This window comes from Hibiscus syriacus, unplaced genomic scaffold, assembly GCF_006381635.1.
Source record: "Hibiscus syriacus cultivar Baekdansim isolate YM2019G1 unplaced genomic scaffold, ASM638163v2 tig00110450_pilon, whole genome shotgun sequence".
Lineage (NCBI taxonomy): Eukaryota > Viridiplantae > Streptophyta > Magnoliopsida > Malvales > Malvaceae > Hibiscus > Hibiscus syriacus.
Genome location: NW_024062743.1, coordinates 9,696,217 through 9,768,305, shown reverse-complemented (window position 1 = coordinate 9,768,305; position 72,089 = coordinate 9,696,217). Strand labels below are relative to the sequence as shown.

The following is a 72,089-nucleotide window of genomic DNA, read 5'->3' as shown; positions in this document are numbered from 1 at the left end:
CGGTATTAACTAGTGAGGCCAGGTGAGTGCATCTTATTTGAATATAGGATTATATGGAAATTGGACTTGCGATAAGTCTATTTCCTCTAAGTCTAGTGCATGAAGTCATAAATATAAGTATGTGAATTACATGAAATGTATGTATGCTCGATTATATGAGTTGATATATTCTGGTATGTGCTATGTGGTTTATGTGAGTATAAAAGATAAATCACGTGATAAGACCTATGCGATATATGGAAATGAAATTATTTGAATATGAAGAATTATAAGAGAACAAATATAAGTTATATGAATAATAGAAACATGAGTTAGACAAGTACATAGTGGTATGATCAATTATGAGAATTAGTGTATTATAGTTATATGATTTATGGAGAATTGAAGAAAACTAGATAAGATTGAATTATAGAATGAGTTGGGAATAATATATTACTTAGGAAACTTGAACATAAAGTGATGATATGCACATATAATATCAAGATATATGTTTATAAATATGACATAGGTTATGTAATATAAGTACATACCAATCACTAAAGAATAAGATAGATGTTACAATATAAACTATATTATGAATTAGTGACGTAGGAATGTGATATAAATATGTAATAAAAGTTATGTGTTATATGATAAATATGAATATATGAGAACAAGAGATAAGATAAGTGACTTTGTGATAGAAGCTATATGAACATGAATTATGTAAATAGGAATAATCTAATTGCTATGTGACTATGAATATTTGAATATGTATCTATGTGATGTGATATATGAGGTCATATGAAATATTATGTGACTACGTGACTAGATGTGATCTTATGAAAATGGATAATGAGCTATGTGAAAGAGCTATGAGATTATGTATATATGTGATAGAAATATGTGAATGTATAATAACATGAATATTACTGCCCATGTTATGTGTTATGAGAGCTAGAGGTATAGTTGGCATGCCAAGAGTCGAGGGTCTACCCGGTCATTTGGGACATATATGTATTCTTTGGAGCATGTGTGAGGTCTTTTGAGACACATACTTGATCTTTGGCATATGTATATGATTCTTAAGGAATTTCTGCGTGGTTCTTATGGACATTTGGCACTTCGATGCATTTCTATGCGCACTATGGTGTAATTCTACGTGGCACTTCAGTGCATTTATATGAGCTATGGTGACAACATTAGTGAACAACCTCTATAGACTCACATATCTATAGTTCTCACATATGTACATGGACTAAACAAGATATAATAACAAATATATATTTGTGATATGATAAATTTTATAGAAATATTATGATGTTGTGTGTGTATAGTGTTTGATTAAGAAGGTTAAGTATACAAGTATATGATTAAAAGAGAAATTTCTAGTGATGAGTTATGTATATGTATGCATTTCTTGCTAGGTAATCTGATATGATTTTATATGATATGATGTAATAAAGTGATTTGGTATAGCATGATAGAACGAAACATGCATGCATTATTAAATGTTATAAAGTGCATTATAAGTTTTATATGCCTCACTAAGTCGTCGACTTAGCGTGTGAATGTTTCACACGTAGGTTGGAAAGCGAGAAGAGAAGCTAAGAGGAGCAAGACATGTCAGCATTTTCCTTACGAAGTTCATATCATAAAAGTAAAGATAATATGTATTTTTTTGTTCTTTCGGATATAGTTGGCATGTACTATTAGATTTGAATTAAATATGCTCTAATAGGTTTTGTAAAACCAATTGATTTTAATTAATGAAAAATAATCATTTGTTTTTGAATTGTGTATTTAATTTTTTTTCTATTTTGTTAAGAAAAACGTTTGAAAAATCAATGTGATACATCGGACTCGGATCCGGGTCGGATACGGGTTGGGGGTGTTACAATTAAAATCTCCCCTCCTTTAAAGAAAATTCATCCTCGAATTTTCACTGCACACATTGATAAGAACATATCTTCTAATGTTCTCATGTTACTTTCTTTACTTAATCTTTCCTATCATCTGGCATACCGTTCTTACTTCTATATCATACATACCATCTACACTTCCATATAATTTTTGTCATACATATTCTTTTAATTTCCTTTTTCATTTAATTTCTTATCCCTTTACTCCTCCAAAAATTAAGATGTCCTGGTATCATAGATCATATCTTTTCAAATCTTTATCGCATTTTGATAACTCTGATAGTTAACATTACTTGCACAAACCTTATTCTTTATAAAATCCTTATTTGAGTCACAATACACATATCTCTTTTTCATCACATTAACTTTTCTGTCAATCCTTAACTTCCGTCAAACATACAAATTCTTATCTCCTTCACTTTTCAAATCTTCTTACCATATAGATCATATTTTTTCTTCCTGTTTCAATACTCTTTTATACTCATTTATGATTATCGATCTTTATCGCATCTTCATAACTTTTTATATTTAACTTTACTTATACAGAACCTCATTCTTTACCATCTCTTATACTTGTATTTTCCTTCCTTAAAGCCCCCCATTTTAAAACATACAAATACTTATTTCCTTGCCTACATCCTATCTATCTGATCAGAATACACAACCACATCCAGATCCATATCATCATTGATTAACTCAACTTTATCTTTTCTTCAAATCTTATAACTTCTTATTCATACATATTAATCCTTATCTCTTTCGCTACATCACATTTACATAATCAAAATACATAACCATTTACAAATTTTACGCCATACTTTGTTAGCGTAACCTGACATTATCTTTAATCCTTTTACTCTAATACATTCATCATCATTTAACCTTATCAGTATGCAATAGTTCTTCCAATCATCTACACTCTTTTCGATCGAAACTAACTTAGCACTAATTTATTTGACTCATCAAACTCATATTCTTACTTCTTCACAATGTAATTTTCCTGGGTTCAAACTCAAGTATTACAATTTCCTTTATCTTATAAACCAATCATCAATGTACCCATTCTTAAATTCTTACAAAACAATACCTATCTCACTTGATCTATTTAAAACACTTCTTCTACTTCACTTTTCATAATTTCGAACAAAACTTTTAATCCAATTGACCACGTAACTTCATATTCAATCTTACTCTTTACTTTATCTTCCAATATCAAATCCTACTATTCAAGTGTTTCTGACTTTCATTAGATTTGATCTTTTAACATGAATACTACTAATTCCAACCATGATTTATTCGAAACCCAAAATTTCTGCCTCTCTTTGATAGTGCTAATCTTTATAAAATACCAATTCTCTTAATCATTCTGAGCACTCTCTAGTACTTTAGCACATATAACTACTTCTTGAAAAAGAAATGATTTCAACACCAATAGCATTCTTTTAATCTAACTGCAATTCTCTACTAACTACTTGCATACATCGTTTCATTTAAATCAGCTTAGCAAATATTCACTCAACTTATTAAATTGCACTCTTATCCATACACAATACGATTTCCCCCAGTTTCAAGCTCATAAGCTCTGGCTTTGCATATATATATATATATATATATCTGATAAACTTATCACCGAGATACTTATTATCAAAGTTTTCGAAACGAATATCCACATCACTGAATCTTTTATCATTCTCATAATAGCATTTGTTTACTATAGTTTAACTCATCCACATAGTAACGAAACTACTTCATCTAACTTCTTCACTTCAAAATAGTAGAAACTCTTTAATGTTCTTATGGTGACATTTGTTCATCATATTCTATCTTATCCATGTAATAACAAGAATACTTTATATTACCTTTCCAATTCAAAATAGTAGAAACCCTCTAACGCTATTTTAACATGATTTCAACTTGCTGAAATCCACCTTTTACCCTTACGAAACACTTCCTGAGGTGTTCTCTCTTCATCCTGCCTAGCCAGGGCAGGTGAATTGCTATCACCATCAGGTCTATCACCTCTCACTTTTTTTGAAACTATCATTATAATAATTCTATTATAATGTAATAATCTAATTCTATTAGCAAGACAGCACACTCCTTATACTATCAGATCAGAATTTTTTTCACTTTGAGTTGGCATGTACAAATTTTAAAACTCTTTTAACTTCGGTTTAAGCCTAGAATCGGGTAAACCTTAGCTCTGATACCATTAATATATGATAAATGTTATAGAAATATTATGATGTTGTGTGTGTATAGTGTTTGATTAAGAAGGTTAAGTATAAAAGTATTGATTAAAAGAGAAACTACTAATGATGATTTATGTGTATGTATTTCTTGCTAGGTAATCTGATATGATTTTATATGATATGATGTAATTAAGTGATTTGGTATAGCATGATAGAACGGAACATGCATGCATTATTAAATGTTATAAAGTGCATTATAAGTTTTATATGCCTCACTAAGTCGTCGACTTAGCGTGTGAATGTTTCACACGTAGGTTGGAAAGCGAGAAGATAAGCTAAGATGAGCAAGACATGTCAGCATTTTCCTTACGAAGTTCAGATCAAAAAAGTAAAGATAATATGTATTTTTTGTTCTTTCGGATATAGTTGGCATGTACTATTAGATTTGAATTAAATATGCTCTTATAGGTTTTGTAAAATGAATTGATTTTAATTAATGAAAAGTAATCATTTGTTTTTGAATTGTGTATTTAATATTTTTCTATTTTGTCAAGAAAAACATTTGAAAAGTCAATGTGACACCTCGGACTAGAATCTGGGTCGGATACGGGTTGGGGTTGTTACAAGATCTCTTACAGAGTAGGTATATTTAGGGTTTTAAATAGCAGACCGCTAACGCTATAGTGGCCATTATTTCACGATCGGACCATCGTCTGAAATTGATATTGCTTGAAATAACGATGTGAATGAAGAATCACACTAATAGTGGCCGCAACTTAAAGGGTAACGACCGATCACGGTGATAACAACCCGTTATTCCCATTACACCAAATCAATCCATCAAAATGGGTTCGAAAAAGAAAAAGAGAGAGAAGGGGGATTCGAACACAACAAAAAATGGGGTGTTCCAAAAAAACGAAAAAAGAAAGATATTATATTAACATTACTCCACCGTTTGTGTTTTGTGGGTCTTACTAGAGTGGAAATCACTGGAATCCAGTGCCGTTTCAGATATTTTTGGGGCCCTAAGCAAAATTAAAAAATAGTCCCTTATGAATTGAAAGTATATTATATTACTTTGAATAATTAATTTAAAATTTTGTTAATAAACCGTAGAAAATAATTAAATTAGGGCTTTAAATTATAAAAGTAAAAATTATGATTGAAAAAAAATTAGGGGCATCAATTTTAAAGGTAAAAAGTGAGATTAAAAAAATTAGAGGCCTCGATTTTAAAGGTAAAATGTGAATTAAAAGATTAGGTACTTCAATTATAAAGGTAAAAAGTGAAATTGAAAAAATAGGAGTTCAATATAAAGGTAAAATGAGATTGAAAAAAATCATGGTCATCAATTATAAATATAAAAAAGTGGGATTGAAAAAATTAATTGTCTCAATTATAAAAATAAAAAGTGTGATTACATAAAATAGGGACATCAATTATACATATAAAAATAAAGTTAAAGAAAATAAAATTACTCAATTATAAAATAAAAAATATAATAGAAAAATAGGTGGCTTATAAAAAATGGGCACCCTTAGCGATTGCTCAGGGTACACCCCCTAATAGCCGGCTCCACTGGAATTGGAGAAGGAAATATTCGTCAGAGTGGAAATCACTAGAATTGGAGAAAGAAAACTTCTGTTTAACTTGAGTTTCTCTTTTAAGTTTGAACATGTCATGGTTTTTGAGGTTTTAGCTATTGGAGAAGAAAGCACAAAGAAATAGGGAGAAAGGAGAGAACGATGGGGGTGGGGTGGGGTTGTTGGGGGAGTTTAGGATTAAAATATTTTAGGGTTTATTAGGCTTAAAACATAATTCACTCACATTTATATTTTCTATTTTTAATTTTTTAATGAATATATTAATTTTTCATTCCTACTATTTTTTAGAATTTATAATTTAATCTTTAGTTTAGAATATAAATTTTTATTTTTATTTAATTTAGTCATAATTTCAGTCATTTAAATAAAATGTTTTCACAATATTATCATTAATTAATTATCTTATCTTATTACCGGATTTTTAAAGTCTTATATTTTGTTAAACTATATATCATTTTCACTTAAAAACGTTAAAAAATTATTAAAAATGATTCCTTATAATTATAATTATTATGTTTTAGGGTAAGTTGTGCGAAATTTAAAATAATTCATAACTGTGACACCCGTAAATATCGCAATGACATTCGTTATATCTGCAATTGTGATAAACGCGACGCGACCGAAAACGCGACCGCAAATGCTATTTAAATCGCTGGGTGTATTTGCAGCGGTAAGTCAAAGAAAAGAAAAAGGCATCTCAATGCCGTAGCAAAAGCATTTCGACACTCTTTGGAGGAAGCTATCCACTATATCAACAAGAATGAAAGACATTCCTAAATCAACCAAACTTGCTGGATAAGATCATCAGAACGGAGACTCTCAACTCTTTGGAAGCAAATGCATTGCCTCGCCTTGAAATTTGAGTTTGCTTCTGATCATATTTTTGCTGGTAGAGGTTTGGTTGACGTGTATCCAAAGTGCGAAATTATGATTAACGCTTATTTAAATAGACTTTAAAGATGAGATCGTGTAGACTACTTTGATTGATGGATACGCTTATTGGGGATACATTGTTCGCTTATGAGGATATGGTTAAAAAGGGAATATTTGCTGTTTTTCTCCGTGTACGTTTAGTGCTTGCGCAGCATTAAAGGCTCTGAATTTTGGGAAACGTCTCCATTCAGTTATGGTGGAGGGGGGTTTGACTTGGAGATTTCAGTGGGAAACCCTCTTACAGATATGTATGCAGAAGTGGGATAGTGCCTCAAATGTGTTGGAATTGACTCTTGAGTGTAGAAATATTGTGTCATTGATGGACATGTCAATAGAGGATGCTTCAAATGTTTGTATTCAGCATGTAGATGTTGGATAATCTGCACATGCCAGTGCATATTCCTGTCGTTCTTTAGAAAAGAAATGATACCATCATGTCTGCACATAATCAAAATATATTGATGAAACAACTTGTCGGGAAAAAATTTAGACTCAGATAATACACAAGCGATAGCATACTGTGCGTCAGATATTACAGAATTGTGTAAGTACTAAAGCATATACATGTAATTAGTTTAGGCTTAAGAATCTGATTACTAATTAAAATCATATTTCCAATAGTCTTGACGGTAGATATCCGCTGTCTCTCATGTTTTTTGAGGTTGATGTGCTTTATCTTGAGTTATCATGTCAAATTTGAGCTATCGACCCTGCAGGTTCCATGTATTTTACACTCCGTATCATAAGAACGAAAACGATGTGCAACTGAAAGATTTACCTTTGGGCATCTTCTTTTCTGGTTTACAATGGACAACTGAGATTTCTTCTTATTATTCTTTGTTTCTCTTTAGCTTTGGATTTGGTTGGTGTTTCCATTGTCCATTCCTCAAAGTACTGCAAGAGAAAAAAAAAAGTACCGACAAAATTAGGAACAAAGCAGGAAAAAAAAACTAGATCTAGTAGAATGCTTCAGTTGTGGATGGTTTACCTGTTGCTTTTGTCTTCTCTCGAGTTCCGCCTACCGAAATGCAAGTAAATGAGAGCTTAGATCTTGCATATTGTACATGATAAAAGCTAACGAAGACAAGTAACATTAGTGTTACCAGAGCCTGATTAAGATGAGCATTCTCTTGTTTCAGTTGGTTCAACTCTGCTTCCAGCTCAACTGTGTATGCCTGTAAACACAACCAACCTTAGTTACAATGGTCACTTCTACAGAAACCCATTACTTGTAATAACAAAAACAGCATGAAATCATCAATCACATAAGTTAATGGCCTAATCGCTATTGTATAAACCTTCATACTTGTGATACGTAGCCTACATAATTGTGATATATATATATATATATATATATATATATATATATATATTTGTTTAGAATTTTCTTAATCACGACTACAGTCTATCAATTTAATATAAAGCAGGGGTAGGAGTACCTGTTTTCTAGCTCTAGACCTTGCAGCTGATTCCCTATTCTTAATCATCCTGCGTTGCCTTCTCTCAACTACCTTTTCTATTGGACCATCGATGATCCTTTTCCTTCCTCGTAGTCCACCTATCTCCATACCAAATTGAGTGGCTGCAATATCAACTTGATTGGTACACATCCCTTCTGGTGATACAGTACTTATTGGTGACACCATTCCCATTGCCTGTCCTGGTCCATAGCCACCAGCTGTGGCTACTTTCCTGTTATAACAGACGGATGTCGACGGTGGTGGGGCAGCTGGCTGGTAGGCTCCACCACCCCTCTTACCATCATTAAGATACACCGATGAATCACCAAGTACTCCCCCTGGTGGCATTGTCTGGTATGTACTCCCATTAAAACCACAACTGCCGCCCATTTCCATAATGGGCCTGGGAATGAAATTCGGACCCACAGCGGCGTTATTGCTAGACTGATGCAACCCAAACTTCTGCTGAAGTTGCGGTGGTGGCACACATGGTTCCCGAACAACACCTGCCTTAACCAAGAAATCCTCCAAGGTCATTTTTCCGAAGGTAGGCTGTCGAGTACTGGTTTTCTCAACATCCTGCAAGTTGCTGTTATTACTCAGCCGTTGTCCTTGTTGCACTCTATGTATCTCAGACCAAACTTCATCGACAGTCTTCCGACACAACGTTGCAGGGAGCGTAAGCGAGCCTTGTCTCGGAAGGCTAGGCTGCCTAACTACACCTTTACTGCTTCCTGCTGTTCCATTCAAAGAAAAGTTAACACGGCTGCTGCTAACCGGTCCAGTTGCACCGTTATTGTGATGATTGCTACTATTGGAGTCGGTAGCTTGGTTTTCTTCAGCGTTCCATATGCTTGTAAGGAATTCGTCCATGTTCATGGACCCAAAGTTCTTCCCACCCTCGCATAACGTATGCTGGAACTCGTCGAGAGTGAGAGAATAGATAGAGGATTGCTTTCCGAGGGCCGACAAAGGGTGGCTCTTTTGCAACTGCGACTCAACCTCTCCCGCCTCAGACTCCTCAACCACCATTTTTGAGGTGAAAGCTTTGAACACTGCCTCTGATGACTTATATATATGTAGCAACACTCACTATATAAAGAAAGAAACTCTGAAAATCTTGTAGTAAACCATAAAAAACGAGATTATGATTGATAATTGAATATTGTAGCAGATTGTTAAAGGGGAAAGTAAACAAATTGCAGAAGCAAAGAAGAAGAGTTGATGCAAAAGGATGCATTATAATTTACTTACAACAGTGGAATAATAGATGAGCGCACATGGACACTAAAGGCAAAAGACAAATTAAAATGATGGGAATTCATGGGAGATTAAATTCAATAACCGGGGAGTGCTTTTTCAGGTCAAGGATAAAGGCTTCTAAAGTGGGTGAGCAATGGGAATCTATAGCTTATCTTCACCATCCTCCATCAATTAAAATATAATAATGTTCATCTTGCCAGAAGATATCCTCTTGTTTTCAAATGGATCTTCAAAATTTAGTTTTTGTGCTACATTTTAATTTCATTGTACCTGTTTTGCCCCCCCCCCAAGTATATGAAAATTAAATAAGAAAACATCTTTTATTTAATATTTTAGAAATAAAACGATAGGAAATGGTGGGGAGAATGAGGTAAACTCCTCTATACCTAACTAATTTCCATATCTCTCTTAATGGCTAGAAAAGTTTTCCCAAAACAATAAAGTTGACGAATATCTTAAATTTTATAAAAAAAATTAAAGGTACATATGCACGTTGAACTACTCAAAGTGCAACAGATATAATGGTGGGCCAACAAGGAAACTGCAAAAGAATCTTTCCTATTATGGAAAAATGATTATATCCCTTGACTAATTAAGTACCACTAGACTTAAATCTAAATCAAATCATTTAAGGGTAAATTACAAATTTAATATCTAAATTATCAGTTTTATTCTGTTTTAATATATAAACTTTAATTTTTTTTTTTCAAAAGCATGCATAACAACGTCTAGTTTTGTTTCGTTTTAGTACTCTACCATTAAAAATTTAATGGGCGATTTGCATGTGACAAATTTTTATGTATAAATTGCATCATTCATTATTCAATTACCTTCTCACTCCTATTTTGATCACTGAAATTTAAATTTTTATAATTTAATTACTTCACTTCCAGATTATTCCTAATTTAATCACACTATCTTTCAAATTTATTTGTTTTTATTTTTAACTATATATTAATAAAATAATAATAAAAATATCATGTCATAAAAATTATTAATAAAATAAATTAGAGTTATTAAAATAAAAGCAATTTGAAAATTGAGTAATTAAATTGAAATTTTTTAAACTTTTTTTAACAAAATAGTAGGTAGATAGTTAAGGGATGACTGATGTAATTTACTCATAAAATATTTATGCAGTGCCGACGAATTTTTAACGACGAGGTACTAAAACGAAAAAAAGTTAAATGTCAGACATGATTTTAAAAATATTAAAATTTTAAGTATTAAAATTGATTAAAACTGATAATTTAAATATTAATCACGTAATTTATCCATAGTTTAATTTTCATTACTTAGGAATAGAAAGATAATTAAAATTAACGAAAAAGGAACATAAAGGTAAAGGGCGGTTTTTTTATTTAATAATGAAAATAGCTAACTAAACTTACCTATCATTCCGCACTTGATTATATTGGTGGACAAATCTATAAGAGGTTGATTACGATGATTCATGGGTTTATTTTTTAACATAAAATTATATGTTCGTTCTCAATGGTAATAATGATAACCTAAGAGGTTTGGCTAACGGATTAAAAACTGTTTTTCAGATGGTTAAAGCAGCCATCCCCGTTGAACACATTATTGGTGTGGAGAGAAAGAAAAAGAAGTGAAAGTGGATGACATTACCTGAAGAATTCAACAATGGAGGAGGTGCAGTTGGACCAGAATGGTCGGGGCGGGATCCAGTGGGGGTTCAGCAACGGGGTTGAACCGGAATGGTATTTATTTGTAGAGGGATGGGGTCCAAGATAGTGAATTGAAAAAAGTTCCAAAAGGAATTGCCGTTGCATTGGTGGACACGTACGTGGCATGTGGCATGCATTGCTTTCCACTGCTCGACGCGTGTGCACCTGTGAACTTGGCTTGTCTTTTCACATCAGGAAATCGAATAAACGAAGTCACCGCAACTTGCATGTGGCATGCATTGTTTACTTCAATTGAAAATATTTTATGTTATCGATTACTAACTAGGTTTACCATGCGCTCCTTTTAAATAATTGTTCAACATTTATTGAGATTGGACAGCACTAAGCGATGGCGAAGGCATCTGAGGCACATGGGGCAGTGTGAAAAGTGAATGACGAATTTGGAAGGACAAAAAGATGACGCGCTGGTGCATTCATAGGGACATGGGACTGAAGGCCACTGTTTTTGGAGGCTTGCTTCTATTCACCTCCCCATCTTTAACCCTTCTAGAAAGGTGGTGGAAAAGTATTTTTCTAAAAAATGATTTGAAAAGTGTTTTTAAATTGTTTTATTTAATTTTTTCAATAATTTAAAATAATTACAAGAATAATATTTGACTAAAATATTTTTAACCATTAATAATACACATATACTATATAGATGTAATTATTTAGACTTAAGAGCTCAAGGAAAACGATGACCTCTTTCGCCGTTAAAGTTTTGAATATTTGAATCACCCCAAAATTTTTTTTTAAATAGACCAAATATCTGTTTTAGATGTTATTTTTACAAATATAGAAGACTTAATGATATAAATAAGGATAAATGACACTAACGGTCATCAATATTTGAGTAAATTTTTATTTTCTCATATTAATAAATTAGTCACTAACGCTATCAATTTATAACAAAATAATCACTCTACCATCATCTTTGTTAAATTGATATCGTGACAATATTACATAAAAAGTTAATATTTAGTTTTACCCTTAAACTATTATTAAAACATCAAGTAAATCTTTAAACAATGATTTAATATCTAATTTACCCCTTAAACTTTTTAATTTTCATTTTTTCCCAAACAAGCCACCATCATCACCACTGAATTGTACCACCTACTTTCTTCCCCCACCACTGCTTTGGCATCGTAAGCAAAGACACCATTAAAGTCAATCTTACTGATACGAGCTTTTCTTTCAGTGTTTTCTTACCTAAACAGTACTGAAAGACCCCTCTTTTTTTTTCCATTTGCTTTTTTGTAATGCACTAAAGTCTGTTCCTTTTTCACTGAGTTGGGGTTGTCTTAGCTCTTCTTCTCGGGGGGTGAATGAGGTGCGTGTTCTCTCAATTGGCTGCAAAGTTTACTTTTTTCCCACCAGCTCCACCAACTTACCAAGTTAAGAAAGGTGACAATGAGAAACTCACATTGGTTTTATCTTCATCGACGCCCGCTTTCGTTGTCGATGATCCTTCTTTGGATGTGCTTTTGATAGACACCAAACGTGGGAACAAGATTGTTGGGTTTTACTTGAAAAATCCATATGCACGCCTGGTGGTAATGCTACTTGTCATAACTATTTTTTTTAAAATAATTAAATTTAAAAAAATAATTATGATTTTTTTTGAAAAATTGAGGATTTTAAATTAATTTGAATTAAATCGAATAGGAGTCACCATCGATCTTTGGGTTAGATAGATTATATACCAAAACACTTCTTTTAAAATAATTTTAAAGAAAATATTTTTTAAGATCAAAATTGGTATGCGTTTAACAAAAATCCGATTTAACGAGTCTGAGATTCAATTATGTGTGGGGAAAGATTAACACCCTCACAGCGCCCAAAATTGGTACTTAATCGCTTACATATTATCGTAAATGGCGGAAATCATGAATTTACATCGATAATTAAAGTATGATCCATTTATTAAAGTTGAATTAATTTGCTTCGAATTATTATTAGGGAAAATTCTTTAACTTGAAAAGAAATCTCGAGATTAGCAATCCTCCATCGAGAAAGCTGTCTCGTCTATTTTTTATCTGTAAAAGAATATTCCCTTTCATTGTTGCTAAAGATTACAAATCGAACGAAATTTATTGGTAATTTCATAAACAACATGACATACCATTTTAAGAAACAAGCATTGTCATTAAACTATAATAAAAGGATGAACTGAAAAAATCATTTGATCAATTTCACGTTCACCTATCATTCGAATGTCGTATCGAATCACACTACTTCGATCAAACAGTGATTTTCATGCCCATTCTACGACGAGTGTTCTTGAAAATGTTCTAATGAGCTTAAACATTTTTAATCAAGTATGAGAGACACACAATATTAATATAAAGGCTAATTTATAAATTAAATTAATATGAATGAGATGAAATAATATAATGAAATAAACAATTTATATAAACATGCAGGGATTAAGAAAAATTAATTAAACATACATATATATTATAATAATAAAACATCTAATAACATAAAAAATAAACATATTAATTAAACGGTTTAAACTAGTACAATAAAGAATAAAATGTCATTAAATAACAAAAAGGACTAAATCGTAAAAGGACAAAATAATAAAGCATAAATATGTAATAAACCCCATAATTTCACTCACAAAACCAAAACAATGACCAAACTGAGCTAAAAGTAAAATCTAAAATCTATGATAAAAACTCAATATTTATCTTCTAAAATAATATTTAAGGACTAGAACAAAAGCCAAATAAATTTAGGAACCAAATCATTAATATTGATAAATTCACTACTACACAGATAAGAATCTAAATGAAATAAATCATGAATCAATGGCTTACAAAAGGAATTAATCCAAATACACTAAGGAGCAGATCATGGCTGAAATGAATACTTTATAAATTCTATGCTCAATATAAAATATCAACATACACATGTCAACATAAAAGCTAGGACGAAAATATAACGAGGAATAAACGTGAGGTTCAAATCCAAAAAGTTCAAAATTTCATTAATGACCGTGAACAAAACATTACAAATGAGAGGAGGGACCTAAACTGAAAACACACCATTTTCTGAAAACAAGCGACCCTCCTCTTTGAGATGACGTCGTTCGGGGAGGGTATATATGACTATTACTTAAGCCAAAAGCCCACCCTCCTCTTCATTTTTTCTATTTAACCCCGAAAGAGAGAGAGAAAGAAAAACTCTCTCAACTTTCCTCCCCTTCTCTCTTCGCTCCTCCCATTCTCTCTTCGCTCCTCCGCCGTTAGGAGAGATTTGAGAGCCACGACCGCCGTAAATCGACGGTGATGACATGGGAAGTCGAACCAACAACGACTCCTCTATCTTCTTTCTCTCTTTTCCTTTAAAAACCCGCCCCCTAGAACCCAAACCCGACAATTAAAAAGAACAATCACCCCTTTTTACCTTCGATGAGGCTTTTTCTCCACCCCAATGAGAACGATGACCACGATCGGCAAGGAAAGGTGAGGTTTTCTCTCTATTTTTTTGTTCGAATCTGGTCTCTCTTTATTTTTTTCGATTTTCCTCTCTCTTCTTCGATTTTCTGGTTGCATGTTATAAAATGTGATGGTTGCTTGTTTGGTGAGTGTCATGAGTGGCTATGTGTTAGGTTTTTTATTTTAGGTAGGTTAAATCCCGAAAAGAATTTGGGATTTAACCCATTTTTTAATGGGATTTGGTTTTGGTGAGAATTGGTGGTTGATTGATGTAGGTTCAGTCACTGTTCGATACGGATTACTGACGACGACCTGCGGTGGTATGTTCGACGATGGCTCACGCGACGAGGAAGACGAAAGGTGAAGTTCACGTGCCGGTCTGGGAGTTGAAAAGTTGGTACACGTGCCGGTGATGGACAATCCACATTCACTATTGATGGCGGCTGTTGTTGCTGGTGTCTTAAGGGTTATGACAAAACCCTAATCTGGGTCAACTTAGACTGTTGGATCAAATCTGATCCAACAGTTATGGAATAAGGGAGCTGAAGCAGAAAAGGGTAAAATCCTAGTGGGTTTGGGTTGCAATGGGCTTCATTCTAGGCCTGAAATTGGTCGGATCTTGGGTCAGGTTGGCTTGTTGTTAGGCTTGAATGCTTGAACCTGGTGGGCTTGTACTGGGCTTCGGGTTGGGCCTATGTAACCTGTAAAATAAAATAAAATGTTATTATAAATAATAATAATAATAATAATAATAAGAACCAGAACAAAACCGGGTGTCTATACTACTTACCTTGCCCAACTCTAGGACCTCTTTGTCCAGCTCAAGGTCAACCTCAAAGTCAATCTCACGAGATCAGTATTTCTTTTTTTCTTCACTTATTTTCTGGTTGAAAATTATGGTCACCTGCCCTTGAAACTCGTTCATATTTTGCTTGTGTAAATTGTTGGTTTTGGTCATTCTTGTTTGCATTTTGTAAATGCCCTTTGAGCTTTACTATGGTCTTTTTAAGTGTTTTTCTTTTATTTTTATTTTTTGTATATTTATCTAAGTTAATGCTTTCACAAAATTTCACCTTTAGAAAGAAAAAAAGAAAATTTTTCGTCCTACCTTTCCTCCACCATGTAAATCTTATCTTCTCATAGGTTTTCTTTTACCATGTTTAGCTATTTTGATTCTGAAAGGTCTTATTTGTCTTGGATATGTAATTAGAACTACTAGTGAAATTCTATATTTTGTCTTCTTGAGCTATCTTATTTGTGACGACTTTGCTCAAGCTTTTATTTCATGGTTTCCAGCAAAGTGGATCGAACACTTATGCTGATATAGAGGCGATGCATGACTGTTTCAGACCGAGTATGGAGCTATTTAGGAAGACTTGATTTTATATAGACAGCCAGCCAGAAGTGGACCGACATTGCATTTGGCAGATAAGCTACCGAGGTGGTTATAATATAGTGGAAGTGGTGGGTTATTTGAAGAAAAAAAATGAAAATTAGAACACTTTGAGATAAATTCGATATATATTAATTGTTCAACGACCTAATTCATGTTTTAACATTAATTTAGAGGCAAAACTAAAAAATATTAACCTTTTTATTAATGTTATCACATCATCAATTTAATAGATATGACGACGGAATGATCATTTTATTACGAATCGATCAACTTGTTACTTTTGCAACTTCAATGGGAAAATAAAAATTTACTCAAACATTAGTGACCACTGATGTAGTTTACCCTATAAATAAAGACACATGATTCAATGCACTTTTACCCTATAAATAAAGACACATGATTCAATGCACTTTTGTGAAAGTTAAAATCTAAAATTTTCAGCTTTTCAAAAGCACTTTTTAAACCAAGTTGAAAAGTAATTTTAGCCTAAAAAGCCACCTATCCTACATTATTTCGAACCTCAAAGGTACTTTAGAAAACATTTACTTAACGAGACACTTAATTTCAAAGGAGGCTCAAATTCTCAGTGTGGATAATATAAAGTTCAATGATCCTTGTATTGTATAAACCCAGTTGATACAAAGTTATTCCAGATTCGTAATCTGAAAAAGTTGTATACAATAAACACCACTTCAAGGGAAGGAACTGAGAAACACAAATATTTGGATATCATAAACTTCGATTACATGTTCAAACTCTTAACTACCAGCATGCAGCATCAACTTTAAAATCTCCCACCTACCTTTCCTATTCATTCTCCATTCATATAATACTTTCTTTTCCTTTCCTACAACTCCCAACATCAACTTACATTCAATGTAACGCCACATGAAGTTTAAGGACTACTTCTACACCGTCTTTGACAGTTAAACAGTATGTAACATAAACCAATATCACCTAAGATTAAAGGAAGAAAAGGATTTCCCTTGTGCAATTTGACTATTAGAACTAGAAGTTATGCTATTTGGCCTCATGCCTACCATAGAAACCTGGAGTTGTGTACTCAATACTGAAGACTACCAAAGTTGATCGATATTCCGAGATACTAGAAAATATGTGAAAGTACTGTGACAACATCTCATGGAGAAATGAGCAACACTTGAATCCTAGCACTAATGTTCGTACTTCAGAATATTAAAACAAGAAGTTATACTATTTGGCCCCATGCCTACCGTAGAAACCTATGGCCTTCTCTATGTACTCCAAAGCCTCAATAACACTTAAAAAGTTAGTCAATGTTCCCAGATTAAGAACCTGTGAAACAATTGTCACAATATCTCACGGAAAAAACAAGCAAGAAGTATATCCAAATTACAAACACTAGTCTGCAGACTTGAGAGTACAGGCTACATATCTCGAAGGAAAAGAATACCACAAATTCTTGGCTTCAAGCTTAAAAGTATACTAATAAATTTTGACACCAAACAAAATGAAACTGAAACAATATTCAGCCTCTAACACGTGATAACAATTTTTTTTTTTAATTTCATCATCATTCTCAAGAGAATCGAGGACCCAAAGTGAAGATGTTTTCTCTTGATTGCCTTGATGCTTTGCCAATATGAATAAATAGTTTTCGAAAAGTGAATGACAAACACCAAGGGTCTCCTACTCTCATTGGCAAACCCAACTCCAACAAGATAGCACTCAATAAAACAGAGCAATTGGAATAGCTTGGTCATGGATTAAAACAAATTTGTATAAATACAAAATGAAGTAGTTAAAACCCTATTTCAAGTCCTCAAATAAGTTTATCCTCTTCCATCTTAGGGTTCAGTGTGTTTTGTACTCGATAAAATGGAACCATTTGACCTAATAGCTTGATCATGGATTAATTCAAATATTCAGGCAAACCGAAACAATAAAAAAAGATAAATCCCCTATTTCAAGTCCTCAAACAAGTTTATCTTGTTCTATCTTAGTCGGACTCAGGATTTGGGTATGTGTTTGTTCTCAATAACACAGAACCATCCGAATAGCCTGATTATTAATTGAATCTAATATCCATGTGAACAAATAACAACAAAGAAGGTAAAAGCCTATTTGAAGGCCTCAAACAAGTTTGTCTTCTTCATTGGACTTGGGATCCGGACACGTGACAAACAGAAATATGCTCAAACTCTCACCCCAACCAAAAAAAGAAAAAGAAAAAGAAATTGGGATATGTTTGAAAGATCATCCTTAATGCCCAACTTATATGAAGAGTTAAGGAGCTCCCCACATAATATTCAACAACTTGAGCTAAAATTTCAGTTCAAGTCAACATTATAGATATACACATTCAAACAAAAACATTTAAGGATATATTCGAAAGATCACACCAATATCCATTTTAAATGAAGAGTTAAAGAGCTCATTACATCAAAGTAAGCAACTCCTGAGCTAAAATTCCAGTTCAATTCAACCAAAAAAAGGAGCATTTTTGCATCAATAACAATTAACAACCACTAACAAAAAGTAATTCTAGATACAAAAAGAAAGATGTGCTTGAATTAAAATACGACAAGAAGCGAAAACAAAGTGTAGATCAAGAAACAAGCGTACGCGATAAGGCTGTGATGTTCTTCACCACCATCAGCAAGCGCCACCATTAAATTGGTGCAAGCCCTAGTGGCCCAAACAACAACACCCCCCGCCACCGCGTACCTAGCGATGTTGGTCCCCTGGGGTATAAAAAGCGATGTCGCCAATAAGATCACCACTGGTAACATACAATAACCAACCACGCTCGTGCACTTCTGGAGATCTAGGTTGCCGTTCTGACCTGCTAACATGTTGAAGATGATGTAGAGGAAAATCGAGGAGACGACGATCCAACCAAGGATTACGCCAAATTGGATCTTGCCAACAACAAGTTGGAATAAGCCAAGGGATCGGTAGAGGAAGATTGGACAAGATAAGACGACGTCTCTGTGTCAGGATTGAACCTAAAATTTGTGAGAAAAGGTTTAAGAGAAAGAAGAATGTAGGTTACAGAAAATAAATTCTCAGTATTTTCATTCATAGCCTCCAAACTTGGATTACAAATCTATATATCTCTTAGGTTGTACAATTATTTATTGACAGCTGTAATATTCCTTCCAACATATTCTAACTGTTGCTCCTTGCCTTAATCTTTTGCCCGTGGATCCTCCTTTATCTGTTGGCCTTTCTTCAGCCCAAGTGTTGTGTGCTAACTCAGCTTGCCTCGTCACTTGTATTGCACAAAGTAAGTCACTCTTCCTCGCTTTCCATTTTTCATAATTCAAAATCACTAATTCCTTTTCCAATTCCCCAATTCCATGACCATCAATCCTTAATTTTTCATATAGGGCCATGACAATATCCCCTTCTATAGTCGTTGCTTATCCCCAAGGATCAAAGTCAGGGAACTGCGATTTTAGTACTATGAAATCCTCCCAGGTAGCATTCTCTAGTCCTAAATTCACCCACTGAATTAACATCTGAGTGAATGCTTTTTTGTCTCTCTTCACTATGTGTTTATCTAATACCAGAGAAGGATAAACACGAAGCTGGCCATCTGCATTGACCTCCAGTGGATCTCGAGAGGTTACTATTTTATCCCCAATCTTTTTCTTCAGCAAGCTAATTTGGAAAACAAGGTTTATTTTCAAGTTTTCAGGTAGCTACAATTTGTAAGCCACTGATTCAATTTTTTCTGTGACTTTGTAGGGTCCATAGTACCTAGCTGACATCTTCAAATTTTTTCTTAGTGCTATTGATGTCTGTCGATAGGGTTACAATTTAAGGTAAACTTCATCCCCTACCTAAAATTCTCTGTCACTTCGTTTTTTATCAGCATAGTGTTTCATGCATTGCTATGCCTTGTCAAGTTGGCCTTGTAAAATTGTGTTCATGTTATCTCATTCTTGGAGCAATTGTTGTACATCTGTCACTCTTGAATCTGTTAGCCATGTCATAGTAGGAGGAGTGTATCCATATAGAGCTGTAAATGGAGTTGTTCCCAAAGCAGTGTGGAAGTTGGTGTTATACCACCATTCTGCTTGGGACAACCATTTACTCTAAGTAGTAGGTTTCATAAAACACATCCCACGTAAGTACTGTTATAGACATTGATTTAATCTTTCTGTCTGACCATCAGTTTCTGGATGGTAAGCTGTAGTAAATAGGGTATTAGTTCCTAGTAGCTTCAGTAGTTCTTTCCAAAAAAGACTTGTGAAAATATTATCTATATAAGATAAAACAATTTTTGGCTGACCATGTAGCTTATATATCTGATCCAAGTAAACTTTAGCTACATCTGTTGTAGTAAAGGGATGTACCAAGGGTAGGAAGTGTGCATATTTGGTAAATTTGTCAATAATAACCAAGATACAGTTGTACCTATTAGAAGTTGGGAGGCCATCATTAAAATCCATAGTGATAAATTCCCAAGCTTTGTTGGGGAATTGAGAGGGGTTGGAGTAACCCTGGTTTAAAAATATGCTAATCCTTAATTCTTTGGCAAGTGTCACACTACTGAACATAGTTTTTGACCATTTTTGTCATCCCTTTCCAATAGAAGTAGTACTTCACCCAATGGTAGGTAGCTTGTACTCTTGAATAACCACCTTGAGGTGAGTTATGTAGAACCTGTAGGATCTGTTGTCTTAGGGAGCCTGTCTCTCCAATGTAAACCTTGCCTTTTTACCTTAGAACACTTTAGAATAGGACCAATCTGTTGCATCTTGGTTGGAGATAGCTAGTTTAGTGACAATTTCTACAACCATTGGATCATTCTGATAACTTTGTTCAACTTCTTGAACCCAAGCAGGAATAACAACAGTAGTAGTCATTTGTTGCATTTCTACTTTTTCCTCATCTCTTCTAGATAGGGCATCTGCTGCCAAATTGTGTCTGCCCTTCTTGTATTGGATAATATAGTTAAGTCCCAGTAATTTGGTGAACCCTTTTTTCAGTATAGAAGTAGTTAACTTTTGTTCCAACAAATGCTTGAGAGCTTCATGGTCTGTTTTAATAATAAAAGACCCCATTCTAAATAGTGTCTCCATTTAGAGATGACCATTATTATTGCTAACTACTCTTTTTCATAGATGCAAAGATCCAATTGTTTAGGTCCTAGTGCATTTTGGAGATAAGCCACTGGTATACCTTCTTGAGATAAAACTGCTCCTATTCCTTTAGAGCTAGCATCTGTTTCCAAGAAGAAACTTTATTGAAATCAGGTAGTGCTAAGATAGGAGCATGACACATTGTATTCGTTAAAAGTTCAAAGGCATCTTTGCTTTCCTCTGTCCAATTAAACTGATCCTTATTAAGCATAGTAATTAAAGGCTTGATAATCTCCCCATACCCTTTTATAAACCTCCTATAGTATCTTGTCAACCCAAGGAAACCTCTTACAGATTTAAGAGTTTTTGGAAACTTCCATTGCCGCATTTCCTGAATCTTTGCTGGATCAGTAGCTACCCCATGTTGAGATATAATATAGCCTAAATATTCCACCTCCTTTTGGCCAAAGAAACACTTAGTCCTTTTAGCAAACAACTGATTCTGTTTAAGAATTTCCAGAGCAGTTATGAGATGCATGACATGGCTTTCCAAATCAGGACTTTAAATGAGAATGTCATAAAAAACCAATACAAACTTCCTCAAGTAGGGCCCAAATAATTTGTGCATTAACGCCGGAAAGGTTGCTGGGGCATTGGTCAACCCAAAAGGCATAACCTTGAACTCAAAGTGGCCATGATGAGTTCTAAAGGCTGTTTTTGGGATATCTTCAGGGGTAATTCGGATTTGCCAGTATCCCGATCTTAAATCCAGTTTAGAAAAATAAGCTGCTCCAGCCAGCTCATCCAACAAATCTTCCACCACAGGGATTGGAAACTTATTGTTTATAGTCAAAACGTTCAATTGTCTGTAATCTATACATATTCTCCAACTCTCGTCCTTCTTCTTGACCAGCAAACAAGGTGAGGCAAATGGGCTTTTACTTGGCTGAATTATGGAAGAGGACAACATTTCTTTGATTTATTTTTCCACCTCTCACTTCTGATGGTAATGCATCCTGTAAGGTCGAATATTTACTGCTTTTGTACCATCCTTTAGTGTGATTAAATGGTCATGTTCTCTTGGAGGTGACATTCATTTTGGTTCTTCAAAAACAACTGAATACTCTTCTAGTAAACTTTGCAGCTCAATAGGTACCACAATATTACTAACCTCCCCAATCAACATAAAAATATCTCATGTTAATTCACTTTTCCCCCATCAATTTCTGCAGCTTATTGTCTGATATCATCCTTACAGTATGTGCACTCTGGCCTGCTTTCAATGTAATTTATTCCCTATTTTTTTGAAAGATCAGGGTCACATGATTAAAATCCATCAGTAATGTAATATATTTTTTCATCCAATCCACTCCTTGTCACTTTCTTCTAGAGCTAAAACTTTGAAATCATGTTCAAACTGAGAACCCTGCATCCTCACTTTAAATTTTTACTCATGGATGAGTTGTACAACTTTTCACCATTAGCAACTATAATAGTTAAAGGGTGAGTTTGCTCCAATTCCACTCCTTCTTTTGACTATTGACCAGATATAAAGCTATGTGTGCTTCCACTGTCTATTAAGATGTTTAGAGGTTTTCCTGTTATGTGTCCTTGGATTCTCAAGGTGTTATGGCCTGTCTGGCCTGTTTTAGGATTTATAGAAATTTCTAATTCTCCTTCCACATGGTCTGTTGCCATTGGTTCAGTTTGTTCTATTTCCAAATTTTCAAACTCTTTTTTATCCTCTAACTCTTCCATTATGTTCAACTGTTTGACCTTACATTGGTGTCCCTGACTGAATTTTTCTCCACATTTATAGCATAATCTATTTGCCCTTCTATATTCTACCAATATTTGTTTATTCTGGCTCATATTATGGGTAGTTTTTTTTGTGGTTGGTTCAAGGTGGTGCTAGGAGGCTTGTAGTTGAAACCTTGTCCTGTAGATGCCACTCTAGGCTGGAACCTCAGTTTCTTGTTTTCCACATCCCAAGTCAATTCAACCAATTTTGTCAATCTAAAAACAGCAACTAAAGTTGTAGGGTTATGAGTCTTAACCCTAAGCTTAATTTCCTCACCCAACTTAGAACCTCAGCCTTTCCAGTTAGATACATCGTAGTTAATTCCACCTTCTGGGATTCAAGTACTTTAAAGATTGAAAAATACTTCTGACATTTCCTCACCCAACTTCTTGGATTTGTCCCTTCAAACATTTGGAGCTCTATTTTGGGTCTAAAAACATAGTTTGACTGAACATCCCCCAATAGATGACTCTCACAGTTCAGTTGTATTTCCTCCCATTTTCAGTTTTTGCACATCAATAGTATCATGAGGTTGACTTTCGCAAGTTTGAGGAATAATAATAGGCCTAGATGTTAATATTCTAGGTTCATATATTTTAAAAGTATACTTCTTATGCTCATTAAGAACTGTTACTAGGCAAGGATTCTTACCTCCCACTTTGGTTTGATTCATAATTTTTTGTGGTCGACCCTTTTTTAGAAAAGGTGAATCATTTTCCTCAGCTGCTTGGCTTACCATATGTAAAATTCTCTGTAAGTATTATATGTTTTCAGTCATTCCCTCTTCCAAGGTTTGTATCTTTGTTTCCAGCTCCTTTTTCTGACCAGCCCACCATGATGGTATTGTCTCATCATTCTTAGTTTCCATTGATTGTTTTGGTACCTCTATGGTTCAAGTTTTTTGCATCTTTTTTGTCTTACCTAGCGTGAATCTAATTTCTTTGGGATCACTAAACTTGACTCTGATTACCAATTGTCAGGATTGAACCTGAAATTTATGAGAAAAGGTTTAAGAGAAAGAAGAAGGTTGTTTACAAAAAATGAATTCTCAGTATTTTCATTCATAGCCTCCAAACTTGGATTACAAATCTATATATCTCTTAGGTTGTACAATTATTTATTTACAGCTGTAATATTCCTTCCAACATATTCTAACCGCTGCTCCTTGTCCTAATCTTCTGCCAGTGGTTCCTCTTTATCTGTTGGCCTTTCTTTAGCCCAAGTGCTGTGTGGTAACTCAGCTTGCCTTGTCACTCGTATTGCGCCAGGTAAGTCATTCTTCCTCACTTTTCCTTTTTTATAATTCAAAAGCCCTAATTCCTTTTCCAATTCTCCAATTTCATGACCATCAATGCCTAATTTTTCATCCAGGGCCATGACACTATGTGGGTCATTGGGTTGACCCGGAGAGGATTGAGGGTGGATTTTGCTTTGTGCCAGATTTGGTCAGGGTGGATGCCGAGTTCATCGAGAAGGGGATCTTCATCTTCAAATGAGGTGGATCCTGATGGTGCTTAGGTGGAGATTGCACCGCCTAAGGATCTTGATATGGATGCGGCTGAACCCATATCGAAAGATATGAAGGATAAGGCAGAGGAGGAGGTTGAAGCGGTGGGGGATCGTAATTGGTTGGTGTTACCGAAGGCATGGTTGACTCCATTCGCTGAGGAGAAGACCATGGGCGGCACCGTGAACTGTTTCGCCATTTCTTTTGTGAGTACTAAACTAGAGAGAAAAAGAGAGGTACCATAAATGAGTATATTTTCCTTCCTTGAAAATCGGAATCTTCCATGTGCTTCTTTCATTAACTTCTTTAGGTGGATTTGACCATTCATTTTTCTTACGGGTGAGTCAAAGTAAAGGTAGATCAAGATAAGATAAAGAAAATAGCAATTTGATTTATCCAAATGGAAGTTTCTTCATATAATCTTGGAAAACCTAATGAAGCGAATGAGGTCGTCCCTCCCGGTCGGCCACCGGAGACAACAATTTAGATTAGCCAACAACCCTAATTCCGAGATATGGTAAAAGGTCAGGTTGAGCATGGTGGATCGGAGAGTTATATCAGCGATCTGGTTGTGGAGTTACCTGAAGGTGATGTTCAGATCGATATAGATGGCCTAATTCCATATTTATGCTACACGGAAAGAGTTCATAACTTCATTGATGAAAAGCTTGCAAAAATGGTTGTGGTCCAATTGTTGGGAAAGAAAATAAGCTATAATGTGCTGCTTCTTTGAATCCAAACATTGTGGAGACCCAATGGTGAGATGCAACTCATTGACTTGGATAATGAATACTTCCTAGTTCATTTTGCATTGGAAAATGATTGCATGAACTATGTGCCCTTGGATGGTGTACGAAAGTTATTTGATGGTGCAACCATGGTCGAGGGTGTTCTCTACTACGGATGGTCATCCTTATAAGATTATTCTATGGGTAAGACTTCTTGGACTCCCTTACCGATATTATACTAAAAGCTTGTTCAGAGCCATAGCTGGTGCCTTAGGGAAAATTGTCAAGATAGATTACAATACGAAAAAATGAAAGAGGGGCCAGTTTGTGAGATTAGCTATCATTGTTGATTTGGGGAAACCGCCAATTCCGGGTGTCATGATTGATAGCTTTTATCAAGGGGTGGAGTATGAAGGTTTACCGACTATTTGCTATACTTGTCGTAAATATGGACATACAAAGGAATCATCTGATACAACTTTGGTTGATGGTGCCACCAACAAGGCTAAGATCATTGAGTCAAATGAATCCCAGGGAACCATATGGCCCTTGGATGCAGGTGGCCTCGAGGAAAAAGAAGCAGTCGATAACTAAGAGGATAACGATTCAGGATGAAGCTGGTCCTAGCAATGGAGCACAGATTGGTAAGAATAGATTTGGGGTGCTATCTATCCAAGGAGCTGAGGACAAGGATGTGGGATGTGAATCAAGGAAGAATAAGGAAGGCAACACGAATGATAATGTTGACCTACTAAAACTACGAGTGAAATTTCAAATTAGACAAATCAGATTTCTAAAAGCCAGGTGGTTAGCGCTCCATAGGAGGTTCTTTCGAGTGAATCGCGTTAACACATGGGATCACAACAGCCTGTCGAATTACATGTGGTTAACAAAGGGAAAGGGCATATGAAGGGGCAATACATGAGTTGCGATCTTAGACAATATATATAAAATAGTACAGGTGCGCACGCTTGAGAATGATCAAAATCACATGGCTATCCATATTGTGGAGGAGACTCGTAGAAGGGTTCTAGGAGACAGTAATGGTCGTGTTCCTTGGGGTATAAGAAGTGGAGCAAATGAAAGGAAGGGTGATCATTCCTAGAAACTGTGAAGGGTTTAACGAGGAAATGGCTCAAGTTGAGAATGAAAGAAAGCAAAGGGCCAGCAAAGCCTCTTCTTGCTGATTGGATGGAGGCTATGAACAAAGAATTGAATGTTAAAAATGATAATTTGGTGTCTGAAAGAACAAATATTTAGCAGCAAGCTATGGAGGTGGTGCAATGGAGATCAAATACAACGTTTGAGAATGAATCAGATATGGATCACATGGCTTAAGGTTGTCTTGGTTTTCTTCTTTTTCTTTCCGCATGGTTAAAATAATCTTTTGGAATGCTCAAGGTGTTCTTGGCCTTGTCTTTAATCGGTATTTGAAGTTGTTGTTGAAGCAGCATCAGCCGTATATCATCGCTATAATGGAACCACGAGTAAGTGGAACTCAAGATGACAATTATATTAAGAAGTCAGGGTTTGATTCTTTTTTATTAGTGGAGGCTAACAGATTTTCTGGAGGCTTTTGGATCATTTGGAGGAGGGTGATTTCTTTGGATATCCTTGTGGCGTCGAATCAATTTATCCATGGATATTGTGGGGATAATATCAATAAGATGAATTTTTATCACTTTCATCTATGCGAGCCTTGATAATAGTAAGTGGAGTAGGATTTGGGATCAACTGAGAGCTTTGGAGCCAGAAGGCAATATGCCTTGGGTGCTTGGTGGAGATTTCAATGCGATATGTAGTACGTTTGAGAGGCAAGGGGGATCAAACAAAAGGTCGGGTGTTTGTCCTCATTTCTGTAACTTTCTTTTCCTCTCTGGATTGGTTGATATGGGGTTCGATGGACCAAGATTCACGTTGCAGTGTGGAGTTCTTTGCCACTAATTAGATCACTGTTTATGCAATTCATGGTGGACTGAAGTTTTTTGCTCAACTACTATTTCACATTGGTAGAGAATTGGTTCAGACCATAGACCTTTGCTCTTATCTACGAATGAGAATCGTGATAGTACTAATCAAAGGCCTTTCCACTTTGTGGATACGTGGATTGATCACCCGGATTTTGAGAGATTCTTGAAGGAATCGTGGATTAGTGATGGGCCTTTCCTTGAAAACCTCTTGAAGTTATAGAAAGTGAGTAGAAATTAGAATAATGAGGTGTTTAGGCATATTGGTAAACGGAAGACGCTCTTTCTTGCTCGAATCTGTGGAATTGAAAATGCTCTTGAACAGAGAACTACGCCTTCTTTCTAAACAGAGAACAACCCTTGAGCAAGAAGAGAAGTTATGGTACCAAAAAAAAGAAGTAAATTGATTAAGAACGGAGATCGTAATACACGTTTTTTTTCATAATTCGACCATCGTCCGAAGGAGGAATAATATATCTATGCTAAGGATGGATGATTGTACTTGGTGTGCCGATTCGTCTATGCTCCAATGCCATGAATTTCTTCAGGAAGCTTTTCACTTTAGAAGCTATGAATCATGTATATTAGAGTATTATGCAGTTAAGATTGTTATAACTGTTTGGAGGTTATTGTAACTGATGGTTAATCTGTTATATATTCAGTTGGGCTAATTAGTTGGGCTAGCTGATATTATAAATAGTGGGCCTGTCCACTTTGAAATACATGAGAGTATTTTTTGTATTTTCTCCAGAAACTCTGTATTGTTCTGATTCTTTTTAGAATAACTCTAAATTGTTTTCGTTCTCGTTGAACTTCTTCCCTCTTTCTCTACTTGCTGTTCATAACTATGTTCTTAGTGATTACTGTATGTTTCTCCTGTCATGGTATCATTCGCCTAAACTTCCTGCGGCCATTTGCCTTCTGTTCTACGTAGAGATTCTGTTCTTTGTTTTTATCTCGTGTGCCCTAATTTTTCAAATTGGTGCTAGATTCTTAATGTTGCGTTCCTGATCCTTGTCGAAGTGATGTGCCTCCTTCGTTTGGTTTCTGAACAGTTCGATTGCTTTCTGCACTCTGGTTAATTGTTTGATTTGGTTCTGGTTCGGCTCTTTTGATCGTCGATTTTGGTGAGATTGCTCCTTTACTGTTCTTGATCGATCTTGCATACTGCTCTTCGATTTGTGTTTACTGCTTCTTAATTGGTCTGGCTTACTGCTTCTTCATTGTTCTGGTATACTGCTTCTTTGTTGTTCATGTTCTACTTTGCTATTCTTATTTCGTTCTGGTTGAAAACTTGTGTGACTGGACTTCTGCCTGTTTCTTTTCTTTATGGCAAATACTGCTGATGACAATTCTGTTAACACTGCTTCTACTGTCTCCTCTAGATTATTTTCTACTAAGAAAATCAATGTGACCTTAGATGATCACAACTATCTATTATGGCATCAACAAGTATTTCTTACCATTATAACTCATAGGCTTCAAAAATACATAGACTCTAACATCTCGTGGCCTACACAATATGTTACTAGAGATGGTGTTGTTAGTCTAAATACTGAGTATAAAATTTATGAAGAGCAGGATGGAGCTCTTGTTTCCTGGTTACTCTCCACTGTTAGTGAGGAGGTGCTTCCTCACCTCATAGGTCTCAATACTGCTGCTGAGATATGGAACACTTTGCATAGGTTGTATAGTGGCAAAACTACCTCTAGATTGATGACTTATAGGAGAATGCTTCATTCTCAGAGGAAGGGGGACCTGAGTATGAGGGACTACTTGATGAAAATCAAGGTTGTCTGTGATAATTTAGCTAGCTGTGGTGAAATAATTTCAGAACATGAACATATTACTGCTATACTGAATGGTTTGCCACCTGAATTTGAGTCAATTGTTACCGTCATTACTGCTACCCCTACTCCTCCAGATTTAAGGTCTGTCAGCACTATTTTACTAGATGCTGACACAAGACAATCACAGTCCTTTAATCATGTCACTGTCTGTGCTCACATCACCACTCAAGCTACAGTTGATCAAGTAACCTCTAATAATGCTTCTTATTCTGACTATCAAAACAAGGGAGAGGCTGGTGATAATTCTGGTCATAACTTTAATAATAATAACAGTAGTAATAGAGGTAGAGGTCGAGGACATTTTTCGTCCTTTAGACCGTAGTGCTAGTTGTGTGGTTGAATTGGCCACCTTGTTGAAAGGTGCTATTACAGATTTGACATGAATTATAAGAATGAATCCTCTCGACCTACTCAAAACAATAATAATAAAGGCTACTCTGGTGTTCAAGCTAATGTCAGTTCATATTGTCCCAGCAATAGTAACATCAACCCCTATAATTCAGTATATTATGCTCACCCACCAACAGCTCCTCAAGCTCATCAGTTTTCTACAGCCCCTCTGGTTCACCAGTTTTCTGCTGTCCCTCAAAGTCCTCAGTTTTTTGTTTTTCAACCACAAGTTTATCCCTTTAATTATCAACATCAAGTACACTCAAACACTCACAACATGTCTTTATTTCCTTATGGAAATTTAAATCAGATCACTGCTGTTACACAACCACAGTCTACATCTCAAGCCTATATAGCCACACCTGAGACAGTGGATGAAATGCTTGGTATCCAGATTCTGGAGCAACTCACCATATAACAAAAGACTTGAATAATCTGCAGATTAAAGATACTCACCTTGGAACAGGTAATATAATTGTAGGCAATGGTAATTCACTTCCAATACAGTATACTAGTCAGTCTCATTTCTATGTTAACTCTAATAAGTTTCATTTAAACGAGCTGTTGTATGTTCCTAACATTACTAAAAATTTGCTCTCTGTTTCCAAGTTCACTCAGGACAATCAGGTTCTGCTTGAATTTTACCCTGATTTCTGTCAAGTTCGTTATCTGTAATCTCGGAAAGTGCTGTTAAAAGGAGGTCAAGATGGAGGGTTATACAAACTCAATATTGCTATGAATAATGCTTGCATGTCTGCTGGTGATGAATTGCATGTTAATAGTTCTAATAAAGAAAACATTTCTTCAATAAGCTGTCACATTGTAAATACTAGGGTGTTTGCATATGTGTGGCATAAAAGACTTGGTCACCCTTCTAAAGAGGTGTTACTTTCAGCATTAAAGCATTACAGTGTAACCCTTTCTGATATAAATAAAGAACAGATGTTATGCAAAGCATGCCAACTTGCTAAGTCACACAAGCTGCCCTTTTATGATTCACTTACTGTTTATAAACAACCGTTAGAACTTATAGTTTCAGATGTGTGGGGTCCTACTCTTATGTATTCTAATGGGCCTGTCCACTTTGAAATAGTGGACCTGTCCACTTTGAAATACATGAGAGTATTTTTTGTATTTTCTCCAGAAACTCTGTATTATTCTGATTCTTTTTGGAATAACTCTATACAATTTTCGTTCTCGTTGCACTTCTTATCTCTTTCTCTACCTGCTGTTCATAACTAGGTTCTTAGTGATTACTGTATGTTTCTCCTGTCAATGTAAACATTGTTCATGTGTGGAGGGCTTTAATCGAAGTCAGCCAGAAAATTTAATGCACCTCACTCGAGCATTGGTTATTGAAGAAATTCGCCTGAGTCTTTTAATGATGGATCGATGAAGGCTCCTGACGTTGATGGCTTCCATGCGGGCTTTTTCCAGAGGAATTGGAGTATCTTGGAGGGAAGTATTTGCCCAATTTGTGACCAATTTTTTCAGCAATGGGATCTCCCAGATTGGGCTAATAGAACGTTGTTGGTTGTTATTCCAATGGTTGAGAATCCAGAGAGCATCTCACAATTCCGACCTATTAGCCTATTGTCGGAATGGTCCTTAAGCTTTTTGGGGCTATGAAGGGGAGCGATCTAACTTAATCTTGGAAAAGGTTGAGTTTTAAAATAAATGCATAAATAAACAAATTTGGAATCACCATCGACCTTTGGTTTAGGTAGGTCAAATACCTACAAAATATCATTTAAAATAATTTTAAGAAAAATAATTTTAAAAGATAAAAAATTATATGCATTTAATCATAAATTCGTTTTTAAAAATGGTTTGGGAGTTGATTACGCGTGGGGAAGGATTAGCACCCCACAACGCCCAAAATTGATACCTAAGCAATTATACGTCATCTAAATATTGAAATTTGCAAATTCAAATATACATTTAAATTATGATCCTCTTTAGAAAAAAATATAAGGGGTATTATTTTGCATGAATAATTCTCAAAAATACATTCCTTGTTAGTTAAGAGGGCATTTCCATGGATTCTGCATACAAAATAATATTACACTAATTTTTAGATAAAATACATATATTAAATATATTTAAAATAATTCATTCAAAAATAAAAGATATTATTTTGTTCAAACAATTCTTGGAAACACACTCATTGTCAGTTAAGGTGCGTTTCTATAAATTCCTTATGCAAAAGAATATTTGAAAATATTACAACTAGCATGAAATTAACAAATATGTAAATGATGGATCAAAATAATAAAGACGGTGACTTTAAGGATTAAACTATAAAACCAACAAGAAATCAAGGCAACCATTGCAAATAATTTACAAACTAGGCACTACAATCATAAATATATTAACTTCAATCATTCAGGACCAAAATGGACATATTTAAAGTTTTGAGCTAGAAATTAAAATAAATAAAAGTCAGTAACTTAAGGTGACCAAATTGTAACACGTAAAATTATAAGGCCAAATCAGAAGCATAATAATCTCTAGTGAGGAACAAACATACAAATAAACCAAAACAAATAATATTAAGGGTAAAGTAAATAAATGGTCACTGAATTTTTCAAATGCTTGCATGTAGGCCCCCCAACTTTTAACACTTGCAATACAGTCACCAAACATTTAGTTTGTTTGCAACATGGTCCCCGACGTAACGACCGTTTCACTGCCGTTAGGGTAAATTATATAAATGGTCACTGAACTTTTCAGTCGCTTGCATTTAGGTCCACCCAACTTTTAAAACCTGCAACACAATCATTAATTATATTATAAACCCCAAAATCCAAAACATTTCAATTACATTATAAACCTCAAATTCTAAAATACTTCAATTACATGTCCAACCCCAAATTCATAATACATTCTCAAAATTTTCCATAACAAACTAAACTTAAAGCAGTAACCTTAAACCTTCAAAACATAACTATTTCAAAAAAAAAAAATTAACAAACTATAAGTGAACAATAAATGATTATGTTGGGTTTAGGGTTATGTTGGACCTAAATACTCAATTCAGTTTATTAAATAGTTGACTCAAATTATTTTCGATTTGAATTTATAAAATTTCAATCAAGTCGAATTGAATTGAATTTTCGAGTTTATGTTTAAATTTAATTATAAATATGTATCATATTATAATATTATTTGATTCTAATTCAGTTCAGTTTATAAAATAGTTTACTTGAATTTTTTTCGATTTGAGTTTATAAAATTTAAATCAAGTCGAATTGAACTGAATTTCCAAGTTTCTGATTAAATTTAATTATAAATATTTATAATACTATAATATTATTTGATTCTAATTTAAATAGTTTTTAACCATGTACAATACATATTTTTCTTCACATTTTTTTCCATATGTGATATACATATATCATACAGAGTCAAGGGACTTGACTCAAACTTAAAATTTAATCCACTAATTACTAAAATTTTTGAGATATTTGAGTTGTATTTTACAACTCAATTTTAACTTGATTTTTTTAAGTTGAGTTTATGAAATTACAACTTAAAGTCAATTTGTATCAACTTTTTTGAATCAATTCAAGTCGAAAAATATTTTTTTCGAATTGAATTGATTATTGTTCACTTATAGTTGGTTAAATCTAACTTTTAAATCCTAAACCCAACATAATCACTTATCCCAAAATGAACTAAATGTTGTTGATTATGTTGGGTTAATTGGTGGGGAAATTTAACATTTAGGGTTATGTTTTAAGGGTTTAAGGTTACTGCTTCAAGTTTAATTTGTTAAGGTAGATTTTGAGAATGAATTATGAATTTAGGGTTGGCCATGTAAATGAAGTATTTTTGGAATTTGAGGTTTAGAATGTAATTGAAGTATTTTGGATTTTGGGGTTTAGAATGTAATTGATGATTGTGTTGCAAGTTTTAAAAGTTGGGAGACCTAAATGCAAGCACCAGAAAAGTTTAGTAACCATTTATATAATTTACCTTAACGGAAGTGAAATGGTCATCATTTCGGGGAATATATTGCAAACGAACTAAATATTTGGTGATTGTATTGCAAGTTTTAAAAGTTGGCGGACCTAAATGTAACCATCTGAAAAGTTCAATGGCCATTTATCTACTTTACCCTAATATTAATTATTAAAGTGATCAAAGTATAAACCAAATAAAATTAGAAGATCAAAACATAAAATAAAAAATTTCCTACAGTAATAAGAGACAAATATTACAAAATCCTAAACCCTCCCCTCATAAATATCCCATAATATTATCATAATAAATAGTGACTAAAATATAACATGTTCAAAATAAAAAGGATCGAACACAATATTAACCCATTTTCATTTCATTACCGAAATAAAAAAATTACAAGCATGAAGGATTTAGGGTGCTATTAACCCTTAAAGATTCAGAAAACACGAGTTGCCCTAATTCAAAACGACGTAGTTTTGAAACCCCCTGATATACCACATTTTGTGTTTTGGGAAAATCTAAATCCCCATTTTCTTGTTTCAACCATTCTTCCTCTCCATCCCTTTATCTTTCATTTTTATCTTCTATCATCCTCGCCGTCGCAAGGTAAGACCAAAAGAAGTCCGACCACCACTAATCGGCACTAGAGACAAAGGTAAGGCAACGAATCAAAATCCCAACCTTTTACCACTCTTCTTTCAACCGAAAATAGCCTAGATTTTACCTATCTTCTCGCATAACCCTTTCCTCAATTTTAGACCCCACAAGGCTAACCTAGAGTTCCATGGTGCGAAGCTTTATCTTTGGCGCTTCCTCTCTTTGACGGTGGTCCTGCTTTGCAAAAGAGTGGGTCTTTTATTTTCTTATTTTGGATTTTTTCTTTTTTTTGTCTGAAAAATCTCTTTTTTCGATTTTTTTCTCTTTTTTGTTACCCAAAAAGCTTCCCCCTTTTCTTTTTGTTTCTCTTTTTTTCCTCTCGTTTTTTTTCCTCTCCTCTTCTTTTCAAAAAAATTGAATATCTACTTATATCTTTCCCTTTGCATGTTGGTTTGGTGATGGATCTGGTGAAACAGTGAGGCTACGGCCAAGGGAATGATTTCCCTAAACATGCATTCAAAGATCCAGATTTTCTGAGATTTTTGAATTTTTAAATGGGTTTTGGTCGGTATATTTTATGATTTACCTTCCTTGTCACTGTTGATGCGAGATAATGATGACGACATAGTGACGATGACAGAAAAGAGCGACCAAAACAGTGGCAGCGAAATTGATGGCGATGGACAAAGCTCTTGGCTAGCAGCGACAGTAGCTGGAACCTTAAGGTTTAGAAACCCTAAAAAATGTGGGCTAGGTTTGGGTTAAGTTTGGCCAGTTGTTGGGCTCATTATTTGGCCCGATTGACTTTGTAATTGAGCTCAATTGTGGGCTTGTTGTATTTGTTGTAATTTGGGTTTGCAATAAAAATATAAATGAAATAAAGATAAAAAACTAGAATAGAAATAAAATAGAAAAAATAAAATAGAAGCAAAAACGAGTGTCTACACCTATGTACAATGCCATATAAAATTATTACAAAAATCCTGGTAAACCGTTTGAAGCCGTTTCTTCTGAATTGGATCTCCCTAAACCAGTCTAGCTTATACAATGATGGTGGTATGTGAGGTTCTAGATTATTTTTGTGATAATTTTATACCTAATATGTTAACAAAACATGTTTTACGTTACTAGAAATGTTAACTTATACCCAATATGTTAGGTTGCAACTATTTTAAAATAAACCAAATAAAATTAGAAGATAAAAACATAAAATAAAAAATTTCCTACAGTAATAAGAGACAAATATTACAAAATCCTAAACCCTCCCCTCATAAATATCCCATAATATTATCATAATAAATAGTGACTAAAATATAACATGTTCAAAATAAAAAGGATCGAACAAAATATTAACCCATTTTCATTTCATTACCGAAATAAAAAAATTACAAGCATGAAGGACTTAGGGTGCTATTAACCCTTAAAGATTCAGAAAACACGAGTTGCCCTAATTCAAAACGACGTAGTTTTGAAACCCCCTGATATACCACATTTTGTGTTTTGGGAAAACCTAACTCCCCATTTTCTTGTTTCAACCATTCTTTCTCCCCATCCCTTTATCTTTCATTTTCATCATCTATCCTCCTCGCCGTCGCAAGGTAAGACCAAAAGAAGTCCGACCACCACTAATCGGCACTAGAGACAAAGGTAAGGCAACGAATCAAAATCCCAACCTTTTACCACTCTTCTTTCAACCGAAAATAGCCTAGATTTTACCTATCTTCTCGCATAACCCTTTCCTCAATTTTAGACCCCACAAGGCTAACCTAGAGTTCCATGGTGTGAAGCTTTACCTTTGGCTCTTCCTCTCTTTGATGGTGGTCTTGCTTTGCGAAAGAGTGGGTCTTTTATTTTCTTGTTTTGGATTTTTTCTTTTTTTTGTCTGAAAAATCTATTTTTTCGATTTTTTCTCTGTTTTGTTACCCAAAAAGCTTCCCCCTTTTCTTTTTGTTTCTCTTTTTTTCCTCTCGTTTTGTTTCTCTCCTCTTCTCTTCTTTTTCAAAAAAATTGAATATCTACTTATATCTTTCTCTTTGCATGTTGGTTTGGTGATGGATCTGGTGAAACAGTGAGGCTACGGACAAGGGAATGATTTCCCTAAACATGCATTCAAAGATCCAGATTTTTTGGGATTTTTGAATTTTTAAATGGGTTTTGGTCAGTATATTTTATGATTTACCTTCCTTGTCACTGTTGATGCGAGATAATAATGACGACATAGTGATGATGACAGAAAAGAGCGACCAAAACAGTGGCAGCAGAATCGACGGTGACAGAAAAAACTCTTGGCTAGCAGCGGCAGTAGCTGGAACCCTAGGGTTTAGAAACTCTAAAAAATATGGGATAAGTTTGGGTTAAGTTTGGCCAGTTGTTGGGGTCACTATTTGGCCCGATTGACTTTGTAATTGAGCTCAATTGTGGGCTTGTTGTATTTTTTGTAATTTGGGTTTGCAATAAAAATATAAATGAAATAAAGATAAAAAACTAGAATAGAAATAAAATAGAAAAAATAAAATAGAAGTAAAAATGAGTGTCTACACCTATGTACAATGCCATATAAAATTATTACAAAAATCCTGGTAAACCGTTTGAAGCCGTTTCTTCTGGATTGGATACAATGATGGTGGTATGTGAGGTTCTAGATTATTTTTGTGATAATTTTATACCTAATATGTTAACAAAACATGTTTTACGTTACTGGAAATGTTAACTTATACCCAATATGTTAGGTTGCAACTATTTTAAAATAACTTAAACTGGTGTAACCAGTTAAAAGCGAAACACAAAATGTTATAAATCGGAATCTGAAAAGTTATCAATCGTTGTAACATAATATGTTTCACCTAAAATGTTATAAACAATAAGGAAATCAGTTATAAACGGTAAATGTTATGATATTATTTACATTTTAGGCATAACTAAAATGTTACCAAAGTTTAAGTTGATGTAACCTTAGATTTTCTCACGATAATAAATTAAGTTAAAAGCATGTTATGAATATTTATAAGAAATATTGTTTCCCCCGAGAATGTCATGTTCACTAAGAAATATATTGCGATATGCAATGTTAATATTTTTAGTAAAAAAATGGGTTGCGCAAAAAAATGTTATGGTTCGCTAAGAAATAGGTTGTGATCTGAATGCTAATATTTTTATTAATAAAATGGGTTGCACCCAAGAATGTCATGGTTCACTAAGAAATAAGATACGATCTGGAATGTTAATATTTTTATTAATTAAAAAAAGGAAAAAATGATATTTTAACTTTCAAATTTAAAAGTATGGATACTTTCAAAAAAATATCAATACTTTACAACATTTTTTTCTTTTTTTAATTCGAAAGTATGTATATGTTTGGAAAAGTATCCATACTTTTTAAAATTGTCATCCGTTTACATTATATGTTTGAAACCGTTTATATTATGAAAAAAGTAAGACAAAACAAGTTTATAAGTTTAACATTCTAGGTTGCGCCTTTTTTAAATTGTCAATCGTTTACATTATATGTTTAAAACCATTTTTATTATGAAAAAGAAAGACAAAACAAATTTATAAGTTTAACATTATAATTGCGCCTATTTTTAATTATCAACCATTTAGGTTATATCTTTGAAATTGTTTTTATTATGCAAAAGTAAGACAAAACAGATTTAAAAGTATAGCATTATATATAGCGCCTTTTTTAATTGTCAATTGTTTACATTATATGTTTGAAACCTTTTATATTATGCAAAAATAAGACAAAACAAGTTTATAACATTGTAGGTAACAACTTTCTTAATTGTTAATCTTTTAGGTTATAGGTATTAAACCGTTTATATTATTGAAAATAATACAAAAAAATCCTATTTTTACTATAACATATTAAGTCTCTTAATATTGATATTAAATCGTTGAATATCGATACTTTTGAAATGATTTAAATATTTTGTTTTTAATTTTTTTGTTGGTCGCAACCGTATTTCTTATATATGAATAATATTTTTAGTTTTTATCTTATTTTCTTTCTATTTTTAAAAGTATCGATCATTATCGAATAAGTATTGATATTTTAACTTTCGATCTTATCTTTAACTTTTTCGATATTTAAAAGTATCGATGATGAGTGAAGTCCGATAGTAACTATCATCATTATCGACACAAACGGAAGAGAGATACCTCTTTAGACACTGAACACCGTAGGCCAGGATGTGGAAATAGGTATAGTGATTCGTTTGAGGGTGAGAACTGGCACAAGCATGATAACTCCTCTGGGGATGAGTATCGACGCTCTAGACATCGACATAAGCACCATAGGTCCTCCGATGATGAGTACCATCATCAAAATATGAGATTAGGAAGAGGAGCAGAATTGGAGGAAGGGGAGACTTATGCAAAATCAGATCAATCTAAATTGAGTGAGGGCAATGTTATGCTGTCAGACAAAGAAAATTAACATTTTAGATCGCAACCTACTTCTTTGCGAACCATAATATGTTTAGGATCAACCTAAAATGTTAATAATATTAATGACATTTACCGTTTATAACTTATTTTGTTATGTGAGAATGTCTAAAGTTTCATAAGCTTATGCTCTTGTAACATTTCAGGCGTAACCTAAAATGTTAATAATATTTATAACATTTACCGTTTATAACTTATTTTATTACTGTTTATAACATTTAGGTGCAACCTGTTATGTTAATACGATTGATAACATTTTAGGTTTCAAATTATAATATTGTCTTTCGCTTTTAACATGTTACCTTTTTAAATCGATCACGCCATTTATTAGCCTTATTTTAGGTGTCTGACAACAGAACTCCCTCTTTTCTTCTCTCCAACTTCCAAATTCAAAACTATGAATTTCAAATTCGGAACCGCCTTACATAAAAAATTTGGATAAACTAGTTATTCTGTCATCCAATTAAAATTATATTTTTATTTTAGTCAATTTAATTATTTTGTTGTTATGTTTTAATTATGTTTTAATTAGAATTTCATGAAGGTGATGGTGTGACTTGCTATAATAACGGTTTTAGCATTTAAAATTTATATATTTCAATTCAATCTTAATGAAAGTAATTTAACATTCAATATTGAAAAATCCTTTTAATTTGATTATTCTCTAACACAAACTCTAATCTTCTTGTTGTTTCTACTTTCAATCATCGTCTAATGTTATCTTTGACACCTTTTTTAATCAATAAAACTGTTTAAAACTCGTCCCTTTTCTCTCTTTTCACCTTTCGGTTTAGATTCTCAAAAAAAAAAAAAAATAATAGTTCGTTTTGTTTCCCAAGTTTTTGGCAAAAAATAAACTCTCACAATCTCTTTATTAGGATAAGAATGTTCAAAATTTTCGAGTCCGTTAGTGAGGATGATGAATATCGTATATCGCATTTATGTTTTCATTGGCTATATTTTGAAATATCAATATTAGATTTCTTAACTCCACTTATACACTCTTGAGTGACCTCCAATTTATTCCAAATCTCATTGGCATTAAGTTGAACAAGTTTTCTATCTTTATCGGTTATGTCGTAATCAATTTTCGCCCGACTCGACGTTTCTTAGCGAAAGCAAGTGAATAAATGGTTTTTAATGAAATGTTTAGGAGTCGTCATCGACCTTTTGGATTAAGTAGGTCGAATACCTAAAAATCACCTTTTAAAAGAGTTTTTAAGAAAACATCATTTAAAAGATAAATCAGTCTACATATAACCAGAAATTCATTCTTTTTATAAAAAGAGATTCGGGGTCGATTACGAGTGGGGAATGATTAGCACCCCACAATGCCCAAAATTGGTACCCGTTGATTATAAATTGTCTCTATTAATGGAAATCTTAAGAATTCAAATATAAATTTAATTTATGATCCTATTATTTCAGATTTAATCGCATAATTCTAAGGAAAATATAAAATATTCCAATATTTGCAATTGAAGAGAAACTAATCCCTAAATTATTTTAGGATGAATATTTCTTTTTCCAACTGAAATAATAAGAATGTGATAATTCTTCCCAAGAAATTATATTAAAATAATTTGATATAACCAAAACTAAAGTAAGTATATTTTTTAGGTTTTTATAAGCAGGGTATTTATTTATTTTAAAATATCAGAATAGTACATCTAGTTACTTTAAGACATTCGTTTCTTTAATATTAAAAATAAATAAATATTATTATTTAATCAAATTATGAAATCAATCAAATTATGCTTATGAGTTCATAAATATTCATGTGACTAAAATGAAATGAACTAAAATAAAGTACAATAGTTAAAAGACTAAAATTAAAGTATGAAAAATGTAAAGCAAATATAGAAAATTAAAGTAATGAAAATAAATAAATAAAAAGTAAATCACATAAATTAAAATATAAAGTAAAGAACTAAAATAAAAGATATCAGAATATAAGGCCCAAAATAAAATAGTTAAGAGGATTAAAATATTAAAATGACTAAAATATAATAAAGTAAAGCATAAAGATCAAAATAAAAAAAATAAAAAAATAAAAAAAAATAAAAATATAACAGATAATTTTTAAATAATAAAAATAGAGAAATCAGGGACATGACACGTGATTTTCCCAAAAAAATAAAAATAAAAATGAAAACAAAATAAACAAACCCCTCTTTTTTCATCTCTCTGAACTCTCTCCATCCTCTCTACACCCAACGTGTGCTCGAGAGCTTCAAAGCTCCTCACCAACGCCGTTGGCCACGATGCCGATCATGGCAAAGATGGCCGAATAGGCCATTAAACCGAGACCAAACAGCCCCCTAAGAGGCTTTCTTCCTCCTCTCTCTTTTGCTCGACCGAGAGCTGCTTACAAAACCAAGGACCACGCCGGCTCGAGATTCTGACGAGGAGCTCGAGGAAAGGTAAACTCACTCCTCTCTCCCTATATTTCTACTCTGGATAAAAAAGAAAATAAAAAGGAAAATGGGTACTGAGAAAAATGAACCTTTGGAAATGTTTCTTGTTTTTGCTGTTGTATTTCGAATAATGGGGAAAAGTTACAATTTTTTCTTAAAAGAACCTCCACCGGGCTCCTTTTACAATCTTTCTTTGGGTTTTTAGAACCCAAAATGTTACAAGATTTTTCCAATGTAAAATATCATTTTTGATTTGTTGTTTGTATGTGATTTGTTGATGAAGATAGTGGGACGTGGAGCAGGGGAGACTGTGGAAGTTACCAGCGACGTGGAAGCTGCTGAAATGTGGATGGACAGTTGGTGAGGTGTTGGAAGCTACTGGAATACTGCTATGGTGGAGCTGCCGACGTGGAGGGACTGCTGGTGTTCCTCTGGAAGCTACTAGAACCGTTGAGTGGAGCTGCAATGTGGAGGGACAGCTGTTCCGAGCTTGCTGTTATAGAGGTAAAAATGGTGATTACAACTGCCCCTCTTTGCTAGTTGCTGTGGAACAGGAATGGAGAAAAGACATAAAACACCATTTTTAGCTTAAATTGTTCAAAATTCTGAGCTAAAAGTTCTTCTCATTATGAACTTTATACTCACTTCGGATGAGTTCTTCTCATTATGAACTTTTCCATTGGAAATGTTGATCCATCTCCTTCTATGATGGAATCGAACTAAGGTTGAACAAGTTTTTCTCATTATGAACTTCTTCTTCCTCTTCGGACGAGTTCTTCTCATTACAAACTCTTTCACTGGAAATGGTGATCCATCTCCTTCTGTGATGAAATCTAGCAAAAGGTTGAACAAGTTCTTCTAATTATGAACTTCTTATTCCTTTATTGAGTTCTTCTCATTATGAACTCTTCCGTTGAAAATGTTAATGCCTCAAGTGAGGTGTTGTTAATTCAATTCCATATATGATGAATCAATCTAACGTTGAAAAAGTTATTCTCATTATGAACTTCTTCTTCATCTTTAGATGAGTTCTTCTCATTATGAACTCCTTCCGGAAATGTTAATGTTGATCTATCTCCATATGCGATGAATCAACTAAAAGGTTGAACAAGTTCTTCTCATTATGAACTTCTTATTCCTCTTCAGACGAGTTCTTCTCATTATGAACTCCTTTTAGAAATGTTGATGCTGATATATCTCCTTCTGGAATAGAGTCGAACAAAAGGTTGAACAAGTTCTTCTCATTATGAACTTCTTTTTCCTCTTCAGACGAGTTCTTTTCATTATGAACTCCTTCTGGAAATGTTGATCCTGATCTATGTCCTTCTGCGATAGATTTGAGCAAAATGTTGAACAAGTTCTTCTCATTATGAACTTCTTCTTCCTCTTTAGATGAATTCTTCTCATTATGAACTCCTTCTGGAAATGTTGATACTGATCTATCTCGTTCTGCGATAGATTCAAGCAAAAGGTTGAACAATTTCTTCTCATTATGAACTTCTTCTTCCTCCTCAGTCGAGTTCTTCTCATTATGAACTCCTTCTGGAAATGTTGATGTTGCTAGTGAAATTGTATCAAGCGAGACAAATCTTGTTTTAAGAAAAACTATCTCGAGTGAGATAAAATTTCTTGTTTCAAGTGAAATAATTGTATCAAGAGAGAAAAATATTGTTTTAAGAAAAATAATCTCAAGTGAGATAAATTGTTGTTTCGAGTGAAACTATCTCAAGTGAGACAAAGTTTGTTTTAAGAAAAAAAATCTCAAGTGAAATAAATTGTTGTTTCGAGTGAAATTGTCTCAAGCGAGACAAAATTTGTTTTAAGAAAAACAATCTCAAGTTAGATAAATTGATGTTTCTAGTGAAACTGTCTCAAGCGAGACAAAGTTTGTTTTAAGAAAAACAATCTCAAGTGAGATAAAATTTCTGTTTCGAGTGAAATGCTCTCAAGCGAGATGTTGCTGATTCGAAATGTCATGAATCAAGCAACGGAAATGTTGAAAACATTCTGCCCGAAGGTCTTATGAATGGCCCGAAGGACTTATCATCTTACTCGAAAGGCTTACAGATAACTAGAAGGATTTAAACATTATGCTCGAAAGACTTACTGATGACCTGAAGGATTTACTCATCAAGAAACCCTTGAAAATCAAGCTTAGTTTCTTACTTGTCAATGAACCCCTGAAAACCAGACTTAGTTTCTAAATTCTCATTTGAAAACATCCTGCCCAAAAGTCTTATGGATAGCCCGAATGACTTATTATCTGGCTCGAAAGGCTTACAGATGACCTGAAGGATTTAAACATCATGCTCAAAAGACTTACTGATGGCCCGAAGGACTTACAAATTTGGGAAATAGTTTACTAAGTAAGAAACTTTGGAAATCTCTTTCTTACTATTCAACAATTTCATTTTCAGAAAAGATTAAATGAGAAACTTTGGAAATCATTTTCTCATTTTTTTCGAAACAATTTATTAGTTGGGTAACCTGCTCCCACTTCAAAATAATGCTTTTTATGTGGATTGCGACCATCTATTATTCAGATGTTTGACTCTCTTAACGTGATTCTTACATTTGAGGTTTGAATTCTACCTTCTACTTGTAAGATATTTTGTCATCATGAATCTTATTTTTTCATACGAACATCTGTAAAAACCTCATGTTTGAATGCAATCAAATGAATCAATGTAATGCATTTTCTATTATGCAAATGATGTTCTTATGAATGCATGAATGTTGAGTCCATTTTCATTTGACTTCAAAGTGGCAAATTTGATCATCTTCCACTTGATCATTCATTTTCAGGGTTTACTTCAAATATCAGTGTATCAACTTATGCTATCAAGCTTGCATTTCTGAATAACCATCTGATCAACTTGTAACTTTGTGTCTTCTTCATATGCATTAAAGTATTAAAAGATATGTTTCATTTATGGAACTATTGCTGCAGTCACAATTATGACCTTGATGCTCCCATTTTATCTTTGATAAAACCGGCTTTCTTTTCTTGAACTTATATGAAAATCCAATAAAGCTTTTATCTTTGAAAATAGAATCTATCATCTATGAAGAATGTAAATGTAGATATTCCAAACTCAGCAGAGATTAATTAGGAGAGCAACATCTATTCTAATTTGACTCTTGAAACACATCACAAGGAGGATTTATTCTAATTCCTCTAATGTCTCCACATCTAATTGGATCTCGAAAAAAGTCATTTAGACTATATCATGTCGAGATGCTTAACAGCAACCTATCGTTTAACCTTAGTTGGCTCCACTAGTTTTTTGTTGTTAAAATTTCTTCACAATTTCTCATTTTGAAACTTGGGGTTGAAGAAGACAAACTTTATCTTGGATTAACAAATGGAAACACCATATGATCACAACATTGGTTCAGCACTATAATCACTGGTTCGTAAAACATTTGACAACACATTCATCATTTCCAGTGGTTTCTACCTAGATTTTTCAACCAGAGAAACTCTTTGCATGATTTTGAGAGCTATTGTATGACATTACAAGAACACTTAAGAAAAAATCTCATTGGGAATACAAGTGAGATGCTTTGGATTTCCAGCACCAATGTAGGTGACATTACCAGAATAATGCAACTGTATGATGAACAAAACAATTATGTATAGTCATATCGACTATCACCATTTCACCATTTTCATTCTTCTTATCTTTCTATCTCATTGGAAATATTTGCTCAATTCAATGATCTTGACACATGATGATATGGGCCTTCAGCATGCCCCAATATTTGCTGATATGAACGTTCAAAATGCGTTCAACATTATTTCTTACTGATGTGAGCCTTCAGAATGTCTCACATAGATCATTTTTATATGAAATGGGCCTTCGAAATGTCCCAAATTTTCATACTAAAAATGGGCCTTCAAAATGTCCCAAAATTCCAAGTCGTAAAATTCATCCTTAATGTCCATTGGATTTGAATATCATGATACCCACGAGGTCCAATATTTACAATGCCCCATTGTGGGTACCCGTGGATTTCTTGGTGCTGAATCTGTTTATCTTGAATGCTCTCATTTGGGTGTTACTAAACAGCAGTGTTACCAAGTAACTTGAGGGATTCTCTTCATGTTGTCACAAACTTAAGAAGTGATCAATCATTTTAACAGAAATCACAAAGATATGTGCCTCTTCTGAATGAGGTGGTCATCTCATTCTTAACTGGTTGTATTCTTTTCTTTTTGCTATGCTCTAAGATATGTGCCCCTTTTAAATAGGGTAATCATCTTCTTGATGAGTTGCTAATAGCGTCACAAGACAATATTACAAGTTCAATTCTCCAGACTTTCTAGTCTGTCGGACCACTTACTTTCAAAAATATGAAATGCTTCATCATTTTGGCCTCGCTTTATTCTTTTTTCCAATAGGGGTAGAATAAGCGTCAACTTGCTTCAATGACCTTTCTCATTTGAGTCTGTCCTGTTTGAAAATATTTTTTCTCCTTTTTTTATCAAAAAATGAAAGAATTTTGTAAAGTATTGCCCCTTACAGGTTCACAATTAAATCAAATCATAAAACATGAGTTTAATGAATATCAAATAAATCAACTACACTTTTAAATAAAAAAAATCATAGTCCTATGGAAAGTGTCAAAATTATTGACTGATTTAAGGTGTAGGTTGATTCTTGTAAGGTAAGGTCTCTCAGGTTGGTCCATCATATATGTCCCTTTGAGTGTCCACTAATCTTGAAGAAATGGTTGTTATGCTCATCTCATAGAGTTACTTCTTGATTCTAGAATCTCATAGACATCTTTGGGATGTGTGGTGCTTCATCAAGAGCTTAAGATCGTTTCTTATATCGTTGTTGCACCATTCAATATTCGAGCCACCTTTTCAGGTTTTCAACTCGAATCCTCCTTTGGCTTTAAGATGTTATTCAAAATTTACATCTTAAACCCCCTTTTATCATTTTTCATATCATACATTAAATATTTTTTTTAAAAACCAATTTTTGCAAATAAAAATCAATCCTGAGAAGCGGAATAAAATATGAAGATGGTCTCTTTCACTTAGAAATCCATGTATAATTAGAATGGACTTTTCAGGTATGTAACGTAGGTCAGGGCTCATGATTATGAAAGAAATGGATAAAAAGGCCCAAACAAGTGTTTAAGGATAATTGAACCAAGGATCAATTCATTCTGATGCCTTCAATCTTGCCTTGCTTGACTTGGATCTTCTTTGTTACTTGTATTTCATCATTTTTTTATGGATTCCTCTAGATTGCCAATTTTTGGGTTCATTTCCATTTTCTTATATCTCCAGCATTTCTTGCGTTTCTTATTGAATATGAATCTTTGAACTAATTGCACTTGATCAACCTTATAACTTGAGGTTCAATGAGTTACCAATCTTGATTCAATTTCTTTTTTTCTTTTTCTTTTTTTTCCTTTTCCTTTTCTTTTTCATATTTTATCTTTCATCTTTCATCTTTTCTTTTCTTTTCTTTTCTTTTTCTTTTATTTTTTCTGATGAATGAGTATAGGACTTCAATTGCTTTGAGAACCTCTTTTTTCTCTTGCATTTTGAAAATTCTTTCATTATTCTTGACTGGATTTGATCTTTAAGCACTTTGTATTTGATCTATCTTGTAGTTCAAAAACTCTCTTTATTTCATGGAGATTTGCCTTTCGTAATAAAACTGGATTGACAATCTTTATTCCTCTGAGTAGATATCCTTCACCTTGCCCCCCAATGTGGAGGGTGATCCTTGATTAAGGTTGAATTAGAAGAAAAATAATTCAGGCTCAAATGGGGACAATAAAAGATATATTTTTCTCCTTTTGTGAAGAGATAAATGAAAGAAGGCCGTTCATCATTTCATACTCAGAAGTCTTTGTAAAAAGTGGTATCCCCTGGGGGATGAATATTCAGGATTAACTTTTATTTTCATGAAAACAATGTAATTAATGCATGATATAATTATTTAAATCAATTTTTTCTTTTTTTCTTCCTTTTCTTTTTTCTTCTTATTTCGAGCATTCCCCAATTACTCAAAATTCTCTTCGATAAGTTAGTCCATGATGCCCCATCTCATCTTTTCTTGCAGGATAATTGAAAGTTTGGTACTTTTGAGGTCTTTTGATTTCACTTGTACAAAAATGATGGTTTTGTATCTGCAATGACAAATGTGTCACTTTTGAAGTCATGTATATGGTGGAAGGTAGTGTTATAAACAAATCGAGAAGGTAAATATATGGATTTGGTGTCTCAAAAATAGGTAGAGAAATTATTTCAGAGTCTTAGATAGTGTCAAGATTTGGTTTTGGTAAGGACCAAGAATAGATCATGTAATTGTATTTCTAGCATTGTATGAGGTATGAAAAGTCTAATTTTATCACTTGCCAAAGATCTATAACTCTTGAAAAATTTAAAAAATATTTAATTTACTTGATACTAAAAAATTTCAAGATTAAAATTTGATTATTTGGTCTTAACCATAAAAGCAACACAAATTTATTTAAATAACCTTACAAAAAGGCTGAGGAAGTAAAAAAAAAAGTTCAAACAAGATGCTGCAAAATGAAATGTACTATAGTGGTAGATAATAACTTCCACTTGTTTATCTAGAATGCCCTATTACTCATAGAATGTTGGGTTTATAATTGGACCAGAGTCTTTGTCCTCATTTGCTCCCATCTTTTGATCATTTCTCTTATCCGGGCTTGTTTGGATGATTCCTCAGATGCATCCATCTCTACTACTTTCTTAGCAGCTTTTTAGTTAGATATCATCTCCTCGTTTATCAGTTGGAAGATGGGCTTAAATAAATTCTCATTGGTGACAATAGCTTTGTCCTGGTTCTGAACACATATTGTAGCTGTGATTGGCGTAGTATTCGTTAGAGGTGGGTATATGGGCTAAGGACCGCGGGCAACCCGTTTAATCCGCGACCGGTGCGGGTTTTGGACATCAAAAACTAAAACTCATTTAAATTGTGGGCTTTTTAGCCCGGACCGTTAAACCCGCGGGTTTAATGGGTATAACCGCGGGTAGCCCATGAAGCCCGCACCTGCTTAATTTAAAATTTATAAAATTTTAGAGAAAATAAACTTAAAGAATTTTATAGAAAAAGAAAATAAATTACCTATAAATATGATGTTACTTATAACCATTGTAGTTCTTAAATTTATTAGAGTGTTTGTCATAATTCTAACGCTGCTTGATATTTTTTTCATTTACAATGTATCAAATTATTCTTCATTTTAAAAATTAAAAATTAAAAGATTTATATAGTATTTTAGTCTTATAAAATTTACATCATTATCACTTTGGTATTTAAAGATTTTTTTATTTAATTTTGACCTTTATTTTTTTCCATAAAGTATGTTATCAATTTCGTTCTTTAATTATAAAAAGTCACGTGATATTCTAATAATATATCACATGACACGTAATATTTGGATTAAAAATAAGAAAGAAAAGTAAAATAAAAAATTGAAAACATATTTTTCAACTTTTAAAGACTTTTAAAGGCTTTTACAAAATAAATATATTTTAACAAATTAATGACTTATATTTTATCAATTTTAATATAACCGTATATTTCAAATTTACTCTTATACTGTAAGTATTTTATTTTATATTTTCATATTATGTTTTAGTCTTTCTCTAAAGTATCCATAAAATACAATTATTAGGACCACTTGACAACTTTCTTGTTAGATTTGTATAATGTTTGACTTTGTTGAATTTTTATATTTGAATTTATGCTTGCAGGCACTTCTGTGTCTTCATATTATAGCTTTGAATAATCATGTTTTATAAAAGTATAATGTGGTTATTGTTTTATTTGTTTTTCAATTTGGTGATATTAGTGAATATTGTTTTTTTTAATTTGAGTTTAAGTAATTATATCATTGTATATATATATATATATATATATATATATATATATATTAATGATTTAAAAATTAAAAAAATATTATTTTATAATCATTTTCGGCTATTTAAAATAAAATTTAAATATTATTTATTATTTTTGACGGTGCTACCTTCCTTTTCAAGTTGCTGGATCATTTTTTAAAGGTGTAGAAAGTTAGAACATTATTTTTTATTGCATTTAAAACATTTAAAATTGTTGTTATTTAACGGGCCGCGGGTAAGCCCGTTTAGCCTGAGGGTTAAATAGATGGGCCGTGGACCTTAAAATTCAAAATCGTTTATGAATGTGGGTTTTTTAAACTGCTCCGTTTAAGCCCGCACCGTCAAAACCCATGGGCTAAACGGGCGGGTAGCCCGTATACCCACCTCTAGTATTCATCAAGTTCTCTAAACTGCCCGAAGTCCCACTTGTCCTCAAGAAGTCTGATATGAGTGTTTGAGATGTTTTTGTGTTGGCATCTTCCCTGTTTATTTTTAAACCTATGGGCCAATCTCGGATTACATCCATAGGAGCCTTTTTTCTTCGATTTCTTTTCCCATTTTCTTGCTCCCGATATTTTTCGCAGGATTTGATCACATTAGTCTCTGTTGAGGAACGATTTCGTAGCATTGAACCTTAACTCCTTCTTCTACCTTGCACTTTTGAATTGGTTGCTCTAAACGATCTTGGAACTTTACCTCAAGGTTACTAGGAACCTTGGCTGAACAATCTGGAGTTCCAATATGGTTTGTCCAAGGAACCTCCTTATAGGCCCACTTCTCATTCGGAGGCCACTGTGGCTGGACATATCGTGGAGTAGTGAATCTGGATGAGAGCATTTTTGAATGCAATTTTCACACGAAAAATGAAAGGGAGGAAATTGAAAACACTGCACATTCTTTTTCTTCTTGTTCATCTTTCGACCCTTTTCTATGCCCCTCTTCTTTGAGTAATGCTTATCTCTCACAAGGGTACCTTTATCTCTCATCACTTCTTCATTCATTATTGATCCTATGGGACCCTTTACGACCATATCTGATTTTTAGAAATGGCTTGAGCTATTCTCCTTCTTAATAAGTCGTTGATCATCTATCACTGTTATTTTGACTTCACCATTGACATTCATAATCCCATTTAAATCCTTTACAACAGGATCTTCTAAGGGTTTCTGTCCATGGATCACAACATTCACCAGGTCCATTAATTTGGTTATTTGTTCTTTTGAATCATCCTGGAACTTTTTTTCTTGATCGATCATCTCTTGTTGAGTCTTTATGAGTTGCTCTTGGAGTTTCTCGATTCTACCAACCCTTGCTAAAGTCCCATTCATGGCTCTTATCATTCTCTAGGAAGACCCATTTAGCTCCAATTTGATTTCAAAAATTCTGTCATGGAATCCTCCATAAATTATTCCCATATTTTTGTGATTTAATGCATGTAAAATAGTTTGAAAATAACAAAATGCAGATGCATGATGTAAGAGTGAAACTATAAATGTAACTATGCAAAGATGTAAATACAAATGCAAATGCAAATATGTAAATGTAAAATTAAAATGTAAATGCAATAAAGGCATTGATTCTAAATTAATTGTCATAAAACAACTTCTGAAAAATACACAATGCCCCAATATACTGAGGCAAATGGAAACTATATGTCATACTGCTCGACTTCTTCAATTTTGATCGACTATGCAAGGAAACAATCTTCTTTTATTCTTGGGTTGATGGAAAATCTAACGCTTCGACTTCTTTTCCAAAAACACATTTGTTGAGCAATCATATGCGACTGACATCATCCATTGTCTCGTGTTGGTTATTGTTGTTTCTTGATGGCCCCAAACATATTATTTATTTTCGGCTAGTTGTATCAACGACGTCGTAGCACCATTTAAAAGCTCGTTTTATTGCATCATTTGAGCTTCATGTACCTCTTCAGCTGCTTCTTGGAGCACCCTTCTAGACCAATGATGCATTTATGTAGTTCTATTCTACCTCTTTGAGTGACATTTGTCGTATTGAAAGCCTTCCAATGAGACTATTAACTCGGAAATCAATAAGTTTTATGACATGACATGTATGAAACATGTGTTAATTCCAAGGTAATTATCCTAGAAAAACTTTCAAAGAACTCACAACGTCATAATGTGTCAAAACGAATAAAAATATCTACCCCTTCATGTGGCGTTGTCGTTTTAAAAGCTTTTTAAATTGGAAAAATAACTCGGGTATTAACAACATGTTTATGCACAAAATAAAGTAACAGAACAAGGAAAATATGTTAAAAATAATAATTAAAGAGAGAAAATATATGTTAGTGAAATATGAAAAGATTAAATTCAGCTGGTAAATAAACCATAAAATACAGTGAATAAAACACACAGAGGAAAATAAAAACCTAATAACATAATTTCTAATTCTCTTAAGGTATCCACATGGCTTTAGAGAGGTAGGCTTGTTATATTCTCTATATGAGGTTTGGTTCTATAAGTAAAGGTACTCGAATTGTCCTTATCGGTGCCCCCTTGGGCAAGCCAGACCCTTAATCCTCACTCATTATAGGCTTAAGCGGATCGAGTTTAATTCAAGAGGCCACATTTCCCTATGTCTGACACGGAGAATAAATCCTCACGGAGACATATGACATATGAACTCCAAAAGCTAATTGCTAAGTCTAACATGGAGAATAAATTCTCACGAAGATGTCACTTTCACTCCCACTTAAAAGGGAAAAAAGCTCAAGTATAGACCTTATGTTTATGAAATGACATGTTGTGTGTGAAAAGTAAATCAAATACAAACATTAATTTACAAGGAAAAATTGAAAGAAATCAAAACAATTGTAAATTAAATAAAATTGAATTCTTAAATTTCAACTATTGAGACAATATAAAATCGATTTAGGGCTTGACCAGCTTATTCCCCAGTGGAGTCGCCAATCTGTCGTAACCGATTTTCACCCGGCTCGACGTTTCTTAGCGAAAGCAAGTGAATAAATGGTTTTTAATGAAATGTTTATGAGTCATCATTGGCCTGTTGGATTAGGTAGGTTGAATACCTAAAAATCACATTTTAAAAGAGTTTTTAAAAAGACATCATTTAAAAGATAAATCAGTCTACATATAACCAAAAATTCATTCTTTTTATAAAAAGGGATTCGGGGTCGATTAGAAGTGGAGAATGATTAGCAACCCCACAACGCCCAAAATTGGTACCCGTCGATTATAAATTGTCTCTATTAATGGAAATCTTAAGAATTTGAATATAAATTTAATTTATGATCCTATTATTTTAGATTCAATCGCATAATTCTAAGAAAAAATATAAAATATTCCAATATTTCCAATTGAAGAGAAACTAATCCCTAAATTATTTTAGGACGAATATTTCTCTTTTCAACTGAAATAATAAGAATGTGATAATTCTTCCCAAGAAATTATATTAAAATAACTTGATATAACCAAAAGTAAAGTAAGTATATTTTTTAGGTTTTTATAAGCATGGTATTTATTTATTTTAAAATATTAGAATAGAACATCTAATTACTTTAATACAATCCTTTCTTTAATATTAAAAATAAATAAATATTATTATTTAATCAAATTATGAAATCAATCAAATTATGCTTATGAGTTCATAAATATTCATGTGACTAAAATGAAATGAATAAAAAATAAAGTACAATAGTTAAAAGACTAAAATTAAAGTATTAAGAAAAGTAAAGTAAAAATAGAAAATTAAAGTAATGAAATTAAATAAATAAAAAGTAAATCACATAAATTAAAATATAAAGTAAAGAACTAAAATAAAAGATATCAGAATATAAGACCCAAAATAAAATAGTTTAGAAGATTAGAATATTAAAATGACTAAAATATAATAAAGTAAAGCATATAGATCAAAATAAAAAAAATAAAAATATAACAACAAATTTCGAAATAATAAAAAAAATGAGAAATCAGGGACATGACGCGTGATTTTCCCAAAACAATTAAAATGAAAACAAAATAAACAAACCCCTCTTTTTTTCATCTCTCTCAACTGTCTCCATCCTCTCTACACCCAACGTGCGCCCGAGAGCTTCAAAGTTCCTCACCAACACCGCTGGCCACGACGCCGTTCATGGAAAAGATGGTCGAATAGGCCATTAAACTGAGACCAAACAACCCCTAAGAGGCTTTCTTCCTCCACTCTCTTTTGCTCGACCGAGAGCTCCTCACAAAATCAAGGACCACGCCGGCTCGAGATTCTGACGAGGAGCTCGAGGAAAGGTAAACTCACTCCTCTCTCCCTATATTTCTACTCTGGAAAAACAAGAAAATAAAGAAGAAAACGGGTATTGAAAAAAAATGAACCTTTGGAAATGTTTCTTGTTTTTGCTGTTGTATTTCGAATAATGGGGAAAAGTTACAATTTTTTCTTGAAAGAACCTCCACCGGGATCCTCTTACAATCTTTCTTTGGGTTTTTATAACCCAAAATGTTACAAGATTTTTCCAATGTAAAATATCCTTTTTGATTTGTTGATGAAGATGCTGGGACGTAGAGCAGGGGAGACCGTGGGAGCTACCGGCAACGTAGAAGCTGTTGAAACATGGATGGACAGTTGGTGAGGTGCTGGAAGCTATTGAAATGCTGCTGTGGTGGAGCTGCCGATGTGGAGGAACAACTGGTATTCCTCTGGATGCTGCTGGAATCGTCGGGTGGAGTTGCAATGTGGAGGGGCAGCTGTGCCGGGCTTGCTGTTGTAGAGGTAAAAATGGTGATTATAGGTTCATTTCACCTTATTCTTAGGCACGAGAAGCTCTCATTATTTCTTTTTAGGTATAGATGAGTCATCAACGATGATATCTCACATTGAAAGATTGATTGTTTGAATGAATAACATCATCGTATTCTTTAAAAAAAATAGTTAACACCATTAATGTAATGAGGCTTGGCGATAGATTTTGTCTCACCAAAAATATTGAAAGTTAATGTAGAGGCCATAAATGAATTTAAAGATGAATGAACTTGTTGCAAAGAATCTGAATTGAAACATACAATACATCATGTACGATCAAACTTCAGAGGTCGTTTGAACAACCTTGGATCATTTTTTATAATCTCAAGTAACGAGTTTTAGTTGTTTTATTTAAATATTTAAATAAATATGAAAAAATACAATCCTAACAAAATAATTATTCTTAATAAATAAAGTTGTTTTGATACGTTTTTAATTAAGTTAGTGTCGAGTCGAGTTGTGATACCAACTCAGTTAGAGATATAGTAAATAGTATAAATATACAGACAAACACATGCGACTAATTGAAATAATTGTAATATGATAAGCTAAAACATATAAAGAGTGTTTTAAAGAAAAGTTCGGACCAACATTTGACTTAAAAATGTATCTACTAACATTTAATTTATTGATAAACTAATTTATGTATTATTTTAATAAAAATATTAACGATGTATATTGTATAAATTAACTGATGACATTACAAAAAAAAATAATTAAATTATATCAAACTAAAGTGCAAGAATAAATCTCAAAGTTCAACCTAATAAATATAAAAATGCCATAGTTTAACATTTCCCCTAAAACAATGATTTTCGAATAATTGTAGTCGAGCTAAGTTTCTATAGGATAATAGCAGTATTGAATTTTGGAACTGGAAAATATTATTAACAAAATTTTTTTAAAATATTGATTTAAGTGGAAAATAGGAAAATTTATTGATTAGTGAAGATAGTTTTTAGTTTCTTACTCTAAATTAAAACATTTTTTTTATAATTACTTAGAGTCAGGATTGCAAAATCAAGTCATTGATATTTGCTGGTAAAACTCCTCAACTGCGCCGCAAAATTCATGTTGTGCGAACTTGTGCTACATTATGACAAACTTTCTATTTGAAACATCATAACCAAGTCGTTGTAGTATAGTGGTGAGTATTCCCGCCTGTCACGCGGGTGACCCGGGTTCGATCCCCGGCAACGGCGTTTTATCATTTTCCCCCTTTTTTGTGGTGTTGGGCATGGGGAGTTGTTTAGCAGGGCTTGGTATTAACACTTGTTCTGGTATAGGGATAAGCTGACTCTTTTCATAACCATCAATGTCCCCATTTAAGATAAGAGAGTATTTTTAATATTATTATATTCTCAACTGCTTCACAAACTATTTGTAGTAACTTACAACCATCACCATTTTCTTAATTTACAAGGAAAGTACTATCTTTAGTCCTACAATATGTATGAATGAAAATTACAGTAACTGGTTTTCTTATAGGAAAGAGGAGAAACAGATGCCAAAGCCAAATGATACTTGCCTTGTGAGTGATATTCCATATAAGCTGATATACATTTTCATCATCTACTAGGGCAACACTCCCCTTGGAGCTTATCATGTTTTTTTATACAATAAAATTATAAACAATCAATTAGACTAGTTAAAAGTAGCAAACAGAATTGAGTCTTGTTTAAGCCAAAAAACAGTTATATGTTGTAAGTTTGATATTGTACTACGAATACGATGACGCTGAACATCTCGTGACAATGCTCCTCGACAACCCAATTTATTGACCTGCGAACAAAAATATTCTAACGCTGTGCTAACAAAGCTATGTCGTACACATCTACTTTATTAATATACTATTTGTAGTTCATAACTGTAAGCATATTAGGCAGTATAAGAAGACATAAGCATAAGCATAAAATGACATCAATGACATTTTGTTCAACATCTACTATTATTCACATACTAGAGTTCATATTCACATGCTTATTTCGAAAGCTTTAATTATATACTCTATACACAGTAAGTGTTCATGCAATAAAAGGCTTAAAGAAAATGGTTAAGTATAAATTAATAAAACGAAAACATGGAAATGACATCGGAATAAATGAAGTCGATGATATGTTTGATAGGTTTTAGGGAAGTAATTGTATGGTGGAATGGTGGTATGTTGATGGAAAAAAGAAGTATGAAAATGGTAGTGAAGGATGAAGGTAATATCTCATATAGAAAAGGAATCAAACTAAGCCATATTAAAGCTTAACCCTAGACCTTGAGGGATGGTGTTTTAGGACTTTGACCCTTTAGGCATATTAAACCAAAAAACCATAAGTATCAAGGTGGATAGAAGGATAGGTGACGTCACAAGCATAATTGCACTTGATAAGTCAATAAAGTTCTAAAAAAACTATGAAAGAGAGAATAATCTCACAAATATGTTCTGTTGAGTCAGTCAAATCAATGGGATAACCAAGAATGGATGAATTGACAATTAGAAAAATGATAGAAGCTTTTTGAAAGAAAATGAAAAATTGACACAAGAAATTTTAGAGTGGTTCAACTTCTTCAATGAAGTCTACATCCACTACCTTAGCTTCCACACTAAGGATTTTAACAAATCCACTAATTTGTTCTAAACTTTTAGGACAAGATATAACCTTACAACACACTTATGTTTATACCTCAACGTCTCAAGTGTACAACCCTTCCTAAGAAGAAATTACAAAGAAACAAACTTTTGAATATCCTAACAAGATAAGATGATTGCAAATTGAAGCTCTCACACACCCAAGAACACTAGAATGAAAATTACAAAGAACATAATAGTGTTATATGTAAGAAACACAAAGTAGAATACAAATTTGGCTCTAAATGCTCTTTGATTGATGAAATAGCTTCATTGCCTTTTATTGGCTGTTTGAAGACCCTTTTTATATGTCCTTGATAATTTCTAGTCGTTTTGGGTTGTTGGAGGGAGTTTGGAACTATTTGGAGCAATAAATTCGCGCATTGAATGCAATCCTGCACAAAGGTTTCGAAACCTTATAGAGAGATTTTGAAACCTTATAGAGAGATTTTGAAACCTACCTTTGAAAAAAAATTGACCATTGAAGTAGGTGTTTAGTTTTGAAACCTTAAGAAAAATTGTAGCAACTGCCATAGGGGGTTCAAAACCTCCTAAGGGGGTTTCAAAACCTGGCCCAAAAACTGCTGAAAAAGGCCTTGTTTCATATTTAAAAAGTATTTTAAAACTTCATAAAATTTATAAACACTTATAAATTTATTTTTGACATTTTGAACCTCAAAACTTATTTTTTACAAACTTGAAAATTCTTGAATCAAATAAAATATTAATTTTACAAAATTTTCAATTTAATCATTTGTTATATTAAATCATTTAATTACATTTATCAATTCCCCTTTTTGATATAACAAAATTACTTTGTAAAAATTTGTCAAAAATAAATTTTGAAGAGGTCAAAACTTTTCAATTTTCTCCCCCTTTGAAAAGGAATTTAAGAGTGAATTTCAGAAATGAAAAATTCATGGTTTTATAAAACATAATTAACTAGAATTTTCATCCCATTTTTATTAGATCAAAATCAATTAGCTATAAGAGAGAAGCCTAGATCAGAGCATACTAACAAATATCCAACAAATATCAAGATAACCAATAATTGCCAAATTTATTAGGGCAATGTATCTAGCAAGTATGAGTAAATATCTAACAAAATATCCAATGTAGTAGCAACATAACATATCCATCATAACATGAAATATAAAAGCATCCTAAAAATCCAATAAAGGATGCAAAAGGTCAATCCTCAATGTTCGGATGAGAGAAGGAAAAAGGACTCGAAGGATGATACGAGCCTGAAAAACGAGCCTGAAAAGCATGAAGACTAGGTCTCATATCATCAATACTAGCTATCATGTTATCAACATTAGCTTCCATGGAATCAAAACGGTGATCGACAAGATCAAGACAAGTGGCCATGAAGTCATAGAGAGAGTCCAATGTGATGGAACGGCGAGGAGGAGCGGCATCGATAAGTGCATCCTCTACATCCTCGACAGGAGCAGCGAGATCATCAATCGGAAGAGCACCATCAAGGTTTTTAACCTATTTACCATTTTCAAATTTGAACCCCATTTTCTTAACGAAGGTAAAATCGAGCGGGTTCAAAAGGGGCATGGGAAGATCAAAAGATGTATTGATGTAGTGGGCACGAAAAATGTGGCTCAAGGCACAAGCATAAGGCAAAGAAAAAGTGGAATTTGAGCCCTTAGTGATGGTGTGCACCAATTCAAAAAAAATAATTTGTATAATATTAGGGCTTTCCTTGGTACGAAAATGATAAAGCCACCAAATATCTAAGAAACGTATACGAGTGGTGCGATCACCCGAAGGACGGAGGAACCAAGTGATAAAGAGTTGTAAAATACATTCCTCAAAAGCAAGATGAGTGCGATTATCATTTTCAATATCTTCAAAGAGAACTTTCTAATTTTCATTAATAAGGTATTTTTGAATTTTTGAATGGGTTTTGGTCGATATATTTTATGATTTACCTTCCTTGTCACTTTTGATGCGAGATAATGATGACGACGACAGAAAAGAGCGACCAAAACAGTGGCAGCGGAATCGACGGCGACAGACAAAGCTCTTGGCTAGCAGCGAGAGTAGCTGGAACCCTAGGGTTTAGAAACCCTAAAAAATGTGGGCTAGGTTAAGGTTAAGTTTGGCCAGTTGTTGGGCTCACTATTTGGCCCGATTGACTTTTTAATTGAGCTCAATTTTGGGCTTGTTGTATTTGTTGTAATTTGGGTTTGCAATAAAAATATAAATGAAATAAAGATAAAAAACTAGAATAGATATAAAATAGAAAAAATAAAATAGAATAAAAAACGAGTGTCTACACCTATGTACAATGCCATATAAAATTATTACAAAAATCCTGGTAAACCGTTTGAAGCCGTTTTTTTTTTCTGGATTGGATCTCCCCAAACCAGTCTAGCTTATACAATGATGGTGGTATGTGAGGTTCTAGATTATTTTTGTGATAATTTTATACCTAATATGTTAACAAAACATGTTTTACGTTACTGGAAATATTAACTTATACCCAATATGTTAGGTTGCAACTATTTTAAAATAAACCAAATAAAATTAGAAGATCAAAACATAAAATAAAAATTTTCCTACAGTAATAAGAGACAAATATTTCAAAATCCTAAACCCTCCCCTCGTAAATATCCCATAATATAACATAATAAATAATGACTAAAATATAACATGTTCAAAATAAAAAGGATCGAACAAAATATTAACCTATTTTCATTTCATTACCGAAATAAAAAAATTACAAGCATGAAGGACTTAGGGTGCTATTAACCCTTAAAGATTCAAAAAACACGAGTTGCCCTAATTCAAAACGACGTAGTTTTGAAACCCCCTGATATACCACATTTTGTGTTTTGGGAAAACCTAACTCCCCATTTTCTTGTTTCAACCATTCTTTCTCCCCATCCCTTTATCTTTCATTTTCATCATCTATCATCCTCGCCGTCGCAAGGTAAGACCAAAAAAAGTCCGACCACCACTAATCGGCACTAGAGACAAAGGTAAGGCAACGAATCAAAACCCCAACCTTTTACCACTCTTCTTTCAACCGAAAATAGCCTAGATTTTACCTATCTTCTCACATAACCCTTTCCTCAATTTTAGACCCCACAAGGCTAACCTAGAGTTCCATGGTGCGAAGCTTTACCTTTGGCGCTTCCTCTCTTTGACGGCGGTCTTGCTTTGCAAATGAGTGGGTCTTTTATTTTCTTGTTTTGGATTTTTTCTTTTTTTTTGTCTGAAAAATCTATTTTTTTCCTCTTTTTTGTTACCCAAAAAGCTTCCCCCTTTTCTTTTTGTTTCCCTTTTTTTCCTCTCGTTTTTGTTTCTCTCCTCTTCTCCTCCTCTTTTCAAAAAAAAATTGAATATCTACTTATATCTTTCCCTTTGCATGTTGGTTTGGTGATGGATCTAGTGAAACAGTGAGGCTACGGCCAACAGGATGATTTCCCTAAACATGCATTCAAAGATCCAGATTTTCTGGGATTTTTGAATTTTTAAATGGGTTTTGGTCGGTATATTTTATGATTTACCTTCCTTGTCACTGTTGATGCGAGATAATGATGATGACATAGTGACGATGACAGAAAAGAGCGACCAAAACAGTGGTAGCGGAATCGACGGCGACGGAAAAAGCTCTTGGCTAGCAGCGGCAGTAGCTGGAACCCTAGGGTTTAGAAACCTTAAAAAATATGGGATAAGTTTGGGTTAAGTTTGGCCAGTTGTTGGGCTCACTATTCGGCCCGATTGACTTTGTAATTGAGCTCAATTGTGGGCTTGTTGTATTTTTTGTAATTTGGGTTTGCAATAAAAATATAAATGAAATAAAGATAAAAAACTAGAATAGAAATAAAATAGAAAAAATAAAATAGAAGAAAAAACGAGTGTCTACACCTATGTACAATGCCATATAAAATTATTACAAAAATCCTGGTAAACTGTTTGAAGCCGTTTCTTCCGGATTGGATCTCCCCAAACCAGTCTAGCTTATACAATGATGGTGGTATGTGAGGTTCTAGATTATTTTTGTGATAAATTTATACCTAATATGTTAACAAAACATGTTTTACGTTACTGGAAATGTTAACTTATACCCAATATGTTAGGTTGCAACTATTTTAAAATAACTTAAACTGGTGTAACCGGTTAAAAGCGAAACACAAAATGTTATAAATCGGAATCAGAAAAGTTATCAATCGTAGTAACATAATATGTTTCACCTAAAATGTTATAAACAATAAGGAAATAAGTTATAAACGGTAAATGTTATGATATTATTTACATTTTAGGCATAACTAAAATGTTACCAAAGTTTAAGTTGATGTAACCTTAGATTTTCTCACGATAATAAAATAAGTTAAAAGCATGTTATGAATATTTATAAGAAATATTGTTTCCCCCGAGAATGTCATGTTCACTAAGAAATATATTGCGATATGCAATGTTAATATTTTTAGTAAAAAAATGGGTTGCGCCAAAAAAATGTTATGGTTCGCTAAGAAATAGGTTGTGATCTGAATGTTAATATTTTTATTAATAAAATGGGTTGCGCCCAAGAATGTCATGGTTCACTAAGAAATAAGATACGATCTGGAATGTTAATATTTTTATTAATTAAAAAAAGGAAAAATGATATTTTAACTTTCAAATTTAAAAGTATGGATACTTTCAAAAAAATATCAATACTTTACAACATTTTTTCTTTTTTTAATTCGAAAGTATGTATATGTTTTGAAAAGTATCCATACTTTTTTAAATTGTCATCTGTTTACATTATATGTTTGAAAGCGTTTATGTTATGAAAAAAGTAAGACAAAACAAGTTTATAAGTTTAACATTCTAGGTTGCGCCTTTTTTAAATTGTCAATCGTTTACATTATATGTTTAAAACCATTTTTATTATGAAAAAGAAAGACAAAACAAATTTATAACTTTAACATTATAATTGCGCCTACTTTTAATTATCAACCATTTAGGTTATATCTTTGAAATTGTTTTTATTATGCAAAAGTAAGACAAAACAAATTTAAAAGTATAACATTATATATAGCGCCTTTTTTAATTGTCAATTGTTTACATTATATGTTTGAAACCTTTTATATTATGCAAATGTAGGTAACAACTTTCTTAATTGTTAATCTTTTAGGTTATAGGTATTAAACCGTTTATATTATTGAAAATAATACAAAAAAATCCTATTTTTACTATAACATAATATGTTTATATTAAGTCTCTTAATATTGATATTAAATCGTTGAATATCGATACTTTTGAAATGATTTAAATATTTTGTTTTTTATTTTTTTGTTGGTCGCAACCGTATTTCTTATATATGAATAATATTTTTAGTTTTTATCTTATTTTCTTTCTATTTTTAAAAGTATCGATCATTATCGAATAAGTATTGATATTTTAACTTTCGATCTTATCTTTAACTTTTTCAATATTTAAAAGTATCGATGATGAGTGAAGTCCGATAGTAACTATCATTATCGACACAAAAGGAAGAGAGATACCTCTTTAGACACTGAACACCGTAGGCCAGGATGTGGAAATAGGTATAGTAATTCGTTTGAGGGTGAGCACCGGCACAAGCATGATAACTCCTCTGGGGATGAGTATCGACGCTCTAGACATCGACATAAGCACCATAGGTCCTCCGATGATGAGTACCATCATCAAAATATGAGATTAGGAAGAGGAGCAGAATTGGAGGAAGGGGAGACTTATGCAAAATCAGATCAATCTAAATTGAGTGAGGGCAATGTTGCTAGTAGGGAAGCTTCTGTAGATATATCGAACCCGGATGCGGCCGAGGGAATGGCTTCATCCATGCCATCAGCTTTCACGACGATTTCTAATGATTTAAGAGCCAAAATCCGAGCTATGCTGATGGCAACCTTATATCAAGCACTGACCTTTTTTTTTTTTTTTTTAATTTTCATCTGGTTTTTCGTTGAACCAAAACAATTTAATAGATACTTTCTCATGTACCAGCTTTGCATGTAATCTTATTACTATAAGATAGTAGTGGCTTCAGATTAAAAACGTATAGATAATAATATATTCAGTATCGATATTTAAAATTTCATTTTCTTTTATTTTTTTGGCATAACCTATTTTATTAATAAAAATATTAACATAAAATATCACAACCTATTTCTATTCAAAATCATGACATTCTTGGGTGCTACCTATTTTATTAATATTAACATAACATATCACAACCTATTTCTATTCAAAACTATGACATTCTTGGGCGCAACCTATTTTATTAATAAAAATATTAACATTCCAGATCACAATCTATTTCTTACTGAACCATGACATTCTTGGACGCATTCGTACTTCTTATATATATTCATAACATTTTCAGTTTTTACTTTATTTTGTTTCCGTGGGAAAATCTAAGGCTCCATTAGCTTAAACTCTAGTAATATTTTAGGTGTAACCAATTTTATTACAAAGAAAATTAACATTTTAGATCGCAACCTACTTCTTTGCGAACCATAACATGTTTAGGCACAACCTAAAATGTTAATAATATTAATGACATTTACCATTTATAACTTATTTTGTTATGTGAGAATGTCAAAAGTTTCAAAAGCTCATGCTCTTGTAACATTTCAGGCGTAACCTAAAATGTTAATAATATTTATAACATTTACCGTTTATAACTTATTTTATTACTGTTTATAACATTTAGGTGCAACCTGTTATGTTACTACGATTGATAATATTTTAGGTTTCAAATTATAATATTTTGTCTTTCGCTTTTAGCATGTTACCTTTTTAAACCGATCACGCCATTTATTAGCCTTATTTTAGGTGTCTGACAGCAGAACTCCCCATTTTCTTCTCTCCAACTTCCAAATTCAAAACTATGAATTTCAAATTCGGAACCGCCTTATATAAAAAATTTGGATAAATTAGTTATTCTGTCATCCAATTAAAATTATATTTTTATTTTAGTCAATTTAATTATTTTGTTGTTATGTTTTAATTATGTTTTAATTAGAATTTCATGAAGGTGATGGTGTGACTTGCTATAATAACGGTTTTAGCATTTAAAATTTATATATTTCAATTCAATCTTAATGAAAGTAATTTAACATTCAATATTGAAAAATCCTTTTAATTTGATTATTCTCTAACACAAACTCTAATCTTCTTGTTGTTTCTACTTTCAATCATCGTCTAATGTTATCTTTGACACCTTTTTTAATCAATAAAACTGTTTAAAACTCGTCCCTTTTCTCTCTTTTCACCTTTCGGTTTAGATTCTCAAAAAAAAAAAAAAATAATAGTTCGTTTTGTTTCCCAAGTTTTTGGCAAAAAATAAACTCTCACAATCTCTTTATTAGGATAAGAATGTTCAAAATTTTCGAGTCCGTTAGTGAGGATGATGAATATCGTATATCGCATTTATGTTTTCATTGGCTATATTTTGAAATATCAATATTAGATTTCTTAACTCCACTTATACACTCTTGAGTGACCTCCAATTTATTCCAAATCTCATTGGCATTAAGTTGAACAAGTTTTCTATCTTTATCGGTCCTGTCGTAATCAATTTTCGCCCGACTCGACGTTTCTTAGTGAAAGCAAGTGAATAAATGGTTTTTAATGAAATGTTTAGGAGTCGTCATCGACCTTTTAAATTAATTAGGTCGAATACCTAAAAATCACCTTTTAAAAGAGTTTTTAAGAAAACATCATTTAAAAGATAAATCAGTCTACATATAACCAGAAATTCATTCTTTTTATAAAAAGAGATTCGGGGTTGATTACGAGTGGGGAATGATTAGCACCCCACAATGCCCAAAATTGATACCCGTTGATTATAAATTGTCTATATTAATGGAAATCTTAAGAATTCAAATATAAATTTAATTTATGATCCTATTATTTCAGATTTAATCGCATAATTCTAAGGAAAATATAAAATATTTCAATATTTCCAATTGAAGAGAAACTAATCCCTAAAATATTTTAGGATGAATATTTCTTTTTCCAACTGAAATAATACGAATGTGATAATTCTTCCCAAGAAATTATATTAAAATAATTTGATATAACCAAAACTAAAGTAAGTATATTTTTTAGGTTTTTATAAGCATGGTATTTATTTATTTTAAAATATCAGAATAGTACATCTAGTTACTTTAAGACATTCATTTCTTTAATATTAAAAATAAATAAATATTATTATTTAATCAAATTATGAAATCAATCAAATTATGCTTATGAGTTCATAAATATTCATGTGACTAAAATGAAATGAACAAAAATAAAGTACAACAGTTAAAAGACTAAAATTAAAGTATGAAAAATGTAAAGCAAATATAGAAAATTAAAGTAATGAAAATAAATAAATAAAAAGTAAATCACATAAATTAAAATATAAAGTAAAGAACTAAAATAAAAGATATCAGAATATAAGGCCCAAAATGAAATAGTTAAGAGGATTAAAATATTAAAATGACTAAAATATAATAAAGTAAAGCATAAAGATCAAAATAAAAAAATAAAAATATAACAGATAATTTTGAAATAATAAAAAAACAGAGAAATTAGGGACATGACACATGATTTTGCAAAAAAATAAAAATGAAAACAAAATAAACAAACCCCTCTTTTTTCATCTCTCTAAACTCTCTCCATCCTCTCTACACCCAACGTGTGCTCGAGAGCTTCAAAGCTCCTCACCAACGCCGTTGGCCACGATGTCGATCATGGCAAAGATGGTCGAATAGGCCATTAAACCGAGACCAAACAACCCCCTAAGAGGCTTTCTTCATCCTCTCTCTTTTGCTCGACCGAGAGCTCCTCAGAAAACCAAGGACCACGACGGCTCGAGATTCTGACGAGGAGCTCGAGGAAAGGTAAACTCACTCCTCTCTCCCTATATTTCTACTCTGGATAAAAAAGAAAATAAAAAGGAAAATGGGTACTGAGAAAAATGAACCTTTGGAAATGTTTCTTGTTTTTGCTGTTGTATTTCGAATAATGGGGAAAAGTTACAATTTTTTCTTGAAAGAACCTTCACCGGGCTCCTTTTACAATCTTTCTTTGGGTTTTTATAACCCAAAATGTTACAAGATTTTTCCAATGTAAAATATCCTTTTTGATTTGTTGTTTGTATGTGATTTGTTGATGAAGATGGTGGGACGTGGAGCAGGGGAGACCGTGGAAGCTTCTGAAACGTGTATGGATAGTTGGTGAGGTGTTGGAAGCTACTGGAATACTGCTGTGGTGGAGCTGCCGACGTGGAGGGACTGCTGGTGTTCCTCTGGAAGCTGCTGGAACTGTCGGGTGGAGCTGCTGGAACTGTCGGGTGGAGCTGCAACGTGGATGGACAGCTGTTCTGAGCTTGCTGTTGTAGAGGTAAAAATGGTGATTACAACTGCCCCTCTTTGCTGGTTACTATGGAACAGGAATGGAGAAAAGACATAAAGCACAATTTTTAGCTGAAATTGTTCAAAATTCTGAGCTAAAAGTTCTTCTCATTATGATTTTTTTACTCACTTCGGACGAGTTCTTCTCATTATGAACTTTTCCATTGGAAATGTTGATCCATCTCCTTCTGTGATGGAATCGAACTAAGGTTGAACAAGTTTTTCTCATTATGAACTTCTTCTTCCTCTTCGGACGAGTTCTTCTCATTACAAACTCTTTCACTGGAAATGGTGATCCATCTCCTTCTGTGATGAAATCTAGCAAAATGTTGAACAAGTTCTTCTAATTATGAACTTCTTATTCCTTCATTGAGTTCTTCTCATTATGAACTCTTCCGTTGAAAATGTTAATGCCTCAAGTGAGGTGTTGTTAATTCAATTCCATATGCGATGAATCAATCTAACGTTGAACAAGTTATTCTCATTATGAACTTCTTCTTCATCTTTAGATGAGTTCTTCTCATTATGAACTCCTTCCGAAAATGTTGATGTTGATCTATCTCCATATACGATGAATCAAGTAAAAGGTTGAACAAGTTCTTCTTATTATGAACTTCTTATTCCTCTTCAGATGAGTTCTTCTCATTATGAACTCATTTTGGAAATGTTGATGCTGATATATCTCCTTCTGGAATAGAGTCGAACAAAAGGTTGAACAAGTTCTTCTCATTATGAACTTCTTTTTCCTCTTCAAACGAGTTCTTCTCATTATGAACTCCTTCTAGAAATGTTGATCCTGATCTATGTCCTTCTGCGATAGATTTGAGCAAAATGTTGAACAAGTTCTTCTCATTATGAACTTCTTCTTCCTCTTTAGATGAATTCTTCTCACTATGAACTCCTTCTGGAAATGTTGATGCTGATCTATCTCCTTCTGCGATAGATTCAAGCAAAAGGTTGAACAATTTCTTGTCATTATCAACTTCTTCTTCCTCCTCAGATGAGTTCTTCTCATTATGAACTCCTTCTGGAAATGTTGATGTTGCTAGTGAAATTGTATCAAGCGAGACAAATCTTGTTTTCAGAAAAACTATCTCGAGTGAGATAAAATTTCTTGTTTCAAGTGAAACAATTGTATCAAGAGAGACAAATATTGTTTTAAGAAAAATAATCTCAAGTGAGATAAATTGTTGTTTTGAGTGAAACTATCTCAAGTGAGACAAAGTTTGTTTTAAGAAAAACAATCTCAAGTGAAATAAATTGTTGTTTCGAGTGAAATTGTCTCAAGCGAGAAAAAATTTGTTTTAAGAAAAACAATCTCAAGTTAGATAAATTGTTGTTTCTAGTGAAACTGTCTCAAGCGAGACAAAGTTTGTTTTACGAAAAACAATCTCAAGTGAGATAAAATTTATGTTTCGAGTGAAATGCTCTCAAGCGAGACGTTGCTGATTCGAAATGTCATGAATCAAGCAACGGAAATGTTGAAAACATTCTACCCGAAGGTCTTATGAATGGCCCGAATGACTTATCATCTTGCTCGAAAGGCTTACAGATAACCAGAAGAATTTAAGCATTATGCTTGAAAGACTTACTGATGACCCGAAGGATTTACTCATCAAGAAACCCTTGAAAATCAAGCTTAGTTTCTTACTTGTCAATGAACCCCTTAAAAATTAGGCTTAGCTTCCTTGAAAAACTCTTTGGATATAATCATCAAGAACCCCCTGAAAACCAAACTTAGTTTCTAAAATCTCATTTGAAAATATCCTGCCCAAAAGTCTTATGGATAGCCCGAAGGACTTATCATCTGGCTCGAAAGGCTTACAGATGACCTGAAGGATTTAAACATCATGCTCAAAAGACTTACTGATGGCTCGAAGGACTTACAAATTTGGGAAATAGTTTACTAAGTAATAAACTTTGGAAATCTCTTTCTTACTATTCAACAATTTCATTTTCAGAAAAGATTAAATGAGAAACTTTGGAAATCGTTTTCTCATTTTTTTTCGAAACAATTTATTAGTTGGGTAACCTGCCCCCACTTCAAAATAATGCTTTTTATGTGGATTGCGACCATCTATTATTCAGATGTTTGACTCTCTTAACGTGATTCCTGCTTTTGAGGTTTGAATTCTACCTTCTACTTGTAAGATATTTTGTCATCATGAATCTTCTTTTTTCATACGAAGATCTGTAAAAACCTCATGTTAGAATGCAATCAAATGTATCAATGTAATGCATTTTCTATTATGTAAATGATGTTCTTATGAATGCATGAATGTTGAGTCCATTTTCATTTGACTTCAAAGTGGCAAATTTGATCATCTTCCACTTGATCATTCATTTTCAGGGTTTTACTTCAAATATCAGTGTATCAACTTATGCTATCAAGCTTGCATTTCTGAAGAACCATCTGATCAACTTGTAACTTTGTGTCTTCTTCATTTGCATTAAAGTATTAAAAGATATGTTTCATTTATGGAACTATTGCTGCAGACACAATTATGACCTTGATGCCCCCATTTTATCTTTGATAAAACCGGCTTTCTCTTTTTGAACTTATATGAAAATCCAATAAAGCTTTTATCTTTGAAAATAGAATCTATCATCTATGAAGAATGTAAATGTAGATATTCCAAACTCAGCAGAGATTAATTAGGAGAGCAACATCTATTCTAATTTGACTCTTGAAACACATCACAAGGAGGATTTATCCTAATTCCTCTAATGTCTCCACATCTAATTGGATCTCGAAAAAAGTCATTCAGACTATATCATGTCGAGATGCTTAACAACAACTATCGTTTAACCTTAGTTGGCTCCACTAGTTTCTTGTTGTTAAAATTTCTTCATAATTTCTCATTTTGAAACTTGGGGTTGAAGAAGACAAACTTTATCTTGGGTTAACAAATGGAAACACCATATGATCACAACATTGGTTCAGCACTATAATCAATGGTTCGTAAAACATTTGACAACACATTCATCCTTTCCTGTGGTTTCTACCTAGATTTTTCAACCAGGGAAACTCTTTGCATGATTTTTAGAGCTATTGTATGACATTACAAGAACACTTAAGAACAAATCTCATTGGGAATACAAGTGAGATGCTTTGGATTTCCAGCACTAATGTAGGTGACATTACCAGAATAATGAAACTGTATGATGAACAAAACAATTATGTATAGTCATATCGACTATCATCATTTCACCATTTTCATTATTCTTATCTTTCTATCTCATTGGAAATATTTGCTCAATTCAATGATCTTGACACATGATGATATGGGCCTTCAGCATGCCCCAACATTTGCTGATATGAACGTTCAAAATGCGTTCAACATTGTTTCTTGCTGATGTGAGCCTTCAGAATGTCTCACATAGATCATTTTTATAAGAAATGGGCCTTCGAAATGTCCCAAATTTTCATACTAAAAATGGGCCTTCAAAATGTCCCAAAATTCCAAGTCGTAAAATTCATCCTCAATGTCCATTGGATTTGAATATCATGATACCCACGAGGTCCAATTTTGACAATGCCCCATTGTGGGTACCCGTGGATTTCTTGGTGCCGAATTTGTTTATCTTGAATGCTCTCATTTGGGTGTTACTAAACAGCAGTGTTACCAAGTAACTTGAGGGATTCTCTTCATGTTGTCACAAACTTAAGAAGTGATCAATCATTTTAACAGAAATCTCAAAGATATATGCCTCTTCTGAATGAGGTGGTCATCTCATTCTTAACTGGTCGTATTCTTTTCTTTTTGCTATGCTCTAAGATATATGTCCCTTTTGAATAGGGTGATCATCTTCTTGATGAGTTGCTAATAGCGTCACAAGACAATATTACAAGTTCAATTCTCTAGACTTTCTGGTCTATCGGACCACTTACTTTAAAAAAATTGAAATGCTTCATCATTCTGGCCTCGCTTTATTCTTTTTTCCAATAGGGGTAGAATAAGCGTCAACTTGCTTCCATGACCTTTCTCATTTGAGACTGTCATGTTTGAAAATATTTTTTCTCCTTTTTTTATCAAAAAATGAAAGAATTTTGTAAAGTATTGCCCTTTACAGATTCACAATTAAATCAAATCATAAAACATGAGTTTAATGAATATCAAATAAATCAACTACACTTTTAAATCAAAAAAATCATAGTCCTATGGCAAGTGTCAAAATTATTGACTGATTTAAGGTGTTGGTTTATTCTTGTAAGGTAAGGTCTCTCAGGTTGGTCCAACATATATGTCCCTTTGAGCATCCATTGATCTTGAAGAAATGGTTGTTATGCTCATATCATAGAGATACTTCTTGATTCTAGAATCTCATAGACGACTTTGGGATGTGTGGTGCTTCATCAAGAGCTTAAGATCGTTTCTTATGTCGTTTTTGCACCATTCAATATTCGAGCCATCTTTTCAGGTTTTTAACTCGAATCCTCCTTTGGCTTTAAGATATTATTCAAAATTTACATCTTAAACCCCCTTTTATCATTTTTCATATCATACATTAAATATTTTTTAAAAACCAATTTTTGCAAATAAAAATCATTCTTGAGAAGAGGAATAAAATCTGAAGATAATCTCTTTCACTTAGAAATCCATGTATAATTAGAATGGACTTTTCAGGTACGTAACATAGGCCAGGGCTCATGATTATGAAAGAAATGGATAAAAAGGCCCAAACAAGTGTTTAAGGATAATTAAACCAATGATCAATTCATTTTGATGCCTTCAATCTTGCCTTGCTTGACTTGGATCTTCTTTGCTACTTGTGTTTCATCATTTTTTTTATGGATTCCTCTAGATTGCCAATTTTTGGGTTCATTTCCATTTTCTTATATCTCCAGCATTTCTTGTGTTTCTTATTGAATATGAATCTTTGAACTAATTGCACTTGATCAACCTTGTAACTTGAGGCGCAATGAGTCACCAATCTTGATTCAATTTCTTTTTTTCTTTTTCTTTTTCTTTTTTTTTTTTTTTTTTTTTTCTTTTTTTTCGTTTTCTTTTATTTTTTCTGATGAATGAGTATAGGACTTCAATTGCTTTGAGAACCTCTTTTTTCTCTTGCATTTTGAAAATTCTTTCATTATTCTTGACTGGATTTGATCTTTAAGCACTTTGTATTTGATCTATCTTGTAGTTCAAAAACTCTCTTTATTTCATTGAGATTTGCCTTTCGTAATAAAACTGGATTGACAATCTTTATTCCTTGATTAAGGTTGAATTAGAAGAAAAATAATTCAGGCTCAAATGGGGACAATAAAGGATATATTTTTTTCCTTTTGTGAAGGGATAAATGAAATAAGGTCATTCATCATTTCATACTCAGAAGTCTTTGTAAAAAGAGGTATCCCCTGGGGGATGAATATTCAGGATTAACTTTTATTTTCATGAAAACAATGTAATTAATGCATGATATAATTATTTAAATCAATTTTTTTCTTTTTTTTTTTTTTTTTCTTTTTTCTTCTTATTTCGAGCATTCCCCAATTACTCAAAATTCTCTTCGATAAGTTAGTCCATGATGCCCCATCTCATCTCTTCTTGCAGGATAATTGAAAGTTTGGTACTTTTGAGGTCTTTTGATTTCACTGGTACAAAAATGATGGTTTTGTATCTGGAATGACAAATGTGTCACTTTTGAAGTCATGTATATGGTGGAAGGTAGTGTTATAAACAAATCGAGAAGGTAAATATATGGATTTGGTGTCTCAAAAACAGGTAGAGACATTATTTCAAAGTCTTAGATAGTGTCAAGATTTGGTTTTGGTAAGGACCAAGAATAAATCATGTAATTGTATTTCTAGCATTGTATGGGGTATGAAAAGTCTAATTTTATCACTTGCAAAAGATCTATAACTCTTGAAAAATTAAAAAAAATATTTAATTTACTTGATACTAAAAAATTTCAAGATTAAAATTTGATTATTTGCTCTTAACCATAAAAGCAACACAAATTTATTTAAATAACCTTACAAAAAGGCTGAGGAAGTAAAAAAAAATAAGTTCAAACAAGATGCTACAAAATGAAATGTACTATAGTGGTAGATAATAACTTCCACTTGTTTATCTAGAATGCCCTATTACTCAAAGAATGTTGGGTTTATAATTGGAACAGAGTCTTTGTCCTCATTTGCTCCCATCTTTTGATCATTTCTCTTATCCGGGCTTGTTTGGTTAATTCCTCAGACGCATCCATCTCTACTTCTTTCTTAGCAGCTTTTTAGTTAGATATCATCTCCTCGTTTATCAGTTGAAAGTTGGGCTTAAAACAATTCTCATTGGTGACAATAGCTTTGTCCTGGTTCTGAACACATATTGCAGCTGTGATTGGCGTAGTATTCGTTAGAGGTGGGTATATGGGCTAAGGACCGCGGGCTACCCGTTTAATCCGCGGCTGGTGCAGGTTTTGGACATCAAAAACTAAAACTCGTTTAAATTGTGGCCTTTTTAGCTCGGGCCGTTAAACCCGCGGGTTTAATGGGTATAACCGCGGGTATCCCGCGAAGCCCGCACCTTCTTAATTTAAAATTTATAAAATTTTAGAGAAAATAAACTTAAAGAATTTTATAGAAAAAGAAAATAAATTACCTATAAATATGATGTTACTTATAACCATTGTAGTACTTAAAATATTAGAGCGTTTGTCATAATTCTACCACTGCTTGATATTTTTTTTCATTTACAATGTATCAAATTATTCTTCATTTTAAAAAATAAAAATTAAAACATTTATATAGTATTTTAGTCTTATAAAATTTAC

General features: G+C 33.0%; 2 protein-coding genes, 1 non-coding gene and 1 pseudogene across 3 annotated transcripts; 2 read left to right on the top strand and 2 right to left on the bottom strand.

Moving 5' to 3' along the window:
- Nucleotides 1–7,248: 7,248 nt before the first annotated feature.
- Nucleotides 7,249–9,259, bottom strand: LOC120125987 (protein ABSCISIC ACID-INSENSITIVE 5-like). Its single transcript, XM_039144297.1, has 5 exons — nucleotides 8,070–9,259; nucleotides 7,734–7,805; nucleotides 7,619–7,648; nucleotides 7,409–7,524; nucleotides 7,249–7,340 (listed from the first exon to the last, which is right to left on the bottom strand). Exons 1-4 carry the CDS (start codon nucleotides 9,120–9,122, stop codon nucleotides 7,432–7,434), a joined length of 1,248 nt encoding a protein of 415 aa, XP_039000228.1. The 5' UTR covers nucleotides 9,123–9,259; the 3' UTR covers nucleotides 7,249–7,340; nucleotides 7,409–7,431.
- An 8,988-nt stretch (nucleotides 9,260–18,247) lies between these two features.
- Nucleotides 18,248–24,463, bottom strand: LOC120126038 (annotated as a pseudogene).
- Nucleotides 24,464–54,436: 29,973 nt separating this feature from the next.
- Nucleotides 54,437–54,508, top strand: TRNAD-GUC. The gene has a single exon. It is a non-coding gene; the product is annotated as a tRNA-Asp (tRNA).
- A 3,394-nt stretch (nucleotides 54,509–57,902) lies between these two features.
- On the top strand, nucleotides 57,903–61,966 carry LOC120126215. Its single transcript, XM_039144470.1, has 3 exons — nucleotides 57,903–57,983; nucleotides 61,396–61,842; nucleotides 61,920–61,966. Exons 1-3 carry the CDS (start codon nucleotides 57,903–57,905, stop codon nucleotides 61,944–61,946), a joined length of 555 nt encoding a protein of 184 aa, XP_039000401.1. The 3' UTR covers nucleotides 61,947–61,966.
- Nucleotides 61,967–72,089: the final 10,123 nt, after the last annotated feature.

Bases quoted from the DNA above. Each gene is read 5' to 3' on its own strand.
- LOC120126215 (XM_039144470.1), top strand. From the start codon at position 57,903: ATGACGACGACAGAAAAGAGCGACCAAAACAGTGGCAGCGGAATCGAC. The intron at 57,984-61,395 runs GTAGCTGGAACC...TGATGAGTGAAG, and splicing joins GCTCTTGGCTAGCAGCGAGA to TCCGATAGTAACTATCATTA. The intron at 61,843-61,919 runs TTTTTTTTTTTT...TCTCATGTACCA, and splicing joins CCTTATATCAAGCACTGACC to GCTTTGCATGTAATCTTATT.
- LOC120125987 (XM_039144297.1), bottom strand. From the start codon at position 9,122: ATGGTGGTTGAGGAGTCTGAGGCGGGAGAGGTTGAGTCGCAGTTGCAA. The intron at 7,806-8,069 runs GTACTCCTACCC...TTGTGTTTACAG, and splicing joins GGTCTAGAGCTAGAAAACAG to GCATACACAGTTGAGCTGGA. The intron at 7,649-7,733 runs GTAACACTAATG...GCATTTCGGTAG, and splicing joins CTCATCTTAATCAGGCTCTG to GCGGAACTCGAGAGAAGACA.